This window comes from Cibotium barometz, chromosome 33 (genome assembly GCF_041138505.1).
Source record: "Cibotium barometz isolate CiBa-2024 chromosome 33, ASM4113850v1, whole genome shotgun sequence".
In the NCBI taxonomy this organism is placed as follows: domain Eukaryota; kingdom Viridiplantae; phylum Streptophyta; class Polypodiopsida; order Cyatheales; family Cibotiaceae; genus Cibotium; species Cibotium barometz.
Window position 1 is genome coordinate 37,769,344 of NC_141078.1, and position 72,089 is coordinate 37,841,432.

The 72,089-nt window shown below is 44.6% G+C and overlaps 1 protein-coding gene across 2 annotated transcripts; it reads right to left on the reverse strand.

Moving 5' to 3' along the window:
• Positions 1-9,838: 9,838 nt before the first annotated feature.
• Positions 9,839-57,465, reverse strand: LOC147619538 (pentatricopeptide repeat-containing protein At5g27110-like). Of its 2 annotated transcripts, XM_086773226.1 has the most exons (4): positions 54,299-57,465; positions 54,045-54,204; positions 53,790-53,902; positions 13,171-13,733 (listed from the first exon to the last, which is right to left on the reverse strand). In XM_086773226.1, exon 1 carries the CDS (start codon positions 57,144-57,146, stop codon positions 54,447-54,449), a length of 2,700 nt encoding a protein of 899 aa, XP_086629352.1. In that variant the 5' UTR covers positions 57,147-57,465; the 3' UTR covers positions 13,171-13,733; positions 53,790-53,902; positions 54,045-54,204; positions 54,299-54,446. The 2 variants fall into 2 exon arrangements, with proteins under 2 accessions (XP_086629353.1, XP_086629352.1); XM_086773227.1 differs by lacking the exon at positions 13,171-13,733 and adding an exon at positions 9,839-9,863 and having other exon boundaries at positions 54,045-57,465.
• Positions 57,466-72,089: the final 14,624 nt, after the last annotated feature.

The window sequence follows — 72,089 nt, forward strand, 5'->3', positions numbered from 1 at the left end:
AACACTCCCCCTCAAGCTCGACATGTCCATCTCTAGGACTCCCAATCTAGTACGGAAATACTCGAACTTATCCTTACCAAGTGCTTTGGTAAAGATATCTGCAACCTGCTCATCTGTCTGCACATATGTCAAATCAACATGCCCATCTAGCACTTTCTCTCTGATGAAGTGATAGTGGACCTCAATATGTTTGGTCCTGGCATGATAAACTGGGTTGCTAGCAAGCTGAATACTACTCATGTTGTCACAATGAATGACAACTCTCATATCACTCTGTAACCTGACATCATGTAGCAACTTCTTCAACCCCATAGTCTCACATGCAGCTATGGCTGCTCCACGATACTTTGTCTCTGTGGTAGATAAAGCAACTGTAGGTTGCTTTTTACTGCTCCAACTTACAGCTCCACTACCAAGGCTGAAAACATAGCCACTAGTAGACCGCCTGTCATATGCACTACCGGCCCAATCTGCATCTGTATATCCATAGACATGCATGTCTTTTCCTGCCTCATAGAAAAGACCATAATGCACGGTAGTTTTGACGTATCTCAGAATATGTCTCACAGCATCCAAGTGAGGTTTACGAGGACTCTGCATAAACTGACTCACCAAACCAACTGCATAACTGAGATCTGGCCTCGTAATGGTCATGCAGATAAGGCTACCAACCATTTTCCTGTACATGGTGATATCATCAAGCTCATCACCCAAATCAGCCCTAAGCTTCATGTTTTGCTCTAATGGTGTCAACATTGGTTTGCATGCTGTCATACCATACTTTGCCAGCATGTCAAGTGCATATTGCCTTTGCACCAGCCATATACCTTTGCTTGTTCTTATCACCTCAATGCCAAGAAAGAACCTTAAGTCACCAAGGTCTTTCATATCAAACTCTTTGCATAAAGAGGCCTTAACCTCATCAATGCCTTTCCCACAATCACCTGTGATAATCAAATCATCAACATAAATGACTATCATCACGATACCATCATGTGTCTTCTTCACATAAAGTGAAGAGTCTGCATTTCCAACCACAAATCCAATACTGACAAGATATCTGCTGATCTTGTCACTCCAAGCACGAGGTGCTTGCTTCAAACCATAGATTGCTTTCTTTAACCTGCAAACAAAAGTTGGATATTTTGGATGTACATATCCTTCTGGATGTTCCATGTACACCTCTTCTTGTAGTTCACCATTCAAGAAAGCATTTTTTACATCCATTTGATGTAAAGCCCAACCTTTTTGTGCTGCTAGTGCAATGATAGACCTCACTGTAGCCATCTTAGCCACTGGGCTGAAAGTTTCATCATAATCAAGACCATAAGTTTGTGCATATCCTTTAGCGACCAGCCTTGCCTTATGTCTCTCTAGGCTGCCATCTGACTTGCACTTTACCTTGTACACCCATTTGCAACCAATTGCATTCTTTCCTTGAGGTAACTTAGCCAATTCCCATGTATCATTTTTGTCAAAAGCATATCCATCTCTTCATCCATGGCTTTCTCCCATACATGCTCTCCAATAGCCTCTGTATAGCATGTAGGTTCCACATGCTTTACTATAGATGTCATGTATGCATAGTGCATAGCAAAATCTCTATATGTCAATCTTTCAACTGGATATCTGACTCTCTGGGATCTCCACAATGCATGCGGGTCACTCTGTACACCTGTAACTCTAGCATGTGGGGGCACATATCTGTCCTGCCTAGCACCAGGTGTGCGTAAAACAGGTATGCCGAGCTCCTCATCCAAACTCTCAGAACTAGATGACTCATAACCTGTGATTCCAATTCCTTCGACTTTCTTCTTGCCTTTATCCATAGCACTACTCCCAGTGCTCACACTCTCATGCCTCAAACGTCCTGACCATGGACGTACACTGCTACTCTCAGCTTCTGCTGTGCTGGCCCAGACATAGTAGTAGAACTAGAACTTGCTTGAGATGGCAAGTTCACAGGCACATTAGCCTTAAGTGAGTCAATGACTCCCTCATCTTTTGCTTTGTACCAACTAGCAAGCTCATCAAACACCACATCTCGTGAGATGACTACTTGTCTAGTTTGAGGGTTATAACATTTGTAGGCCTTTCGATCCTGTGCATATCCAACAAATACACATTTCTCTGCCTTAGGATCCAACTTCCGTCTTCGTTCATCAAGCACATGGACATAAGCTACGCATCCAAAGACTTTGAGATGTCCAATGTCTGGCCTATAACCTGTAAGCCGCATCTCTGGCGTGCTTCCATGAATGGCTGCTGTAGGTGTTTTGTTCAGGATATACACTGCAGTAGCACATGCTTCTGCCCAATAGTAATCTGGCATGCTCTTTTCATTGAGCATTGCCCTTGCCACTTCACATATGACTCGATTCTTTCTCTCAGCGACACCATTCTGCTGAGGTGTATACCTGCATGTCAACTGTCTTCTTATCCCATGCTTCCTCAAGAAATGCTCAAAGGCTTTTGAGGTGTATTCACCACCTCCATCTGTTCTCAAACATTTAATCCAACAGCCATATTGCTTTTCTACAAGAGCTTTGAAATCCATGAACTTTTCCAGCACTTCACTCTTCTCTCTCAGAAAGTATATCCATGTCATCCTGCTGAAGTCATCTATAAATGTCACATAGTATAGACTTCCTTTGATAGATGGATTTTGTGCAGGGCCCCATACATCACTGTGTACTATCTCAAGTGGCCTGTTACTCATATTTCCTTCTCTAGGAAACCTCAACCTTGCCTGCTTTCCAAACTGACAGGCTTCACAAACATGCATATGTCCATCATATTTGAATCGAGGCAATCCACTGACAATGCCTCTTGTTTGCATGTTCTTTAATCTCTGTATATTGACATGTCCAATCCTCTTGTGCTACATGTCAATGTCCTGCACAATCCCATTGCTCTTTGAAAACATGGCTGAGCTCAATTCTGGTATGCCTGCATCCAATTTGAACAACCTTCCTTCCTTCTTGCCCTTGGCAATCAATCTATAGCCATGCTTAAAGTCTTCCACAAAACAGCCATTCTCATTAAATCTTACTTGTAATCCCTGCTCAACCATTTGGCCTACTGATGCCAAATTCTTTGTGATGGATGGTACATATAACGCTTCTGACATATTCTTCACATTTCCATCATGCATCCTCAAAGGCACACTGCCAACATGTGTTATAAGATGCTGAGTATCATCTCCTGTGACCACATGACCATTTGTATCCAATGGTTGCATCTTCTCAAACCACTCACCATGACGTCATGTGGTTTGAGGCACCTGAATCCATATACCATGACTCATCTCCTGCATTCTGAGAATCCATTGTCCCCATAATGTGCTTCATTGCAAAAAGATGATTTGAACTCCCATCATTGTTACTGGTAGATGCATAATTTCCATGTTGTAATCTTCCATTCCTCACATCATTCTGCTTTTTGTAACAATCTTTTGCCATATGTCCAAGTTTGCCACAATAGTGACATTCAATCCCATTCAAATTTTGTTGAGGACCTTGCCACCATCGTCCTCTACCACGAGCACCTGTTCCAACTCTCCCCCTATGGGATTGAAATCCACGACCTCCACGTGATCCAAATGATGATTGTGAATTCTGAAAATTCTGATTTGATTGTGGTTGAGTAGACCTGTCATTCCAACCACGGCCTCCACGGCCTCGAGGGGTAAATCTCCCCCTGCCTCGAAAGCCTCTAGATGAGTAAAAAGCCTGATTCCTAGCATGCTCATCATTGCTTGACGAGGATGCACCACCTGTAACACTCATACCTCCAAGGCCAAGCTTCAATTCTTCCACAATGAGTAATGACACAAGCTCATTAAAGTCTGGCATTCCTCCCAACCTTACTGAGATGGAAGTGTCAAAAGATTTGTATTCTTTGCCTAAACCACGCAATGTGAGAGCAACCAAATCATCATCATCCATTGGGGCATGGATTGATGACAAGGAATCTGCATAACCCTTGATTTCCTGAACATACTCATGTATACTCCTATTCCTTCGTGTGACACTGTGAATCTGTTGCTTTAGTTGTATCTTCCTTGCACCAGTGTCTGTCTCATACATTCGGCACAATGTACCCCATGCTTCTTTCGGTGTATCTGCATCTTGGATGTGAATAAGCAAGGCATCTGTTACACATATTGAAAAATAATGCAACAATTTCGAAGACCGCTCTACCCATTGCTTGTGAGCCAGCAACTGAGCATTATTTGGTTGAGGAGGTAGGAATGGCTGCGATACAAGGCTCCACAATCCTTTTCCTTTCAAAAAACTCTTCATTCGAAACTTCCACACTTGGAAGTTGGTTCTGTCAAGCTTCTCTCCAACAATTTGTACTGGACCATCTCCCATTTTGAATACCTGTGATGTACCCTGATGTAACACTCTTCCCGATGCTTTCCAAAGCTCCAAATGATTATGAACCAAGCTCAATATGTGCTATACATATGCATTCACACCACAAATGACTTCATGTTGCATAAGAACTTCATTTGTATCATCAAAATTGAAAAGGGGTAAAGTTGAATTTTCTGGTTTTTTTCTCGCCAGTCGCCAGTAACCAGTCAAAGATTATGCTCTAAATCCTTCAAATCTTGTCCAAATGCAATGATTCAACTTGCATTGGCTTCCCAACACATTTCTCCAACATATCCTAGAAGGGTTTGATCAAATTCTTCAAGGTGAATGAGAACCACCAATTTTTGTAGCTCCCTGGTTTGCCTTTTTTTCATCTGTCAGGTACCACCTCTCACTAAAAATGCTCTATCTCCTTCAAATCTTATCCAAATTCAAAACTTTTTGAATCAAAAGTTTAGCAACTCATAGGACTCTACTTGTACCAAAGGAATTAGGCCAATTTGATATAGACAAGGATTAATGCCTTGATTAATACTGCTCTGTTTCTAGACAGACTTTCTGCAAACCTGCACACCTCTGATAAATTACTTCAATGAGCTCCAAATACATCAAATGAGCTGCAACCAAGTATCACAAGGCCTTAGCAATGTCTTTGCTAAACTCCCCAAGCTTTGAATGGCATCAAATGGATTAGAAATGAGTGAATGGCATGATATCTAATGAGACTATCCAGAATTCTGCACAGAGATGCGCCGCCTGCTCCTGGGGCCTGTAGAGAAGGGGTTTTTCACAATTGAGTTGATAAGCTTCTTAGCAATGACCTAATGCATCATGGGTATGAAGGGTTTGGCTCAATTTTGCTTCAATCTTCCGCATTCGATCCTCCACCGAGCATATGTTCTTTGTTTTTGTAGGGTCCAAAAAACCAAAATTTTTTTCTTCACAAATTGCCTGTAATGTATCAATTTTCCATGCAATGATTTGCCCCAAAGTTGCTAATACATGTGTTCATTCACAATACATGAGAGCCTCAGTGTTTGCTTTGCATTTGATCCAATACATTTGCCAAGACACACTCCTTCATAAGCTTTCCATTAAAGCTTCAAAACAGAAATTTTCTGCTTGCTTTTGCACCTTTAATCTTCTCTTACACTTGCTCTTGATACCTGCAATCCGCAGAGGGGGTCTTGCTACACTTACCAATGGTCCTTAGCTCTCAGATCTGATGCCGGTGTGTGCTCCACAGCTTCTCCTTTGCTCCAAGCTCCAATGGCTTCCTTCACAGCTTTTTCTTCTTCTTCCCTCTTCTCTCACTCACTCTCACAACACAGCTAATGAGATCTAGGCTCTGATACCATGATAAAAAACAGAAGCAGGAGAGAGCACACACAAGAGAAGCAAACCCTAATCCATATCCATCAATCATAAAGAAAGAGAGAAGCCATAGTCACCCTCTCTCACACACACACAAAGGAGAACACAACATAGTGTTGTGTCCACACTACAAAGTAAACCTAATGTAATCTCCACACCACACATGACCAGCTGGACGCGGTCATAAACACACCACACGATATCTATCTACCATACTGTCACTCTGTCAGCACCCATGTGCTATCCTCCAGCTGTATACGAGCTTGACATTTCAACATGTTTTGGTAGCCAACCTTGATCACATGTATGTGACTCTGTATATGCATGTGGTATCGGTTGCATCGTCTCAATTATATTTAGATTGTATGTGGATATTTGATCACATGTATGTGATTGTATATGTGTGTGGTATTGGTTGCATCATCTCAATTATATTTGGATATTTGTATTGGTATTTAATTAATTAATTACCAATTAGTTAATTAATTGATTAATGTTGATGTAAGTGTAGATCGTTTGATTACATAATGCAAGCAAGTCGATGGTAGTGGTGGTCAGGGAGATTTTGAGATACTCAACTTTAGGCATCGCGAGCGACGGGCGACAGATAATTATTTCATTGTGTTGGATGTCTTTTACTCTATTTTGGGCATCATCCACATTATTTATTGTTGCATCGAGCAATAATTTTCATAGAGCATGTGAAATCTCTGTTGTAGACATTTAATTTTGATGCAAAGGTTGTAAATATAATTGGGTTAAAAGGTTATCACCCAATTTTAAGAAAGACTTGCACATAAAGAAAAGCAAGCTATTTTCGTATTGAGAGCTATTTTGAGCCCCAAAAGCTCTTTTTGAGAATAATCAATTAAAATACACTATAGTGAATCATGGGCTTACTTATGTGTGGGGGAAAATTGGACCCAATATTGAGTATTATCTATGGTTGGTGCAATTTGATTTTATTGATATTGTGTAATTTGATATGCTTTGGTCTTTGTCTCCTAAAATTGGTATCAGAGTCTCCCGACAGTGGTATTTAAGTCACTCGCAAGGTCAATTTATGGAGGTGATGGAAGAAATTTTGAAGAAAAAGGCCTAAGGTTGAAGGGTTGTACAAGGATAAAATACCAAAGGTTCAAAGAAAGGTGGAAAACCATCTCTGCAAGACCAAAAGCCATCCTTCTTTCTCAAAAGTGGGTTTTTCCAATTCTTCATGAGAACAAGGTCAACAATTATGGATGGAATCAGCATGTTGAGGAGGTCAATAATCAACTCTTAGAAGAAGAATTGACCAACGGTTTCTCTAATTAGGCCTCACAATCTCTCTCCCACCCTCTATGAAGAAAAGCATTGGAAAAATTAATATCCACCCCCGGGCCCCCGGCCACATAAAAGGAAAAGTCAATTATTAGAATATTTTTACTCCTCTAGGTAGTAAAAAAAGAGGAGCTTATGGTAGGAGGACCACCCACATTACTGTATACAAGATGAATGTACCACCATAACGTGTTAATCTTATAATTGAGTAATTTATAGCCTTAACACTAGTCTTGTAAAGAAAAAGACACTTTTGTGGCTTTTAAAGACTTTTGTAAATAAATTGTTTCTTCTTAACTATAACTCTATGAATAAAAACATCTCAAGGAAATACGCCCAAGACTAGATACGAGTTGAAAAAAAATAATGGACCAAAAAAGGAGTGATATTGAGGTCATTTGGCTAAACCGTTCAAATTTGTGTAAATCTTCTAGAAAACACCTCAAAAGATTTTTAAGCAGGCAAAAAATGCTATGAAGAATTCATTCATATGTATCCAATACATTTATGAAACTATCATATTGTTTACACAAAAACTGTCAACATTTTTGAACCCCCAAATTGCATTACACGATGGTATTTTTGGTGATTTTACTAGTTTTTGAAACATGAATTTTTTATTTTGAACTTTTTGAAGAAAACAATACTCATTTTTTATATATATGTCTAAAAAGAGAAGCTAAGAAGTTTTGTCAAGTTATACAATCATGTAGGAAAGTTATATAAGAATTACATAAAACTGTTTTGAGCCACTTTACACTTTTGTGGCTTAATTACAAGAAGAGTGTTAACAATACATATAGTAATTTATAACCTTAACAATACATATAGTATTATTATGTTAATAGAACTAATTAAACACTATTAATGTATAATCTTAAAAAACATATAGTATTATTATGTTAATACAATTGATCAAACACAAATAATTTACAGTTTTAGCAATACATATAGTACTTGAAACCATTAACACAAGCGAGGCACATTGATATACCTAAATACAAGACATGAAAATGGTACAAACTTCACAAAAGTCATATCCATAAAACACAAGCATTGTGCTCATTCACATACCATCACACACACATGCTAATTATGCAAACTTCTTGTAAATGCACCATCACATTCATGTGCAATCTACACAAACTATCAACCTTATCTTATACGTAACATCACACTCATAGTAGGTATACTAGACATACCCATAACGTAAAGCATTAATAAACATGTATAACAAGCTTATTAAGCAAGAACCTACTTGTGTACATATAATAAAACACACATCAAATAATAAATAAGATGAGCACATAGCATGTATGTACACACACTAGAGAACCAAGCAAGAACATATTGCATTGAATGTTGCTACACGCATACCATACTAGGCATGCCCATCACACAAAGCATACATACTAGGCATTACCCATCACACTTCTAGGCATGCCCATCACTCAACACATCACATACACATGTGATTGATAGATATTCAAAAGCATCACATACACATGTGATATTAGAGATGTGGTACTAGACATGTGATACTAGATATGCGATACTAGACATGCCCACCACTAAAAACCCAATATACACATATCATCATGCTCACAAATATCATCCCTAGATATAATACATACCATAAACATGTGCATCATAAAGTATTAAACACGCATACAAAGCATGCATAGCATGACCATTATCACACACATAACATCACACACACATGATTATACACAACATTAAGACATAGTATCATCAAAATTAGACACCTATTAAGTGTAGATGTATACATCATTCTAGGCATGCCTATGTGACCAACCACATAGAGTACAACCACACATACAAAGCATGCATAGCATGAGCATTATCATTATCATACACATAGCATCACACACACACATGATTATAAACATTAAGACAATATCATCAAAAGTATACACCTATTAAGTGTAGATGCATGGATCATTTTAGGCATGCCTATGTGACCTACCATATAGAGTGCAAATACATATACAACTCATACACAAAGAATGCAAATCCTTATATAGAGCTTAAATATGGCTTGCATTATTAAAAGTAGCTACAAATAATAGCTTATATTCATGCGTATGGTAACAAAGCATATTGAATGCATACACTATTACACATTTATAGAGCATTATATGCATCAAAGATTACACATAGAATTCACATATAGAGCAATTAGACATAGCATACACATAGAGAATTCACATATAGAGAATTTAGACATAACATACATATGACCTATTCTTTGTATAATTTTCCACGTTCATCCACTTGGACATAAGCTCCAAATGCCACGTGCCATTTATTGGCAAATAAAAACCACACTCTAAAAGACCATGATCAAAAGTGGTGGAATATGAATGCAATAAGAAATGGATGCATCCTTGAGCTAAATTCATCTATCCTATGACAAGAAAATCATGTAAATACAAAAGACCTTAAAGTGCTTCTTGTGTTTTAAAAAAAACAACAATAATGTTTCCTCACTAGCAGCAATTATCTTTTGCCCAAACCAATAGATACGTTTTTTAGTGAAATGGAGACGATATTTTTGTTTAGATTAAATTGAAAATTTTTAAATTGAATATCCTGTAAGAAGCTCAAGATGTTGTTTGTGTACATATAGGGCTCTATTGCATCCAACCTCCACAGGAGTAGCCATCACATTGTTTTCTTCAAAATCATTTCGGGAGGTTGCTTCAAGGAGGTGTCATAATGTTATCCTCCTCCAATACAAATGATCAACTCTCCTCATCACCTTATCTACCGGCGGCAACAACATCACCATTTTCATCATCATCAAAATTATTTTCCTCTACAACTAAAGCCTTTCTCAAATGGTTTCAACATTTAATTTTCTCTTCTAAAGAAAATATACAAATCTAGTGACCTTTTTGATTTCAAGGAAAAAAGAACACCCAACAAAAACATTGTCATCAACAAAAAAAAAAAAACTATTAAAATTTCAACCATGATACCAGAACAACATAAATTTGAACTAGCCTATAGTTGATTTATGAACCTTCAACAAATTTACTTTTTTAACCATTAGGCCTTTGTCTTTTTATACAGAACATTAACATTTCCCATATGGCAAGTGGATCATTCAACCTACTATTTAGCTCCACTCTTTTATCCACCCCAACACAAAAATTAAATTTTGTAATGTACCTATGAATGACTTCAATGACTAACACACATTTGTTAGTATTCACTGTAAGGTCAAAATTCTAGAAATGAAATATTATTATTATTGGGTCTAAATAATAGATACCTTTTTCTACATCTATACTATAATGTTTTTTTAGCAACCTGATAGGACATGAGAATGGGTTGCGTCCAAAAACAACATTTTCTTGATGATACTGTAAGAAGACAAATTAGTAGCACATGTGCCATCTGTGGAGAGCAACTAGAGAATAATGGTGGCATCATCTCATATATTCATATCTAGGTTTCTAGATCAATCCTATAGTGGCATGCCTTTGACGCACCAACAAAAAGCTTATAAATTGGAGTCCATATGAGGTAGATAAGATTTTTCTAGAAGTATAACATAGGAATCACCTTTAGGTACTAAGGTTTAATATTTTTAAGGTTTAGACCTATGAATGTGGTGCACAAATAGAGGACTACACACGTGGAAAGCAAGGGCCAAGAGCATCAAAATTGTGGTCCCTTCTACAAATGCATGATAGGTAACTCTACACTCTTTCATCATTCTTAAAAAAAGGGGGAGGAAGGTGGGAGGGACATCCCTACTTGGACTCTTATAGGGAATTTTTTTTTGCGAGCTTTCGTGTATGAGCTTTTTAAAAAATTTACAAGCTTTTTTTGAACTCTAGATCATTGGGGAAAATTTTTAGAAATGAGCTCAGAAGGCCCAAAAATGGTAGAATCGATTGTAAACACGCCTATGTTCTGACCATCTTTCTCCGGTTGTTCAGGAGAGGGAGGTGCTGCCAATCCTTGGACCGTTAGCATGAACGCTGATGGTCCAGGGACTCATAGCACCCCCCTTTTCTAAGCATCAGCCAGTCGAATAAAGATGGTCGAAAACATAGGCATGTTTAAATTCGATTCTACCATTTTTGGGCCATCTAAGCTCATGTTAGATGTTAAAAGTACCAGATTCTACAGTCCAAAAAAGTTTTGAATATAATGTATGTATTTAAGTCCCTTAGAGTCTCGTCCCCTTTTTCTCTTAAATAGTGTAATCGCTCAAATAATGTAGGTTATGTGTAAATATCTTGAGTGATAGGTAAATATATTGTTACTATGGTGTTGATTTTGATGCTATAAACTTGGTGTGATTGTCTTGAGAGTTGGAAAAAATTTCACTAAAATTGAAAGCTCGCATGTAGAAGCTCACGAAAAAATCACACTCGACTCTTACATGCATCTTTATAAATGGATCATCCTAATTATTAGGAATTTTGGAATTGTCACTTTAATTTCAATGAATAAAAAGTAAAATTTCCAAAATCTCAAGATCCAATTTGGATACTTTACAATTTCAATTTCACTTGGTGAAATTTTCTCTAAGTTGGATATGGGAATTTTTACAATGTTACATCAACTTCACTACAATTGAGCTAAAAATGCAAAAAATTTCCAAATCTAATTTTGGGGGTTTTGCAATTTCACCAATTTGAAGTAAAATTATAAAAACCCTAACCTATATTTTTGCAATTCCACTTCAATTTGTTGAAATTCAAGAGACATTAATTTTTTTCCAAATCCAACTTGGGGATTTATGCAATTTTGATTCATTTTTCCAAAATTGAAATAGTTTTTGGTGTTCTATGTATCTAGTCTTTGGAGCTCCTTTGTGGTCATCTCCTTTGGCAATTTGAATTGAAGTTTTACATGACTGATGATGGCCATCTTAAATAGGTGTTTTTATTCAAGAGAAATCTTGTTCTTAGTGGGAGTCAAAGTCACGTTTGGGCTCGATCAGCTATGGTTTTTGGGATGCCTACATAGAATTGTGCATGATCAGTTGTGGCTTTCTTGAGAATGATGTGGCCTTGTTTTGCCTAAAAGAAATTGAAGTTGCAATGGTTTAGAAGAAGCTTATAAAGCTTGCATTTAAGTGGATTTGGTATGGGGATGCCTACAAGTATGTGTGCCATTTCTATAAAACCCTACTCTTTTCAAAACCTGTGTAGATGCCCTAATAACTTTTGAAACGGATGGAATTCAAGAAAGTTCTAAAAGAGAGTATAATCGGAATTTTTCTGTAAGGGTTTTCTAGGCCAACTTATGATTGTTTTACTACTGAGGAGTTTTCAATGTTGCAACAAGAGCCAGCATGTTACACAGAACTTGTGTATGGTGTTGATGTGGCTACTCAACCACGTATAACCCCCAGGACCCGCAATGCCCATGATGTGAACTTTCCTCGTCAACAAAAATTCCCTCACAGTGCCATCAGCAAGATATATTAGAATCAAATTCAAGAGTTAAAATACATAAATAATTCTTATGATATACTATACAATAATTTAGGAAGTTATATGAGTTTCTAGGGAAAAAAATTGTAAATCTTGTTTTGCAATGGACAGACTGAAAAGGGTGTGTGTGTGTGTGCGTGCGCGCGCGCGTATTGGCTATGTATTAATAATCTCTCTCCCATACCCACATCTCCTGTCCAGTCACACACACACACATACACAAAAAAAATAAATTTAACTAGAGGTGGACAGACATGCAATGAAGTGCCTCAAGGAGGTGGCTTTTGTGACAAAGATCTCTTATAGTCTCGAGAGCTGCCACATGAGGGAAATTAAAATTGTAGCATTGCTGATTTGAAGACTGGTATGAATATAAAATCTGGCAGATTGCCATTAATCCATGGAATGGATGATTTACCACTGACCTTATAACTCTGACGAAACAGAAGATAACCATCGATCTTAAACACAGAAATAAGAGAAAATCACCAAGCATGGAAAGAACAGAATTGTACCTTTGATCTTAGACACACATAGAAACGAAGATAACCACTGATCTTAAATAGAGACGAGACAGACAGATTACCATTGATCATAGACACAAGATTACCATCGATATCAAACAAAAGATTACCATTAATCTATGAAACAGAAGATTACCATTGATCTTAAACAGAAGATTATGATCTTGAACAGGAGATTGCCACTGATCACAAACACGGATTACCATCGACCCTAATCAAAAAATTATTGATGAATTTGAATGCAAAAGAGTTTGCTAACAGGTGAAACAGACAAGGTCCTTGCAGAACATGATGTCTGGAGGGCAAGCTTTCTGGTAGGTGGGAGGATGACTGCAAGGCCCCAGCTTTGGAGTGCAGGCCATGGCAACCACATCATAACCAGCCAAGCAAGGGGCAAGGTCTTGCAAGGTATCCTTTCCGTCTGATGGACCCAGAAGATGGAGAGGCTTAGCCTTGGCGACTTGAAACCTGCCTACTTGCCCTCATTGTTCTCGTTCTTCTTCGTCGTTGCAGCCTCCTGCTGCTGCTGCTATTTCTTCTTCTTCTATGTGGCTACGGCCAGGCCGGCAACCATAGCTCAGCTTCTCCTCCTTCGGCTTCTGCATTTTCTTCTGCTCCGGCTAGACCTTAGCAGAACAAGCCTATTTTGTTCCCTGCAGTTGTGGTTGAAAGCTAGCTTAGAGACTCTACAAAAAGATCCCCAACCCATAGGACAATTTTTTATTTTTTATTTGGGCTGCGGGGGTGGGAGGGAACTCAAGAAACAGTTAACATCCACCAAAAAGAGAGAGAGACCACGACAACAGTTAACAGCAGCGACACAATTTCCTTTCTGAATCAGAATCTTTCAACTTTTTTATTGCAGCAAAGGATTTTCTCCAAGCGATACATGGATGCCTTCATCATTCAAATTTCCTCCACAGCTCACTATGCTGCCTGTTGTAAAAACACACAAAACATGAAGGAGGGTCTATGGTGAATCCTCCACTTGTTTAACAGTCAGGTAGTAATGGTAAGCAGGCCCTAAGTACAGAAAGTGTTGCAATGGAGGGGCTCTCCGGCCTTGTGCATCAACAAGGTATCCCTCTATTACCTGTGACCGTATTCCTGCTGCTCAAAGAATGCATCAGAAGGATATGGAATTTGGCAGGCAAGTGCACGCCCTTGGGGACCACCTCATCCACATGCTTTCTTGATGTAGTGAAACCTTACCATAAGCAAACCCATATGGCACTAAAGTCAAAATCATGGTCCAGGAAAACGATGTCTGGGAGCCAATGAGGTGATAGCTCAAGTGGTAAAGGTGTTTGCCTAGGACCAAGAGGTCCTGAGTTCAAAACCCCCCTTGGTGCCTCCTCGGCAGCATCACCTACGGGCAGATAATTGGGTGCCTATGGGCGGTGTAAAATTGGTAACTACCCGAGGATCTTGGGTCAAAGGCCGGTTGAAAAAAAAAAAACAGAAAAAAATGATGTCCGGGAAGATATGCAGTTGTGTAAAGTCCCCCACACAAGATCTCTACCCTAATCACAGTTGAAGCAAAGGTTAGTACAAACCCAAATCATGAGGTAGCAAGCTAGCTCACCTCCCAACCACGACCGCGGCGTCCACCGATCATCCCCGAGCCAAGGCTAGGGCTTGGGCACAATCCCACAGGCCCATGTCTAACTCCAGCATACCATACCACTGAAGCCTACCAGAACTTAGAAGGCCTTTGACACACCAACTTATGTACTTGCCATGTGCATGGCATCAACATGTTTGCTGTCTGGGACACAACGTTCAAGAATGTCCAAAGTGGAGGTACTACTTCTGCAAAAAGGGAGGACATGAAGATAAAAGACTATTACTATCTGAAGGGATTCCATCAACTTCATTAGCAACAAACCCCTCAACCTGCCTCAACAACCCCTAATCCCGCCCATTAGGCCGTTGCCTCAACAACCCCCAACTCCGCCCATTATGCCGTTGCCTCTCTTACCATTCCGCCAACCTTCCACACTGCCACACCTCTCCGTTGCCAGCCTAGTCCTCAAGTGACCTATCTTCCACCGCTCATTCCCAATCCTCCTGCAACAGCCCCCCTCAACCATCCGACTCACCCTCCCCCACCTTGTAATCACCCCGTCCTCTACTAAGATGTGGGAAGTATGGCCACTACCAAAGCCGGTGACCCCTTCCTGAAGGTGCACCACCATGTAGGCACTGTCCAAAATCTAAGGATCATTACAACCGGGATTGCCCCAAACAACAGGCATCCACTTCAATCGACTTCACATTCCAACCAGTTCCGGCTGCCCACTTGGTTTCAGTATGAAATCCACCACCCAATTGCTTTGCTACACACAACCCTTCCTCCCCCATCCTTGGTGTGCCCGTCACACCCACACCAACTATTCCAGTGGATCCACCCTCCATCATAGTGGTCACCCATGCACAAAAGAAAGCCATGCCGAAAGAACCAACCCATGCAGGGGAGGAGCCCAATGATACCAACGTCCACTTCCTCGAAAGGTGATAGACCGATCCTTGCAAGCCTTCAAGGACCTCCACAACCATCCCTCTTTGTCGGAAAAACCACCGATCTCTTTCCTCTCACAATCCAAACCACAGCTTCCACCCTTCTCTGTAGAAGATCTACTCTAGGAGAATAAGATGGCCGTGAACCTCTTTGATCTTCTCCAAGTTAGCCACGGTGTTCGACCCCCCCTCTTGGCCCCTCCTCATACTCGCCCCCTTTTTTACACTCGCCTCCTCCCCTTCATGCTCACCTCCCAATACCTTCTCTCATACTTGCCCCCACTTAGCATCTCTTTCAGCGTCATCCCTTTCATGCTCACTCCCCATGCAAAATTTCATCCTTGCCTCCCCCCATGGAATTTCTCATACTCGCCTCCCCCCCTCCCTCCAAGGTGGTTAGTATTTTTAATCCTCCACCCCATCTTTCTTGATAGCCTCCCCTCTTCCGTTCTTTTTTGAAAAATAAAACAAAAAAAAAGAAGAAAAAAAAAAGAGAAAAAAAAACACACTTATCCATCTCTCCCCCCCTTTGGTCACTTTTTATACTCACTTCACCATGGCCATTTTTACATACTCGCCTCTACATGGCAACTTTCATACTCACTCCCCATGGCAACTTTCATACTCGCCTCCCCCATGGTCACCCTTCACACTTGCCTCCCCCCATTTTTTTCATGCTTGCCCCCCTCCAGGTGGCCTTTTTGTTATTTTTGACACAACTTTCACGGTTGCCCCCTCTCCCCCCCACCCCCCCCCCCTTCCCCCTTCTTGACAATTTCGAGATTGCTTCATTCTAACGAGAAGTGGGGTGTTGCTCGAAAGGCTCTACATCGATGGAAACATCACCGAATATATTGTTTGGTACATGTTTTCATATCACTTGTTTATGACAAATCTGGCTAAAGAGCCCATGGAACATTGTACAAAATAAAATACTCCAATAATATACTTAGTATTGAAAAGAAAGGAGAGGAGGGGGAGAGAGGGGGGGGGGGAGGGGGGTGTGTTCCGGCCCCAATGTGATGTCATTGTTCAATTGTTCATTTTCAGCTCTTTGTCTTGTGTTGTGTCCAAGTAGTAGTGCTCACGCCCGACCGAGTGAATTACACTGTCTTGAGTATCTGAAATCTTAGCCAATAGAAAATATGCAACAAGTTGATGAACAAATTGTGTAACTGTAGAATGATGACACTTACTATCATACTAACTGAACTTTGGTTGATCACGGAGGGTGGTGGATGGGGTGGTGCATTTGTCCTCAGCTGCATGCCGAATACATCATTGCCAGCCATAATAACCTGCACAAAATATCTCACCCAAACGTTGCAAGTGTCCAAACACATTGCAAATGCAATGTCCACTGAATGCAACCTATATGGCTGTGGAGTGGCTCACTGCTAGCGGGCGGTAAACCTGAAAACGTATTGAAATCTCAAGTGTAGGGATAGAAATTACTAATCAAACGCCAATTTTAGAGCCATTGGGACTCGGGAGTCAATTTTGCAAAAAGCCCCAAAAATTTGGCACCAATGGTGTTCTAGCTTGTCGATTTTGGACTCAATTTAAAAGAAAACCTGGTGCAATTTTGTTGCAAGATGCCGAATTTTTCAAAGCCCCAAAATTTCCCTCCTACATAAAAGATTTGATTGGAGCACATGTGGCAGGTGCACAGCCGCGGACATGGACGGCTGTTGTATCTGTTGACGTGGAGCTCTTGCAAAGCTGCACAGGGTGTGTTGGGCAGTGATGCACAAAGTAGCAGGCTGGGAGGTCTGCGCATGTGTACGATTGCTACAGGTGTACGGACGGCAAACGCGTGGTGCATGAACAACAAGTAACGGCTTCACACGTGTACGGTCAGGTGCGACTAAACCTTGGCTTTGATACCAAATGTTGGGATTAGGGATAGGGTTTGCAGCAATGCACAACACAGACACACACAATGATTGTGAACAAGGAGGCACAATACTCTACGATAATTGAGTGTACCACAATGCAAGCATAAATGATAAGTAAAAATGACCTAGAGTATAGAAGTAGCTTCACACACACACTCCCAAAAGTGAGATAGTGTGTTCTTGTGCACACGAAAAAAACCTTTAAGTGAGGGAAAAAGTGCCCCGGCTCGTCCTAGAGTGTTCACACACCACTGCCCATGACATAGATGTCTACATCCGTAAGTGAAGCAAATTGGGGGGGACTTGCTGAAGATGAAGTTTATGTGGGGGGAGGGGGAAACCATCTCTTGAATTGGGACATGTGACACGACAATGAATCAAAGTGAGACAAGTGTCCTCATACTTGTCACCTCAGCTCTGCGCTTTTCATTATAGCTTTTACTTGCCATTCTAGTTCATGAGAGCCCCAAATCTATAAATTGGAACCCTCTCTCTTCATTTGAGCACACTCTATTGTTGCAAACTAGCCTCTACCATGTCTTCTCTATTCTTGGTGGTTCTCCTACTCCAAGGTTATGGCTCTATACCACTCCTACAGGCTGCCCTACTGTTGGCTTCTCCCTTTCTCTCTTTGCAAGGCTGCCCATGAAGTATACGACTGTTGGGAACTGTTTTGAAGGCTCCCATCATGAAGAAACCTTGAAGCAAGCTCTCTACTTGATTTGATGAGCGTTTAGAAGACTTCCATCGCGAAGAAATCTTCAAGGCAAGGGTATTTGATCATTATATTATGATTGTCAGTTGTTGGGCATTTGTCTTTTTAATTGGTTATGCATGTACAGCATTGGACACTTGCTAAGCAATCAGGCATGTATCTGAGCCATTGGGCACTTGCTATTGCCATGGGATCTTGTACAACTTTATGGGCTCATGATTCAGCCATATCGGTTTATGGGCAACTTTATGGGCTTATGATTCAGCCATATGGAGTTATGGACAACTTTATGGGCTCATGATTCAGCCATATCGGTTTATGGACAACTTTATGGGCTTATGATTCAGCCATATGGAGTTATGGACAACTTTATGGGCTTATGATTCATTCATATGGGTTTATGGACAGCTTTATGGGATTGTCTCCGAGCCACTGGGCATGTATCTGAGCCATTGGCCACTTGTTATTGCCATGGGATATTGTACAACTTTATGGGCTTCAGCCATATCGGTTTATGGGCAACTTTATGGGCTTATGATTCAGCCATATGGAGTTATGGACAGCTTATGGGCTTATGATTCAGTCATATGGGTTTATGGACAACTATGTGGGCTATTTGATAAGCTATGTTGGCTGGTATCGACACAAAATATACATATTCATATTCTTGGCATTTTCATGGTGTAGCAAACCAGAAGCATAAACCAAGAGTATTTGCACTTGAACATTGTAATTAACCTTTAAATTCAGCATAAGCATCGAAACATCATTTCAGAAATATACAAAAGAAGTTTTGCTTCTTTCTGTCAAGACACATCGCACAACATTAGGGACCAGAAGATGGGCTGCCCCCCCTCCCCACCCTTCCCACACCACCCCCCCACCCTGAACTAGCATTTTCATTACCATTAAGAAGTGAAATACATAAAGCATCATTAGTGGGCAGCCCAAGGCCCAACCTTGTCAAACTACCACTTCTTTCCACAATGCAAGTGAAGACAATAGCAAACAATATCTTCCAAATGACTAGCACCCCTTAGCCCTTCACCGCGAGAGCACCATGGCATCCCATCTCCATGTGATCATGTGTGAATCCGTCAAACTGAGACGCTCAACCAGTTTTAAATTCCTTCACTGCCTTGCCCCTTGCCTCCGGCAAAGGCTTAAGTGAAGCTTCACACCTATGAACATTCTTGTCAATGGGCTCTTGCACTTACGCATATCAACATACATTTCATTTTCCCAAAGAACTCTCACAACTGAGAGTAGAATAAAACCGGTCTATGGACACATAAAGCGGTAATTCATTCACAAATAACCTGGACTTACTGAGACACACATTCACAGAATCCTCGCTCCCTCGCTCAACAACACATTGGCCCCGAAGTCCGGCGCCCCTTGCGGTATTTCTTTATTGTTAAAAGGTTGGAAATTACAAAGCACAAGTGCAACAAAGCACTCTACTTGCATCAGCTGAATTTTACAAATTCTAGAAGAAATTTGCCAGCATAACTACACTAAAACTGTTCCATAACATCTCAGAATGAATCCCAACTGACAGGCTCACTTCCATAGGCATCAAGCTACCCAATGGAGTCCAAAACATCACAATTCAGCTTGCTGTAATTTTCTGCACAGGCCTGTTTTCAGCTCTGTTTTCAGCCCAAAATAATCCTTGTACTGTCCTGGAGGACTTTAGCAAAGTCCTACTGCATTTTGGCATCAACCGGGCAACATAACAGCCCAAAAACAGCACCTAAACAGTGCTGAAACAGCATTGTATTGAAGAGGTTATTACCCTCTTCCGTCCCTGCTTTGGTGTAGGAACCAACTACACCGGTTCCTGTTCAAGGAGGCAACTAGCCTTTGCATATAAGCATGAAATTCACACAAATGTTGTTGGGGTAAAGGCGTTATGCCCACCCTTATAGTGTGTACAAGCCCATAAGTTATAGTACATAGTACACTTAGTACTTTTAATGTACTAAGTGCACTATGTGTACTAGTGCAATATACATGTGTGATAGGGGAGTCACACACTCATGCTTTTCATGAGTTGACTTATCCCCACAACTCTCTCTCTCTCTCTCCCTTGCTTCTCTGTGTATGTCTCCCATGAATGAACTCTAAACCCTAATTGACAGGTTTCTCCCCATCAACTGGTATCAGAGCAAGGAGTCAGGTGCAACAGGCAGCAATCAGGCACGTAGTTCTTCTCTTCTCAGCTTTGTGGATGTGAACGAAGCGCACCAACAACAGGCGTGTGCTGTCTGGCTGAGCGTTTGGTGGAAGCGAAGGCTGCTGGGTCTATACTCAGACTATAGCACCTGGCGTGAAGTGCAGGCAGGTGAGCCGAAACAGAAGTGGCGGGCGTTGGAGCGAACATAAGCGCTGGACAGTCTAGGCGCAGGTGGAGAAGAAGGCGACGTAGCAATACCAAGCGCTGGGCGTCGACGTAGCAATACCAAGCGCTGGGCGCCGGGTGGCGCTAGGCGAAATATTGGCGAATGCCGTCCGTCGGATGCTGTTGGTGCATCCGTCCGATGACGCAGCGCACGAACGGTTCTCAGGTCGCCATTGTCGGAGTCCCATTGCTTGAAGAAATTCCGTGCCTTTATTCTGATGCGAAGGCACCGGTCTGGCAGAGGAAGTAGAAGAAGAAGAAGATCCGGCAGACCATTACGGCCGGCTGTGCATTCGGTGATCTGCCCTCAGTGTTGGCATTCGATCGCCACCTTGCGGCCCTCTGCAGAAGTCGATCAGACAAACATTGTTGTTCTTGCAACCTTGACGCTAAGGGAAAACAAGTAGGTTCCAACAAGAGGGGTAAGCAGGAATATCGCATTGATTGGCCCCCTCTCCTGCAACAGCATCTGCAATCAAAAAAAAAATCAGCACTCAAATCAGAATTGCCCCTCAAATTCAGTCTAAATCAAAGGTATTTTGCTTCAATTTTGGATTTTCCTTGTCAAATCAAACAATTGAGCAGGTACAGGTGCCCAATTGCTCAATTTTGAGCAAAATTGGCAAAATTGGGTGACATTGGTCACAATCAGGATCAATTTGCAGGAAATTGGTCAAATCAGGATCAATTTGCAGGAAATTGGATGTCGAAATTTGGGGCTTTTGATGTAATTGTGCAATTAAGCACTCATACATGCTGTATGATGTGAAAAATCGCACATTTGGGCAAAATCGCAGCAAATTGCAGCAAATTGCAGTGCAAATCAAGGGGCTTTTGTGCCGATTGAGTTGATTTGCATGCAGGCAATCGCATTTGATGCTGTGGATAATGTGCTGATGCCTTACAAGCACTCAATGTGCCTGTAAATCAAGGGGCTTTCATGTATTTGATGTATATGTGGCCAGGGGGAAGCATCGTGAACACTCTGGATGCCTTCATGTGCGCAAATGTACCATGCATGATCAGAAATTGATCTCAAATCAAGGGGCTTTTTCAAGTTTTAATGCTTGTTGAGCTTGGCAAAGCAGCAGGCAAGACATTTATGCCTTGAATCCTCAGAAATCAGCTTGCAGTCAAGGGGCTTTTGCCCAATTTCTGTTCGGGACTGTTTTATGCAGTGTTCGTGACTGTAAAAATCTGATTTTCACTCATTTGGACAGCCAGGAGAGCATTTATTGCTATTGTACCTGCTGGTACAGATTTGGCACAGCTTTGTGCAAGTTTTGGCATGGCTGTACATTGTTTTGAGTGATCAAAAGGTTCAAATTCAGCTGCTGAAATTGCCGGTACAGGTTTGGTACATCATTTGTAAGCACTTAGTACTGCTGTACAGTACTTTGGAAGGGCAAAAGAGCACATTCAAGGTGCTGTCCAAAATCTGCAGCAACCAGATTTTGGTGTTTTCATCACAAAAAGTGGGAGAAAAGTTGCATTCTTGCTTCCGCAGTGGGAGATAAAGCTTGGGAGAACATTTGTTAGCACTTTGTGTGCTTTGGGTGCAGTGTTTGCACATCTTTTGGGTGCAGTGTTTGCACATTTGCAGGGAGTCAGGCATTACAGGTTGCATTTTGCTATGGCAACCACAGGTGAGAGCTCTTCATTGCTTCACATCAAGAAGCTTGAAGGCTCGCATAACTATGATATTTGGCAAACCCAGTGCTACAATGTGTTGCTTCAGAAAAAGCAGCACAAACCTATCAAAGAAAGGGGTGTGATGCCCGCTTCTCTTACAGCTGAAGAGTGGGAAGATATGGATGAGCTGGCAAGATCTACTATCATGTTGTCTGTGTCAGACTCATTACTTTTCAGCATTCGTGAAGAGAAGACAGCTTGGGGAATGTGGCAGAGATTGCAGGACTTGTATGCCCAACAAAGTGCCTCAAGCAAAGTGTATTGGTTGAAGAAACTCATAGGTCTTCAGATGAAGGAAGGGGCTTCTATGACAGCCCATCTCAATGAGTTTAATGGTATTGTCAGCCAGGTTATCAATCAAAAGTTGGCGATGGACGATGAGTTCAAAGCCACCTTTTTGTTATGCACTTTGCCAGAGAGTTGGGACACATTCAGGACAGCCACTAGCAATTCGAATGCTATGCTGTCATATGCAGATGTTGAGGGTGCTCTTCTTCAAGAAGAGATGAACAGGAAAAACAACTCTGTTGGCAAGTCTAATGCAATGAATGCACGTGGGAGATCCCAGCAAAGGGGGAAAAGCCAAGAAAGGGGAAGGAGCAAGTCTCGCTCCAAAAAGGATTTGGAATGCCATTATTGTGGCAAGAAGGGACACATCAAAAAGCAATGCTACAAATGGAAAAATGATCAAAAGGAAAAGGGAAAAGGCAAAGACAAAGAGAAGGATGAAGCCAAAGATGTAAAGCCAAAGGGCAAAAGTGGAGTCAAGATCGAAGAAATCAATGTGTCACATGCAGGTGGCAGTGAGGATGAGGTCCTCTTTACTTCTTCACTTGATGCCCATTCACTTCTTACAGGTGGTCATGGTATGCACTCATGGATCATTGATTCAGGTGCCTCCTTTCATGTCACAGGTTGCAGAGACTTGTTTGTCAGGTACACTGCTGGCAATGAAGGAGTGGTTTATTTGGGTGATAACCATGCATGCAAGATTCTTGGCAGAGGTGATGTGAGGCTTGTATTTTCAGATGGCTCACAGCTTATGCTCCATGATGTCAGGCATGTGCCTGAGATCAAGAAGAATCTGCTTTCTACTGGACAGCTTGATGATGCTGATTATGTTACCACATTTGGTAGTGGAAAGTGGAAAATTAGTAAGGGCTCACTGGTTGTTGCCAGGGGCTCTAAGGTGGACACTCTTTACTTTATGCATGCAGGTGTTTGTCACCATGCTAATGTAAATGCAACCGAGCTGCCGGAAATTTCTATGTGGCATAGCCGGTTGGGACACATGAGTGTCAAGGGAATGGAGCAATTGTCTCGTTTGGGTTACTTGCCTTCTCTAAAGTTTTCAAGTTTTCAGTTTTGTGAGCATTGTATATATGGTAGGCAACTACAGTGCCCCCATAAGAAAGCTCTTGGACAGAAAGATGCTCAGTTAGAGCTTGTGCATACAGATGTATGTGAGATGCCTCAGCTTTCTTTGGGAGGTGCAAAATATTTTGTGTCTTTTATTGATGATGCCACACGCAAGGTGTGGGTCTATCCTCTTCGCTTGAAGAGTGATACATTCTCAGTGTTTCAGAAGTTTGTTGCTCTTGTTGAGAATCAAACTGGCAAAACACTGAAGGCTTTGCGTTCCGACAATGGTGGAGAGTATACGTCCAAACAGTTTCAGGACTTTTGTGATGCTAAAGGCATCAAGAGGGAGCTCTCTACTCCTTATGATCCTCCACAAAACGGGACAGCAGAGAGGATGAACAGGACCATACAGGAGAAGGTCCGTTCTATGTTGTCACATGCTGCATTACCTCATGGTTTTTGGGCTGAAGCTGTTATGACAGCCGTTCACCTTATAAACAGGTCACCTAACACGAGGCTTGGTGGGAAAGTGCCAGAAGAAGTATGGACAGGGAAGCCTCCGTCATACAAGCACTTGAGAGTGTTTGGTTGCGTTGCGTACGTGCACATACGCAGGGAAATGCGCACCAAACTTGATCCTAAGTCTCATAAATGCATATTCCTAGGATATGGTGACAGAGGTGAAATGGGGTATAGACTTTGGGATCCCATGAATAGAAAGATCATACGCAGCAATGATGTCATTTTTGATGAAACATGCATGTATAAGGAGCCTGCAAGGCAACAGGAGCCTGGCAGAGTCATCTTTGATGATGATGGACATCATGGACAACAACAAAGGGCTGTAAATCAGCCATTACAGCAGGAAAACCAGCCCTTAAATGGTGCTGAAAATGGTCCAAATGGACAGCCAGAGATGGCAGAAGATATCCCTATGGATATACCACAGTTGGAGGAGATACCGGGCATGATATTTCAGCCTTATGGCATGGAACAGGAGCCACCAATGGGTGATATGCAGGCTGGACAGCAACCTGCAAATGATGGTCATTGGGTACGGAGGTCCACTAGACCCTCCAGAGCCCCTGACAGGTTTGTTCCAGGGGTTGACTATTTGATGCTTACTGACTGTGGGGAGCCCTCATGTTACAAAGAGGCTTTACAGAGGGCAGACAAGGCTCTATGGGAGCGTGCCATGAAGTCAGAGATGGATTCTCTGCATAAAAATGGAACATGGAAGTTGGTGCCTTTGCCTGCAGGCAAGAAGGTTTTGCCATGCAAGTGGGTATACAGGCTCAAAGTTGCATCAGATGCTAAGCCAAGATACAAAGCCAGGTTAGTGGCTAAGGGCTTCAAGCAGGAATATGGTGTGGACTTTGAGGAGATCTTCTCTCCAGTGGTCAAAATGACCACACTTAGAGCTGTGTTGGCTTTGGTTGCGCATGATGATCTGGACTTGATTCAGATGGATGTGAAGACTGCTTTTCTTCACGGTGATCTCCATGAGGAGATATATATGCAGCAGCCAGAGGGTTATGCAGAGAGTGGAAAGGAGAAGCTTGTATGCAAGCTGAAAAAGAGTCTTTATGGGCTCAAACAGGCACCAAGAGAATGGTATCATAAATTTGATACATTCATGAAATCTCAGAAATTCAGGAGAAGTGACATAGATCACTGCTTGTACACCAAGAAAGCTTTGGATGGCAGTCTCTTGATTCTCATTTTGTATGTTGATGATATGTTGATTGCCGGGAAATCTCGTAAAGAGATGGATGCTTTGAAGAAGAGGCTGCATGAAACCTTTGATATGAAGGATTTGGGTGATGCAAATCACATTTTGGGTATGCGGATACTTCGGGACAGAAATCAGCATGTGTTGTATTTGTCTCAGAAGGAATACATTGGCAAAGTCTTGCAGAGGTTCAATATGGACGGGGGGAAGAAAGCTAGTACTCCTTTGCCTCCATATGTGAAACTCAGTGCTATGGACAGCCCACAGTCAGATAGAGACAGGGCTGATATGGCCAAGATTCCGTATGCTTCAGCTTGTGGCAGTCTCATGTATGCCATGGTTGCTACTAGGCCGGACATTGCATTTGCAGTGGGAGTGGTTTCTAGATACATGGCCAACCCTGGCAAGAAGCATTGGGAAGCAGTGAAAGGTGTCATGAGATACCTGAAGGGCACACAGGATTTGTGCATTTGCTTTGGCAAACAGGATGCATTAGTGCATGGTTACACGGATTCGGATTATGCCGGTCATCCAGATAACCGGAAGTCTACTACCGGTTATGTATTTACATTCACAGGAGGTGCTGTGTCATGGATATCCAGGATGCAGAAGTGCACTGCCTTATCTACTACAGAGGCCGAGTATATTGCAGCCACAGAGGCTTGCAAGGAGGCATTATGGCTATCTCGGTTAGTGGTTGATTTGGGTTATACAGGGGATATTCCATTGTTGCATTGTGACAGTCAGAGTGCCATTCAGTTGGCAAAGAACCCTGTTTTTCATGCAAAGACGAAGCATGTGGATGTGAAGTATCACTTCATCAGAGAGGTGATAGAGAACAAGCAAATACAGCTTGTTAAGATTCACACGGATGACAACCCGGCTGATCTGTTGACGAAGAGTTTGCCTCCGGAGCGGTTTGCTCATTGCAGACACTTGATGGGCATTGGATGAGGCCATTTTCAGCCTTGATATGGCCTTGTATATTATCATGTACATGCTGATTTTTTCTTTTCCTTTACTTAAGGGCACTTTGCCTTTAAGTGGGAGGTTGTTGGGGTAAAGGCGTTATGCCCACCCTTATAGTGTGTACAAGCCCATAAGTTATAGTACATAGTACACTTAGTACTTTTAATGTACTAAGTGCACTATGTGTACTAGTGCAATATACATGTGTGATAGGGGAGTCACACACTCATGCTTTTCATGAGTTGACTTATCCCCACAACTCTCTCTCTCTCTCTCCCTTGCTTCTCTGTGTATGTCTCCCATGAATGAACTCTAAACCCTAATTGACAGGTTTCTCCCCATCATGTACCTGATTTTATCTGATGAGAGCATTTCCATAGTCTGCAAGAGAAAGAAAGAGAGAGAGAGGCTGTGGGGAGCAAGCTCAACCCTCAATTGATGAGTTGTAGGGCAAGGGAGTGCACCACCATAGCTATTTTTCCTGCAACAAAACCACACGATGGCTGCAAATGAGCCTCCTTTTCCCAAATTCCCACGCTTCCCTCTTCTCTATGAGGAAAATGCACCAAAATTTGACACTTGGCACATTTTTAAGCCTTTTCCACATGCAATCTTCCAGGCTAAAAATCTCCTGACTGGTTCACATTCTCACAACAGTCCTTTGTCAGCTTTTGGTCCCCTTGACATTCCGCACAAACTGACACGAACACTTTTCAATTCCGACACTGCCAAAAATAGCAGTTCCCTAAATTTTAGGGATGATGTCATCTGCATTCCTTCTGGTCTCCTGACCATCTTTGACCACTATGGTCACTTCAGAATTTGCTTAGAATTCAAGATACATTCACATTTCGGTGGCGGCCACTTACTAGTGTAAACTGGCCTATACCCTCATTCAGTGCCCATGTCCTGGACACTGTCATTCATCTTTCAGTGCCCATGTCCTGAAACTCCCTTGATCCATCTCTCAGAGAAGCCCATATGGCTAAGAGTATCCTCAAGGAAGTCCCAATCCACTCTATCATAGGCCTTCTCAAAATCCAAGAGCAGAATGGCTAAGGGCTGATTGCTAAGAGCACGACTGAACTCCTGCATAGAAAAAGGGGCATCCAGAGCCGCACACATCTCCTCGGTGATCAAATGTGGCAATGCATTCCAAACCTTCCTCTGTGCCCTATGTCTCAAATCAGAGTGCAGCTCAGCACTAAGAAGCTGGCGATAGAAATCAGTGGCAGCCTGTCTAACCGTAAGAGGATCTGAGTGAAGAGTGCCATGTGAATCCTGCAACTGCCTCACACTATCTCTGACATGAGATGGGCCTTGAGTAGCAAAGAAATGTTTGTTACATCTGCCACCCATCTGTGTCCAAAAGGATCCCTGGGCATGGAAACGATACTCCGCGCGTTGCTCAAGAGAGTGATGAAGTTTTGCCCTAACAATACATAAAGAATCTACAACCCATTGTGCGTGAGGATGTTTCTCGTGCTCTTTCTGTAAGGCAGCCAATCTACGTATAATAGCCCTTTCAACTTACGCTTTAGCTTGAAAACCCATTTTGTGCCAATAGCACGCTTGCCAAGAGGCAAGTCACGTAACTCCCAAGTACCATTTTTGTCAATGGAGTCCAACTCCAAACGCATGGCTGCCACCCAATTGTCATCCTGCAATGCATCAACATGAGAAATAGGTTCCTCATTACATGCGGTGGCAACAAGAGCTGTATCCACATAATGTGAAGATGCATGGCGAGAAGCAGGACGTGTACGACCTGGCATAAATGTAGACTGTTTGCTATCACACAAAGTCTCAACCAGCCATCTAGGAACAGCTTTTGACTTCCTAGTATTTGTATCTTCCTCTGCCAATGCATCACCCAAGGGATCCTTATCAATCTGAGGCATTTCAGGATCAATTTGGGGCAAGTTCAGCTACTGATTTTGCTGATTTTCAGCAGGCATAGGTGGCTGTAACTGAGCCGAAACTGGCTCTACATTATCCACATTTGAATTGAATAAAGGCAACAAAGTATCAAACACATCTTCCGGCCCAATAGATGGCTGTCTTGTACATGAGAGGAGTGGTTGAGATGCTATGCTACTGCTGTCCTAACTGATACCTAACCAGGGATTAAGAATATTCATGCATACGATTAGCCATGGCACGGGCGTGCATGACAAGAGGCGATTGGGGAAAAAAAAAGATCCATAAAGCAACAGCAACCAAAGAGAAAGAAAAGAAAAATATATATATTTATAAAGAAATGTAAATAAGGAAAACAACTGCAAAAAGTTTCACCTCCTGGTGACATACCCCCCTCTTGAAAGAAGCAAGCGACCTCGATTGCAAGTCCACATGCAAACGGATGACACAGGACGATCACAAGATTCCCCAGGTGATTAGTGCCATCGCATGTATCTCCTGCCAACGGATGACACGGGGCGATGATAGGAATTCCCCACTACCATTTGTGCCATTGCAGGTTCAAGCCTTTCAAATACATGTTTCCGGATGCAACACAGGGCGATAGCATATATGTTATACTATTAGTGTCACAACATGTAAATCATTCATTTGAAGCGTAACAGATACAACTTCAAAGCACTGAAAGTTCATTCATTGATTAAGTCATTGACAACAAATGTCAAAACTGTACATTGCCAAACATATAATACAAATGTACAGGTCATTTAGAATTCAGCTTCAAAAAGCATATTAAGCCACTGCAGGTTCTAACAGGAAGGCTTCCTTGTAGTAAAGTTGCATCAACTGAGGTGAATCAGCCAGTTCAACCTCATCCATCCATTTAGCATCCATTGGTGAATAATTTCTGAATTTCACCAAGTATCTTCTTGCAACTTGTCCTTTCACTTTTCTGTCTTTATGGGCCAGAATCTGATCAGGAACCAGAATTTCATCCAATTCCTCCACTTCAGGCTGTTCCTCTGGCACTATATCTTTTGGCACATTGCCAATAAAAGGCCTCAAAAGGCTCACATGAAATGCATTATGTATCTTCCAGGTTTCTGGCAATTTCAGCCTGTATGCTACATCACTTATCTTCTCTGAGACTTGGAAAGGACCATAATATTGCATACTCAGCTTAGGAAACAGACGTTCCTTGCCCTTTCTTTTTCTCAGTCGTGCCTTTTCAAAACGCAATAAGACCCAGTCATTCTCTTTAAACAAGAGCTCTCGATGATGCATGTCAGCAGCTCTTTTCTGCTTAGCTTGTGACTTTTCCAAGGCATATTTGACCTTCTTATACGCTTCTTGCCATCCCTCAACATACCGATCTGCTTCAAATATCTTATCCTTTGTCTGCAGAATGGGAGGTACTTTCTTGCCACCTTCAACAATTTCAAAAGGTGCCTTGCCAGTAGAGGAATGCACTGCATTGTTGTAAGCATACTCTACTAATGGCAAATAATGCTCCCAAGCTGCCTTATGTTCTGACACATAACATTTCAGCAGATCCAAAACAGTAGAGTTAGTCTCTTCAGACTGCCCATCAGTTTGAGGATGAAAAGAAGATGAGAATTTCAAGGTCGTGCCCATATTCTCAAACAATGCTTTCCAAAACAAGCTAGTCATCCTTGGGTCTCTGTCACTGACAATAGACTGTGGCATACCATGGTATTTAAAGATATTCTGCATGAAAATCTTAACCATATGCTCTGGTTTAATTTTCTTTCTAACAGGAATGAAGTGTGCCTGCTTACTGAATCTACATATTATAGTCCAGATTCCATCATTCCCTGTCGTTGTCCTTGGAAAATAAAAAATGAAGTCCATGGCAATACTTTCCCATGGTCTCTCTGGAATAGGCAGTGGTTGCAATAACCCAGATGGCTTCTGTCTATCAAACTTGACCTTCTGGCATACTAGGCAAGATCTGACATAAGCATCAAGATCACGTCTCAAAGCTGGCCAATAAAAGAAAGTCTCAACCGCTTTGATTGTAGCATCAATGCCTCGATGTCCAGCATACGGTGGAGCATGACTTTCTAGCATTACTTTGGGCCTTAACTGCTTAGTCACACATAGCTTTCCATGCATCATGAGAAAGCCGTCTTTAAGAAGATAGTGATCATGATGTTGATTATTCATTAGCTGCTCATAGATTCTGGAAAAATCTTCATCATTGGCATACTGCTCTTTCATATCATCCAATTCCTGGTGATAAGAAATAGAAACAGCTGACACTTGTGGTTTGCGAGACAATGCATCTGCAACCACATTCTTCTTGCCTTCTACATGCACTATCTGAAAATGGAGAAAATTTGCCCAGCGCATGTGTTTTTCTGACAACTTTGCCTGTGTGAGAAAGTATCTGAGCGTCTGATGATCCGTTTGCACAACAAAATCAGCGCCAAGCAAATAGTGTTTCCAACTGGTAAGTGCATGGATCACAGCTAGCAGCTCTTTCTCATAAATCTGATAGTTCTTCTCAGTGTCAGAGAGTATTCTACTCTCATATGTAACGACTCGGCCATTCTGCATTAAGACAGCACCAATGCTGTTCCCACATGCATCACACTGCACAACAAATGATTTAGACAAATCTGGCAATGTCAACACAGGATCTGTAGTCATTTTCTGTTTCAGGCATCTAAATGCTGATTTCTCTTTATCTGTCCATTGCCATTTAATGGCCTTCTTTTCAAGCGCATGTAACGGTGAAGCAATCTCTGCAAAATGCCTTACAAATCTGCGGTAGTAAGAGCATAGGCCAAGAAAACTGCGAACATCATGCACAGTCTGTAAATCTGGCCATGAAACGATTGCTTCAATCTCAGCAGGATCCATTGTGACACCATCCTTTGATACAATGTGCCCAAGGAAGTGAATTTCTTTCAGAAAGAATTCACTCTTCTTGCCATTAATGAGCAATCTGTGGTGTTTCAGCTCGTTAAAGACTGCTGTCAGATGGTCTCTGTGCTCCTCTTCACTCTTTGAATAGACTATCATGTCATCAAAGAATGTGCCCACAAAGCTTCTGTAAGGACGGAAAATTCTATCCATCATTCTGTTAAATGTGGCAGGAGCATTTGTCAATCCAAAGGGCATGACTAAGAACTCATAGAGACCAAATGTAGTGCGAAATGCGGTCTTGTGCACATCCTCGGGTCTGATTCTAATCTGATGGTACCCACTCTTCAAATCTATCCTGCTAAACATTTTTGCTCCTTGCAAACGATCAAGAATATCATCTATGCGCGGAATCGGAAATCTATTCTTGATCGTGTTCTTGTTCAAGGCTCTGTAGTCAATACACATTCGCCATGAACCGTCTTTCTTCTGTACTAGTAACACAGGTGAACAAAACGGGGAACTACTGGGCTGAATTAGTCCCTTCTCTAACAGCTCATTAACCTGTGTCATAATCTCTTTCTGCTGGGCTGCACTAACCCTGTACGGTGGCCTATTGGGCGGACTAGACCCTGGAATAAGATCTATGGCATGATCCTCTCGCCTCTCAGGGGGTAACTCTCCTGGTAAAGACTCTGAAAAGCAGTCTCTGAACGTATCCAAGAAAGCTTTTCTACCTTCGTCTAGTGTAGACAAATCAGTTTCAACTTCATTCACTTGCTTTGCAAAAACCAAGTACGCAGAAAGATGATTTTTCATTACTGAAGTTATAGCAGAAGCAGAAATGACTGGGACAGACTCTCCTTTCAGCTTCACATCCAAAACATGAGTCTTGTCCCTATGTACAATTGTGATTTTCTTGTTGAAAGCATCCAACACTGCATGTTTCCTATGACACCATGGAATTCCCAACAAGACATCACATCCTTCCAAGGGCATGATAAGAAACTCCTCTGTGTCCACATAACTCTGTATATGCATGCGAAGTTTGCCAAGTATAGGAGTGACAGGAACTGAATGCCCACGGCGTGCCAAATCAGCCAGTCCAACTGGTCCCATCTCTTCAGCACGAATTCCCAACTTGGCTGCCAATGCCGGTGAAATAAAGTTGGCTCGAGCACCAGGGTCAAAGAAAATCAGCACTCTAGCATCTCTGATTTTACCCATGCTCTGCACAATTCTGTAGCATTATCACATGGCTGGTCACCAACCATGTCAGGTACCAATCCTGCACTCGGCATTGTCTTCTTCTTGAGTGGCCCTTCTTTATCCTCGGCATCTTTTGCTGGCTGTTGTGGACATTTTGCAGCCATATGCCCTTTCTGTTCACAGATGAAACATTTTCCAGCTTGCATCAATGCCTTGGTCTCTTCAAATGACTTGCCATATAATGGCCTCTTCTGTCCTTTGCCTTGACCAGCACTTTTCTGAGGCTGTGATGACTGCCAAGTCTTCTTCTCAAATGGCTTCTTTCTATAGAATGGTCTAGGTGGGAAATCCCTCTTCACAAGTGGTTCCTGTTTGCCCTGAGGTTCCTTGTTCACTGTGTTCTTAAAGCCACGTGAAGCTCCCTGTAGCAATGCATTAGCCATGTTTGCATTCTCAATGAGCTGAGTCATATTAGAAACATTGGTCTTAATGCAATAATCCCTGATTTCTTTGGGCAAACCACAGCAATACTTCTCTATTTGCTCTGACAATGGCACTGTTCTGTAGGAGGTTACTGGCAAGAGTGCATCCCAAAACTTCTTATTATACTCTTCCAAATTTACACAGTTGGCTGCATCAAGTTTGTGCCATGCTGTCATAACATCCACTTCAAAAGTATTTGTAAGCCAGGCAAAAGAGAACTGCTGCTTAAACTGAACCCATGTAGCAGGTGCTTGTCCTTGCATCAATAGTGAGGTCCACCACTGTAATGCATTACCTTTCAAGAAAGTAGCAGCCTTCCGCACCTTAGAAGACTCTGTAAAGTTACCCCCAGTGTATGCTGCATCAAACTGCTGAATGAAAGTCAGCGCTTTCAATTTGTCCTGCATCCCACTGAAAGTCTCAAACTTTACTGCTTGACCTCCTTCTTTGTAATCCTTTTGCACCTTTTCTGCATCAGTCCTTACTGCTCTTTGTCCACTAGGTTGAGAAAATTCAGCCACACTGACAGGCGCTGTAGGCCCCAAAACTGGACTAAAATAAGTTTGAAATCCGGGCTGCATACCTATATTGGCATAAAGAGGGTTCACAGCTTCCATAGGCATCATTCCTGGTGACCCTCTTGACATCAATCATGGCAAAACTGTGGGCGGCCTAGCCATGGCCTGGAAAACAGACCCACCACCAAAATAGCCGGGCTGGAAAGCAACGAATGGAGGAATGGTCGGCATGACCCTTTGCACATTACTTTCCTGGCCATTAAATGCATGTACCTGTGCCTGTGTAACATGCTGCACTGGATCAGCTGCCACTGCTGGTGTCTGCTCTACATGCTGTGGCATCCTTGGCATTTGTTCCTGTGCCCTCTCAACTGCATGCTGAGATGATTCAGCCTGGGAATCCCTTGTCCTTGACTGCAAATACCTCTTCATCCTGGGATTTTTCACCAACTGTTCAAAGGTACCAACCATGCTCAGGAGCTGCGCATGAAATAAATCCTCTTGTTCCTGTTCTTCCTCTAACAAGGCTGGCTGTACTACTGGCTCCATCCGAGCAGAGGCTGACACCTGGGCACCTGTCACCTCTATATGCTGTATGCGAGTAGAAGAGGAACTCTCTTCGGCAGGGAGCTTGCCTTTCCCTTTGTCTGTCATACTGTCAACTGAAAGTTTAAGGGAACCTGTATCCAAAGAAAGAGACCGTACTCTTTCTCACTTGTAATCAGTTGTACCTCACTATGTGTGTCTCTTGTTCACCCAATCCAATCCGTGTCCGGGCTCTTGCAAGAAAGAGGACCCTATCCCGGCAACGGAACCATAAAACCGGTCTATGGACACATAAAGCGGTAATTCATTCACAAATAACCTGGACTTACTGAGACACACATTCACAGAATCCTCGCTCCCTCGCTCAACAACACATTGGCCCCGAAGTCCGGCGCCCCTTGCAGTATTTCTTTATTGTTAAAAGGTTGGAAATTACAAAGCACAAGTGCAACAAAGCACTCTACTTGCATCAGCTGAATTTTACAAATTCTAGAAGAAATTTGCCAGCATAACTGCACTAAAGCTGTTCCATAACATCTCAGAATGAATCCCAACTGACAGGCTCACTTCCATAGGCATCAAGCTACCCAATGGAGTCCAAAACATCACAATTCAGCTTGCTGTAATTTTCTGCACAGGCCTGTTTTCAGCTCTGTTTTCAGCCCAAAATAACCCTTGTACTGTCCTGGAGGACTTTAGCAAAGTCCTACTGCATTTTGGCATCAACCGGGCAACATAACAGCCCAAAAACAGCACCTAAACAGTGCTGAAACAGCATTGTATTGAAGAGGTTATTACCCTCTTCCGTCCCTGCTTTGGTGTAGGAACCAACTACACCGGTTCCTGTTCAAGGAGGCAACTAGCCTTTGCATATAAGCATGAAATTCACACAACTGTACCTGATTTTATCTGATGAGAGCATTTCCATAGTCTGCAAGAGAGAGAAAGAGAGAGAGAGGCTGTGGGGAGCAAGCTCAACCCTCAATTGATGAGTTGTAGGGCAAGGGAGTGCACCACCATAGCTGTTTTTCCTGCAACAAAACCACACGATGGCTGCAAATGAGCCTCCTTTTCCCAAATTCCCACGCTTCCCTCTTCTCTATGAGGAAAATGCACCAAAATTTGACACTTGGCACATTTTTAAGCCTTTTCCACATGCAATCTTCCAGGCTAAAAATCTCCTGACTCGTTCACATTCTCACAACAGTCCTTTGTCAGCTTTTGGTCCCCTTGACATTCCGCACAAACTGACGCGAACACTTTTCAATTCCGACACTGCCAAAAATAGCAGTTCCCTAAATTTTAGGGATGATGTCATCTGCATTCCTTCTGGTCTCCTGACCATCTTTGACCACTATGGTCACTTCAGAATTTGCTTAGAATTCAAGATACATTCACATTTCGGTGGCGGCCACTTACTAGTGTAAATTGGCCTATACCCTCATTCAGTGCCCATGTCCTGGACACTGTCATTCATCTTTCAGTGCCCATGTCCTGAAACTCCCTTGATCCATCTCTCAGAGAAGCCCATATGGCTAAGAGTATCCTCAAGGAAGTCCCAATCCACTCTATCATAGGCCTTCTCAAAATCCAAGAGCAGAATGGCTAAGGGCTGATTGCTAAGAGCACGACTGAACTCCTGCATAGAAAAAGGGGCATCCAGAGCCGCACACATCTCCTCGGTGATCAAATGTGGCAATGCATTCCAAACCTTCCTCTGTGCCCTATGTCTCAAATCAGAGTGCAGCTCAGCACTAAGAAGCTGGCGATAGAAATCAGTGGCAGCCTGTCTAACCGTAAGAGGATCTGAGTGAAGAGTGCCATGTGAATCCTGCAACTGCCTCACACTATCTCTGACATGAGATGGGCCTTGAGTAGCAAAGAAATGTTTGTTACATCTGCCACCCATCTGTGTCCAAAAGGATTCCTGGGCATGGAAACGATACTCCGCGCGTTGCTCAAGAGAGTGATGAAGTTTTGCCCTAACAATACATAAAGAATCTACAACCCATTGTGCATGAGGATGTTTCTCGTGCTCTTTCTGTAAGGCAGCCAATCTACGTATAATAGCCCTTTCAACTTACGCTTTAGCTTGAAAACCCATTTTGTGCCAATAGCACGCTTGCCAAGAGGCAAGTCACGTAACTCCCAAGTACCATTTTTGTCAATGGAGTCCAACTCCAAACGCATGGCTGCCACCCAATTGTCATCCTGCAATGCATCAACATGAGAAATAGGTTCCTCATTACATGCGGTGGCAACAAGAGCTGTATCCACATAATGTGAAGATGCATGGCGAGAAGCAGGACGTGTACGACCTGGCATAAATGTAGACTGTTTGCTATCACACAAAGTCTCAACCAGCCATCTAGGAACAGCTTTTGACTTCCTAGTATTTGTATCTTCCTCTGCCAATGCATCACCCAAGGGATCCTTATCAATCTGAGGCATTTCAGGATCAATTTGGGGCAAGTTCAGCTACTGATTTTGCTGATTTTCAGCAGGCATAGGTGGCTGTAACTGAGCCGAAACTGGCTCTACATTATCCACATTTGAATTGAATAAAGGCAACAAAGTATCAAACACATCTTCCGGCCCAATAGATGGCTGTCTTGTACATGAGAGGAGTGGTTGAGATGCTATGCTACTGCTGTCCTAACTGATACCTAACCAGGGATTAAGAATATTCATGCATACGATTAGCCATGGCACGGGCGTGCATGACAAGAGGCGATTGGGGGAAAAAAAAGATCCATCGTTTTTCTTTTGGCTGCTGGCTCTCTATACACAGGTCGCCCTGCTACAGGTCGCTGCTGGCAGGCTGATTCCCCTTGCTACAGGTTGCTGCTAGCCGGCTGGTCTCCCTTGCTTCAGGTCGCTGCTGGACTGCTGAATCCTCTTTGCTACAGAAGCTGCTGGCTGCTAGTTGCCTATACTACCAGGTGCTGCTGAATCCTCTTTGTTACGAGGAGTGCCAGCTGCTGGTCGCCTATACTACTCGATGCTGCTGAATCGCCTTGGTTACAGGCAGCTGCTGGCTGTTGGTTGCCTCCACGACTAGGTACTGCTGGTCGCCTTTGCTACAAAGAGCTACTGGCCTCCTTTTCTCATAGTCACCATATGCAAGCTGCTGGTGGATCAACAGGCTGCTGGTCAGCCGATTTGGCTTGGTCGTAGAGGGCAGACAGCATCGTCACCTTTCAACAAATCTTCTCCCACCGAGAGTGTCTAGTCTAGGCGCCAGTACGGGCACACCAACATCGTGTTAGACTTGGAAAACCAGTATCGTGACTGTTTACTCCATTGAAGGGCAAGAAGATTTCTCGAGAGACATCAACCATGAAGGGAACTCTTCTCCGACCATTTGTTCGGTATTTGTATTCATTCCTTGTGCATTTATGGCAAATTTGCTTAAAAGCCCGTGGAACATTGTACCAATAAGATATTCCAATAATATACTTGGTATTGAGGGGGGGGGGGGGGGGGGGGGGGTCAGCCTAGGGTTCTAGCCCCAATGTGGTGTTACTGAGCCTTTTTCTCTCTTTTCCAGTTTCGTTTATGTCTTGAGCTGTCATAAAATCTCAAGTGCTTAAGTGTTGCTAATCCACGATATAGTGCCCAAAACGTGCTTACACCTTGATGGGTGCATTACAATGAGTGTCATGGGTTCTCTGCCCGGGTTGTCCCCAAAAACAGGATGTAATAATCTCTATGTACGTTTTTCTGCCTTAATAATATAAAAGGCTTCGTGTTTCAATTATCCCTATTTGATGTCAAAGGGTAGTCTAGAAGGGCTGAGGAAATCTTATGTGTGGTCAAGCTCCATTTGCAGGCTTGACTGTAATATGTCGTATCATGTCAGGCATGGCCACTGTGATCTTTTGCATGATGTGGTGCCAATCAGCCCAAATCACCATAAGTACGAAGACCACTTCATAAGATACCACCTTCTCTCCAAAGGGGGGTTTGTTGGGTATTTCGGAGCTTCATGCGTGTGTTCATCGTGTGTTGTGCCGTTGCTTGCCCTCGATTGCCAAACCCAACATGGTTGGTGGTGTTCCACAAGACCCAAGGGGAAAGGCGGCCCTGTGAGTCGGATGATGCCACTTGGGGCAAACCAAGAAAGGCTTTCAAGAAAACGGTTCCAAGGGCTGATGATCATCCAAGGGGTGGAGTGAGGAGGCCAGACTCAATACTCAAGAAAAGAAGACCAAAGAAAGTGTTTAGGGACAAGGCACGAAGGGCCAATGGACAAGTGGAACAGATGCACAGATCTTCAGCAGACTCTGGAGTGGAATCAGAGACCTAAAGCAAGGTTTTCAATAAAAAGGTTGCCAAGAAGGGAAGGATGACTGGTATGGGGGACCACATGTGGAGACCAGGGATGATGACAGTCATCCAGGGTCAGAAGTTGGAATCCCGTCATCAAGTTTAGCAGAAGGGGATGTCATGTGCATGCACATGGACATGCTGATCCCAAGGCTAAATCCCTGATTTGTAGCTGAAAAAAGACTAGATTTTGGAGCATCAGCAACTATCATAGGCATGGAAGGCATAGTGGTGGACCATGACTCATGTCAGCTAGCAGAAGAGCATCTAACAGCTTATGTCGGCAGCAAAAGAATATTTCAGGTCCATGGAATTGGCCGATAGTAGGTCGGTCAGCTCACTTGTCCTTCAAAGGCCTATAAAAGGCGATGCTTGGCTTCTAGTTGGGTATCTGACACCTTAATGTTGTTGGGTCACAGTAGCATAGAATAGGGTTTTGTTGCTAATTTTTGGGGCATGCCTATAGCTGCCAGACTATGTACCTTTTTGTACTACATGAATATACTGAAAATACAGCTCTCTCTCTCTCTCCTCTCCATCTCTTCTTTGCGTTTTGCATCAAGATGTTCCTATGAAAAGTGTTTAGGACTGTAAGAAGACACATAGCTTCACCAAACTTTGGAGTGGAATCAGAGACCTAAGGCAGGGTTTTCAGTGAAAAGGTTGCCAGGTGACAGGTCTGGGAGACCATGTGTGGAGACAGGGGATGATGTCAGTCCTCCAGGGTCAAAAGTTGGAATCCCGTCATCAACATGTGCATGCACATGAACATGCTAATCCCAAGGCTAATCTCTCAAAGGCAGCAAATAAACAATAGACTTAGGGCATGAGTAAGGCACAGGAGGATCTTAGAAGGCATCCTATGGATGCAAGAACAGGTCGGCAGGGTACTCGAGGGGCTACAGGGCTGGTCAGCAGCATGTCCCCTGCAGTGGCTTGGCGGTTTTATCAGGCATGATATACTCTTGGCAGTTCATGGTGCGGATGAGAGCTGTGGTTTCCTAAGCTTTTCGATTGGACCCCTGGCAAACTAGAGGGATCAGATCCCCCTTTGGATGACTTAAGTGGCTGTACCTTACAGAGGGTGAGGGTGATTGGCTTTCAGAGATTGGAGACTATGCTAAGTATGAGTTCCTCTAATCATCCTTAGTTTGATGGGCAAACAGAGAGGGTGAATCAGGTTTTGGATCATGCATGTCTCCAAGAGACCATCAGTGTCACATGCACCGATGGCATGCAATGCACTGAGGTGCTATGTGACACAGTGGCTCATCCTGAATGCTACACTTGTAGCATTTGTACATGAGTAGAACCTTTTTAGGATTTATTTGTCGTATGCTATGACCTATTGTGAGCCCTAGTCCAAGGACATGTCAAGCACGAGCTATGTAGGTCACATTTGAAGCCTTGGGTGTCGGTATGTGTCACTTACCCACTTGGAGAAATGTGCATATAAGTCATCTTAGGATAGATGCATTGTAGAAGCATGTAGGTATCGTAGGCTATTGGCTAGCTTTATGGCCAGCCATAGGTGGGCTCCCATATGGGACGCCCAAGAGCCACAAGAGGGGCTAACCTTGAAGGCCTGGCATAGTGGCCAAGCATAACAACATCCAGTCGGCTAGCATAAGCAGCCCACATGCCATGTGTATGAAAAGCAATGGCATAAATATCATTTTCAGCCAATCATGGGCATTTTTCCACAGGCCAACAGCTTATGAGCAAACCGATGGAATGTGGGAGTGTAACATGCGGAAGCTTCGGAGAAGATCGGTAACTTCAATGCTCAGAAATCAGCACACTTTTCGCGACGGAATTAACGCACAACACTGAATGAAGATGTGCAGAAAATAGAGAGAGAGAGAGAGAGAGAGAGAGAGAGAGAGAGAGAGAGGGAAAGATGGAGAGGACACAGTATTGGGTCCCAAATACCCTCTGTAGGGCTCCCACCACGGATGGTGTATTTGCTTTATTAGAATGATGTAAATCTGAAAAGAACATACAGAAATCTTGACCTTTCTTGGCTGAGAAATCTCTGCCCTTGACCTGCAGTCCTTCACCCCTTTGCTTTAGCAACTCCTTGGCTTGTCTGGCCCTTGTTTGCCTTGGCTCTTGGTGAAATATGAGATAACACAATGGGATTGTGGCTCATCTATTTATACTACTCCAAATAAGCAGTCGGCCAGCATTATATCCAGTCGGGCAGCACTGAATTCTGTCCACGACTGAAAATCAGCATTGAATGCTGAATAAATCATAGAAAATGCTGCGCATCACTTCATGGCTGGCTGGGCATCATACGCCTGATTCTCTGGGGGCTGGGCACTGATTTTGCAAGTACATTGGGGCTGGGCAGCCTGTATGGGCTGCCCCATACTTGCCCTACACCCCTCCTAGGGCTGGATAACTAGTCGACTACCCCTGGCCTGCCCCTAGGGCTGTCCTACAGCCCTCCGTGGCCTACCCATGGCTGGTGGATACAGCCAGGACCGTCCTACCTCATGGGGGTGGTTTCACATCATCCCCATGCCCACCCTAAGACTTGGGGTAGCCCTATGGGCTGGCCCTTTTTCCTATAATCAAACCCTAACTATCTTCACAATGATCTGGCATCCGGTACCATACCAGATACATAGAATCACTGACATCATTCCAAAAGGAGACTCACAGCGCGGACTAGCACTGTTTCATGTGCAGGACAGTGCACACCTGACCTTGGACTCCTGTGCAGGACAATGCACACCTGACCTTGGACTCCTGTGCAGGACAATGCACACCTGACCTCGGACGACTAAGATGGATCCCTGGCTGACTCGTCCCGGACTGGGCTCACATGGGACCAATTTACCATCCCAGGTCCTGCACCTTCTGTACAGATATGTCTACGTGGCATCCAAGTGCAGGATGCACATGACATCCCCTTCTGCTTAACTTGACGGAAGCTGCATAGCCTCCAAATAATCTGTCAATAACGCCGGATAGTCTTCGAAAAACTCTTTGTCAAGCCATACCACTTCATGGGTCCCTCGGTCCTGAAACTTCGTGAGGAACTGTCTTAGTCTTCAACTTGAGCCATGCTTGAAACGGTGCAGAAGGATCTGTTCTGGAACCATAACTTCTGCTTCATCAACAATATCTGGTTCCGCTTCGTCTTTCACTTCTGAAGGGATAGGACCTGCATATGGCTTTAACCAACTGATGTGAAACACATCGCGCATAGTCCAACTCGCAGGTAGCTTTAACTGCATGGAAACCTCATTAATCTTCTTCTTGATAGGAAAAGGTCCGAAACTCCTGAAAGACAACTTTGGGCATCGCTTGCCCACGTGCTTTAACCTTTGTTTCATAATCCGAAGATACACCCAATCCCCTTCCGAAAACTTCATATCCCTTCGGTCTTTATTGGCTTTTCGAGTGTAGGCCTCCTGCGCTTTAGCCAACCTGTCTTTAACTGACTCTAAAATCTCCTGGTAAGACTCCGTCACTCTGTTCGCTTTAGGTACTGAAGACGAGGTCCTGGTCAACGACGACTGGAAAGGTCTTCCAAACGCTGCCTTATATGGAGTCCTGCCAATAGCTGAAGAAAAAGAATCATTCAAAATAGCATATGATTCCCACTTACCTTACTGATCGTGGACATAACACTTCAGCACATCAAAGGCCAACTGGTTGTATATCTCTGTCTGGCCGTCCGTCTATGGGTGGAATGCACTGGAAAAATTCAACTTAGTACCAAAGTTATCAAACAATGCCCTCCAAAAATGACTGGTAAACTTGGCATCGCGGTCTGACACTATGGTCCTAGGAATCCCGCCAATCGGGTACCAATGCCGAATGAACAACTGGGCAACATTCTCGGCGGTTACATTAGCCCTGCAAGGAATAAGCATAACAAATTTGCTAAATCTATCAACAATAGTTAAGCACTGCGTATTACGCTTACTCGGACTGGGAGGCAGATTCGTGAGACAAAGTCCATTGAAATATCTTGGAAAGGACCCTCAAGAATTGGCAAGGGCTGTAACAACCCTATCTTCTTTCCACAAGGAGCTTTCACCTTTTGACAAATATCACAGCGTTGTACATATGTAAACACATCTCGCCTCATCTTTGGCCAATAATATTACCGTTCCAATTTCTCCAGAGTCGAATTCATACCCCTATGACCACCTGTAATGGCATCATGAGGAAGAGCTGCCCTGAACGACTTCATGACACACAGTCGGCCTTTGTAGAAAAGCCAACCATCGCGTATCAGAAAGTGGCATGGTACTGTGGCATCCAATGCCTGTTTCCACCGTGTACCGAATTCCTCGTAATCCGTGTACGTGTGCTTCATGTCATCTAGTCCTGTACTAACAAGATCGAGTCTAGTGGTCTGAATTGAAGTCACTTGTCTCTTCCTGCTCAAGGCTGTCAGAATATGCAGCGGAAATGATAACCAAACTTGGGTAGACAAGAGCAAGTAGACTGCAGAAAATAAACAGCACAAGAAACACAGAGAGATAGGTGTGTAAACTCTTCTCTATACACAAGATCCCGAGAAAACTGAATGAGAAAGTGGTGGGAGCAAGGGACCTATTTATATGCCCCTCGGAGAGCAATCGGCCAGCAATGTATAAGTCCACGACTGCATAAATGCAGTCGGCCAGCAGAAAAATGCCCACGACTGTGTGAATGCAGTCGGCCAACAGTCTAGAGGCCTACGCATCTCCTGTGTGCAGTCGGCCAGCCACAGGACTGCTGTTGGGACAGTCGGCCAGCCTTGGAGTGCTCCTGCCACCCTCTGGCAACCCTCCCCACCACTAGAAAAAATGGAAAAAAATAGGAAAAAATACTGGGAGTGTGGAAAAATGATAAAACACCTTATACAGGGCGGGCACACCCACAACAGAGGCCCTGGTGTATAAATATAGACAGGAGATGACTTCTAACAAAGGCTTCTCAGCTCCTGGCTGTGAAACCAACCCAAGGGAGCTGGAGTGCCGCCTGAGCGTAGCCTGAGGTAGAGACTTCGTGAAGAGGTCCGCCGCATTGTCCTCCGTCGAACAATAAAGTAGCAAGATGTCACCAGCCAAGATGTTCTCACGTACACTGTATCTCTATATGCTTGGTCCGGGCATGGAAAACCGGGTTCCGAGCAATAGCTATACAACTCTGGTTATCGCACTGGATGACTGTGGGCTCCCTCTGTGGAAACCCAATCTCGCCTAGCAGCCTCCGCAGCCATACAACCTCACAAGCAGCACCACAAGCAGCCCGATACTTTGCCTCTGTCGAAGAAAGGGTAATAGTTGGCTGCCTCTTGCTGCTCCAAGAAATTGCTCCTGAGCCGAGGGTAAAACTGTATCCTGAAGTAGATCTCCTCGTGTCTGGATCTCCTCCCCAATCTGAGTCACTCCAACCTTGGAGCTTGACTCCATTCCCTCCTGTGTAAAAGAGTCCTAGATCCTTCGTACTCTGCTGATACCGCAAGATCCGCAATCCTGCGTCCCAATGAGACTTCAATGGCGTCTACATAAAAGAGCTCAACAGCCCCACGGAAAAGCTCAAGTCCAATCTGGTGTTCAGCAACCAGATCAATGAACCAACCAACTTCCTGTACTGCGAGGCATCAACTGGCTCACAAGGATCTGTAACGGTTAACTTTGTGTTCGGGTCCATCGGCGAAGTAATAGGCTTGCAGTTCTCCATCCCAAAGGCCTCAAGCAACTCATGAACATACCGCTGCTGAGAGACGAAAAACCCCCTCTGGGTCTGCCATATCTCCAATCCCAAGAAGAAGTGGCGTAAGCCTAAATCGGTCATCTCAAACTCCTTTGACAAGGCAGCCTTCGTCACTCCAATGTGCTCCACATGACCGCCGGTGAGAATGAGATCATCCACATAAAGGATGATGAGCGTGACCATGCCGCGTTCCCGAAAGAGATACAGGTTCGGATCTGCAACCGATCTCTGAAATCCAGTCCGAATAAAGAAGGAATCAATCTTCTGATTCCAAGCCCTGGGAGCCTGCTTAAGACCATACAAGGCCTTACGTAACCTGTAAACCATCCCTTCCGATCCTGGAACAATAAAGCCGGGAGGCTGCTCAACGTACACCTCCTCCTGCAGGTCACCATTAAGGAACGCAGATTTTACATCCATTTGATACACGGGCCACCTCTGAGAAGAAGCAAGGGCAAGAACGGTCCGAATTGCGGACATCCGCGCTGTCGGTGCAAAGGTATCCTCGTAGTCGATGCCTGGCCGCTGAGCATAACCTTTAGCCACAAGTCTGGCTTTGTGTTTGTCCACCGACCCATCAGACGCGTATTTGGTCTTAAAAACCCATTTGACACCAATGACTGACCGCTTCGACGGCCTCGGTACCAACTCCCAAGTGTTGTTCTTCTCGATGGCATCAAGTTCCACCTACATGGCTTTCCTCCAAGTATCCTGTGAAAGGGCTTCCTTTACGGAAGTGGGCTCTTTATCCCGCATGATACGAGACATCAAAGCATAGTTCACCTGAAGAAGCTCCACTGTGTTGCTTTTATCTTGGACTCGATGTGATCTTCGAGGGCCGTCCTCTGTGGTCCACTCGGAGGGTAGCTCCGTGGCACCTGACTCCCGAAGGGTGTCTAACAACCACCTAGGTACTCGACAGATTGTGGAGCCTCCTGTGGTCACGGGGGCTCTACTCCAGCTGCGGGCTCAACCTCCTGTGATGACTAAGGTGGATCAACTGGAATGATAGACTGGGAATCATCATCAGACTCCTCTGGATCTCCAAGAAGTGGCGGCTCCTCGACAGTGGATGCTGGAACATGCTCGTCAAAGACCACATCCCGGCTGACAACAATCTTGTTCCTATTTGGATCATACAACCTGTATCCCTTGGAAAGAGAGTTATACCCCACAAATACCAGCTTGCGAGACTTGGAGTCAAGCTTCCCCCTCTGCTTCTTCGGAATATGTACATACGCGTCACTCCCAAAGACATGGAAGTGCGAGACATCGGGTTTCCTGCCAAAATATGCCTCAAATGGAGTCATATGGGGTACTGAAGTCGTCGGAGATCGGTTAATGATATGGACAGCCGTTGCCACAACCTCACCCCAAAGTGGACGAGGAAGATCACGATGCTCCAGCATGGTCCTCGCCATCTCCACCACAGTCCTGTTCTTGCGTTCAACAACTCCATTCTCCGAAGGCGATCCGGTATTGGCCAGTTCCCTTTTGATGCCATGATCTGCACAAAATCTCAGGAATACAGTCGAGGAGAATTCACATCCTTTGTCAGCCCTGAGAGTCTTGACTTGAAATCCAAACTCTTTCTCCACCATCACGTGCCAATCCTTGAACCGAGCAAAAGCCTGGTCCTTCTGGGAAAGAAAGTAGACCCACGTGAATCTGGTACAATCATCAACAAGCAGCATAAAGTAGAGAGATCCTCCCAAAGATGGTATCTGCTGAGGTCCACACAAGTCAGTGTGAATCAACTCCAATGGTTTCGAAGCCCGCCTGGAAGCCTGCTTCGAAAAGGATTCCCTGTGCTGCTTACCACGTATGCAAGAGCTACAACGCCCTTGCCTACTACCAACATCTGGCAAGCCAACCACCATCTGGTCCCGGAAGGCGCGCCTCAAAGCATCCACATTTAAGTGGCCAAAACGAAAGTGCCACAAATCTCCGACCTGAGAACCTGTCAATGTGGAGAGTGCAGAGAGCTTGTAGATACCATTCTCCACACCGCCTTCCCAAACAACCTGGCCAGTCTCACGGTCCCTTAGAGCAACTGAATGCTCCTCAAATTCCACCCGAAAGCCAGTCTTGCATACCTCATGCACTGACAGAAGATGAAAACCCAGAGCAGGGACATAAATAAGATCGGTGCTGCAAATGGCGACATGCTTGGGCGGATGAAGCCAGATTGCAAGAATTCTTGGAGTTGGCGGTCCAACTCCGATTCCATTGTCTTGGAAAGGCGATATGGAAACTTGCTCGGGGGTTCCGAGCCTGGGAGGAGGTCAATCTTGTGGTCCTCCGGTCTGGACGGGGGGAGCTGGGGAGGGAGGCTATCCCGAAGAAAAATCTTCTGGAACTTTGCATGGAGAACTGAGTAGTTCTCGGAAGCATTGGCCACCGTCTAGGCTGTCTCGATGTATATCATCGCACACTGTGCGCCTTTCCTGACTGCTCGCTTAGCCTGCAAGTGGCTTATGAGCGGAAAGTTCGGAATTCCTAGCTCACACTTAATGGTCACTGGGACGTTTGACACATTCCGATTGATCTGGAGCGTGTGCTTGTCCCACTTGACATCTGGAAGAAACTTGTGAAACCACTGAATACCCAAAATTATGTCTGCTCCTACAAGAGGGGCAACCATAAAATCACGCACAAATTCTATGCCCTGAATAACCAACTTAGCACCTAGAGCTTCATACTTGACACTCGTTGTCATGCCTGTGCTAAAACCCTCAACCTGTTTGTCCACCGAAGTCAGGTCGAAAACGGGCACGCCTAGCAGCCTGTTCCGTGACCACATCCTCCGTGCTGCCGCTGTCAAACAAGACGACGACTCTCTGGCCACCTATGTAGCCAAAGGACTTGAGCAATTCGTTGCGCTCATACTCCTAGTCATGGGCGCCCTTCTGCTTATCTTCGAGTTCCTGGCTAATAATTGCTCCAACTGAAGCACCGGGATTTGAAGAACTAGGGGCAGCCACTGGAGTCTGTGTGGGAGCTGAGCTCACCACGGAAGCTGTGGAGGCAGCGGCGGCGGGCTTTGGAGGCTTCTTAGGACACTCCCGAGAAGTATGACCCTCTGTAGGGCCCCCACCACGGATGGTGTATTTGCTTTATTAGAATGATGTAAATATGAAAGAAAATACAGAAATCCTTGACCTTTCTTGGCTGGGAATACCCTGCCCTTGACCTGCAGTCCTTCACCCCTTTGCTTAGCACCTTCTTGGCTTGTCTAGCCCCTTTATGCTTGAGCTCTTGGTGAAATCTGAGACGCACAAATGGGATTATGGGGGCTCTCCTATTTATACTACTCCATCTAGAGCAGTCGACCAGCTGAAGTCCAGGCGGCCAGCATTAAATGTCCCACGACTAAATAATTCAGCATTTAATGCTGAAAAAATTCACATAAATTCCATAAAATGCTGCGCATTGTTCCATATATGGCTGGCCATCATGCGCCTGATTCTGGATGGGCTGGACAAAGCTTTTGCAAACAATTTGAGGGCTGGGCAGCCTGTATGGGCTGCCCCATACCTGCCCTGCAGCCATACAAAGGCTGCATCTCCTGAATGTCTGCCTTTAGCCTGCCCCTAGGGCTGTCCTACAGCCCCTCCATGGCTGGTGGGTTCAGCCAGGGCCTTCCTGGCCCTCATGGGGGTGGTTCCACACTATCCCCATGCCCACACAAAGACCTGGGGTAGCCCTATGGGCTGGCCCCTTGTTCTAAACGCAAACCCTAACTAACTACTCAGTGATCTGGCATCCGGTACCATACCAGATACACAGAAACACTAACATCATTCCAGAGGGAGACTCACAGCGCAGACTGGCACTGTTTCATGTGCAGGACAGTGCACACCTGACCTTAGACTCCTGTGCAGGACAATGCACACCTGACCTCGGACAACTGAGATGGATCCCTGGCTGACTCGTCCCGGACTGGGCTCACATGGAACCAGTTCACCATCCCAGGTCCTGCACCTTTTGTGCAGATATGTCTACGTGGCATCCACGTGACAGTTTGGTTCTGGCCTTTGCCCCCCGAGGCGGTAGCCTTGGGAGAAGCCGACTGGGAAGTCTTGGGCTTGCCACCATTATGCTTCATTTCTGCACTCTGCGCAAGCGAGAGTGCGTGTTCAAAGGTGGCTAGCCGAAACATACGTACCTCCCATCGGATTTGCGTGTCAAGGCCATACAAAAACTACCCTTTCTTGTCTGAATCAGATAAGCCTAATTGCAAACATAAAGTCGAAATTCTATTGGCAAACTGAAGGACTGGTTGCACGTTTTGATGCGCTCCCCTGAACTCGTCTTTGAGTCGCTCAAGGTAGTGGGGTGGTAGAAACCACTGCTTAAGGTCGCGGACAAACTCGTCCCCCACATAAGCTGCCATACCTAATCTGGTGTGGGCATGAGCCCACTAAGTCCACCAAGGAATGGCCTCACCTTCCAAGTACCAACTGGCTAAGATCACTTTGTTAGTATCTGTCTTTCGAACTGCGGCAAAGTAAGCTTCAAACTGATGTAACCATGAATAAAGAGTTGTGGAATCAAGTTTACCATTATACTTACTGAAATTCATTTTCTCGGGAAAATGATTCGAGGGCGCCGCCGGTGTCAATCTGGTGTCCAAAGCTGCTAGGTAACGCTCATGTTCCACGCGTCGCATGGCTTCATCTTCTCGTTGTCGGATCTCCAATGCATGCATCTGCAACTCAAGCAAAGAGCTCGGCTGCGGTCGTGACCCCTCGAGAGGGTCCCTGTGTCGAGGATCTGGAATCTGGGATACGGAAGGAGAGGGAGGAGGAGATAGAAAACGTGACGCTGGAGAACGGGTACGCTCTTCCGGAGCCAAGATCTACGCCTTATCCTCGTCCAACTTGGTTGTCTGGTCTACGATTGCTTGCATCATCTCTTGAAGCATATCTGTAACACTCAAGCCTGGTGCCCTAGCTGGGCTGCCTAGTGCACTCTGGTCCCATGGTTCTTGGTCTCTCTCGTCATCGAAGCTCGCCATAATAGGAAAATGCACTTCCTTTCCAGAGCGCAATCTGACCATCCACTGTGTGTGGGAGACGTCCGAAGGCTGAAAACCAACCGTCCTTCGAGGGATAGGAGTCACTCCGAAAGGGGGAGTCCACCGGCGTCTGAAAACCAACCACACGAGTGAGAAAAAAATTCTGGTTTCTTTGCTGAATCTTTGCACTTGAAGTAGGCTCTGATACCGCTGTAACATGCGGAAGCTTCGGAGAAGATCGGTAACTTCAATGCTCAGAAATCAGCACACTTTTCGCGACGGAATTAACGCACAACACTGAATGAAGATGTGCAAAAAATAGAGAGAGAGAGAGGGAGAGATGGAGAGGACACAGTATTGGGTCCCAAATACCCTCTATAGGGCTCCCACCACGGATGGTGTATTTGCTTTATTAGAATGATGTAAATCTGAAAAGAAAATACAGAAATCTTGACCTTTCTTGGCTGAGAAATCTCTGCCCTTGACTTGCAGTCCTTCACCCCTTTGCTTTAGCAACTCCTTGGCTTGTCTGGCCCTTGTTTGCCTTGGCTCTTGGTGAAATATGAGATAACACAATGGGATTGTGGCTCATCTATTTATACTACTCCAAATAAGCAGTCGGCCAGCATTATATCCAGACGGCCAGCACTGAATTCTGTCCACGACTGAAAATCAGCATTAAATGCTAAATAAATCATAGAAAATGCTGCGCATCACTTCATGGCTGGCTGGGCATCATGCGCCTGATTCTCTGGGGGCTGGGCACTGATTTTGCAAGTACACTGGGGCTGGGCTGCCTGTATGGGCTGCCCCATACTTGCCCTACACCCCTCCTAGGGCTGGATAACCAGTCGGCTACCCCTGGCCTGCCCCTAGGGCTGTCCTACAGCCCTCCATGGCCTACCCATGGCTGGTGGGTACAGCCAGGACCTTCCTGGCCCTCGTGGGGGTGGTTTCACACCATCCCCATGCCCACCCTAAGACTTGGGGTAGCCCTATGGGCTGGCCCTTTTTCCTATAATCAAACCCTAACTATCTACACAGTGATCTGGCATTCGGTACCATACCAGATACACAGAATCACTGACATCATTCCAGAGGGAGACTCACAGCACGGACTGGCACTATTTCATCTGCAGGACAGTGCACACCTGACCTTGGACTCCTGTGCAGGACAATGCACACCTGACCACGGACGACTAAGATGGATCCCTGGCTGACTCGTCCCGGACTGGGCTCACATGGGACCAGTTTACCATCCCAGGTCCTGCACCTTCTGTATAGATAAGTCTACGTGGCATCCAAGTGCGGGATGCACGTGACAAGGAGATATTATATAAGGTGCCTCTCAGTCCCATTCCAAAATCATCTCATTCTTTCATCATTCAGCAGTGAAGCAAAGCAGTTTCCATGTGTGCTTGAGTCCTAGGACTTGTGTATACATATTTTCAACAAAGCAACTTCGTGTGCTTTCAGTCCAAGGCAGCAGAAGAAGTCATCTTCAGCATTCAGCCATCAGCCCCGCATCCCCTCAGCAGATCTGGGTGTGCACATTGGCTCCCGAAGTGGCTTCTAAGTTATCAAAAGACCGCTTGATGAATCAACCGATGTTTGGTCTACTTTCTCCTTGTGGTTGGCATTCAACAGTCCACTGTCATCAAATAATTTTCTTGGTATAGTCTACATTCATAGTAATAAAGCAAATACTCTTGCTTGCCCTTAAGTGGGTAGTTGGGACCCAATCTGGTGTCAACTCTCCATCTCTGTAGCTCTACCTCCTGTGTACAAAGATTAAAGTGGATTGCTTAAACTCACCAAAAGAAAAAGCTTGCTACGTTTACACAATCATACCGGTTGCATGCTACATTGGTATCAGAGCTTCTGGTTGTGACTCAGCTTGGCTACCTAAAGGGAGAGCATCCTGTGGATGGTAAAACTGAGGTCAGGAAAAACCACCCAAGTTGTACCATGTCAGGAGAAGAAGAAGAGAGCTTTGAAGAAGACACCACTGAAGAAGAAAGCTCAAAGAAGACACCACCCAAGAAGAAACAATGCTTCCGCAAAGCACTAAAGATATCCTTTAAGAGCTGATGGAGTAAAACAGACTACTAAAGGTACAACTTCAACAAGCAAAAGAGGCAGAAAAGCCTATAGAACAGCTTAAAGAGCAGGGTCCTAGAGAATTTGAACACGTTCTTCTCCTAATGAAGCAACAAAGATGACGAGAACTTGTTGAGGAACAGAAGGCCAAGGAAGCCAAACGCAAGGTTGAAGAAGACCGGCGCCGTGCAAAACTTGTGCCTCTAGAAGCCATGCAACTCCAGCATCAAAATAGGCAGCTTTACAAGCGAGTGTGATAGTGGCACTTCCAAAAGTGGCATCTAGTTCCAATTCCTCCACCACCCCATCATCCATGCCAACCCACTTCAGTTAATATGGTGGTAGTAGGATCATTCTGCAATTACACAGTTTGGTCATCAATTCGTTGCATATTTTCTATTGGCTAAGATTCCAGATACTCAAGACAAAGTGTAATTCACTCAGTCGGGTGTGAGCACTACTTAAGCACAGCACAAGACCAAGACAATGCTGAAAATGAACAATTGCACAGAAGGGTCAAGAACACAAAGTGTGCAGGTTATGGAAGGCTTTGTATGGCCTTAAGCACGCTCCCATAGCATGGTATGAGAAGATACATGCATTCTCGGTCTCTCATGGGTTTTCTATCAGTCCAACAAAGAGCACCCTCGACATCAAGAAGACAAAAGAGGATTTGTTCGTCATTGTTTTATATGTTCATGATATGCTACTCAATGTTCCCAATAGAGAAGTTTTCAACCTCTAAGGCTGAATTACAAGCTTCTTAGATATCGGATTTGGGCCATTGCATTTTTATTCAGGCATTCAATCCTTACAATGTGATAATGGGATAGTCATGATGCAATCAAAGTACATACAGAGACTGCTTAAAAGGTTTAATCTTGAGGATTGTAAGCTTGTGTCTACACCAGTTGAGACAGGTGCCAGGCTTAGCATTCAGGATTTTGGAGAGTCTTTTGATCAGACACTACATCAGCAAGTTGTTAGATACTTGATGTACCTATGCAACATGCAGCCAGACATTCAATATGGGGTGTCACAATTGAGTAGCTATATGCATTGCACGGGTACCTGGCGGGTTTTCTGCTACTTACAAGACACCCAGTTCCTTGGATTGTTCTATCCCACGAGAGGGCGTGAGTCACAGGTGCATGCCTTCAGTGATTCGGACAAGGCAAGATATTATGACACCAGAGTGTCCATAGTGAAATTTGTTTCTTTCTTGGTGGTTCATGCATATTATGGCTCAGCAAAACAATCGAGACTCGATAGTGGCCACATCTAGCTGTAAAGTTGAGTACAGGGCAACATCTACAGCTACCATTGAGTGTGTATGGCTCAGACGACTTTTGGTAGATCTTAGTGTTGAACAAGAGTCCTCCACTCCCATCTATATTGACTCTCAAAGCGCAGTGGCAGTTGTGAGAAACCTAGTGTTTCATCCTCACATGAAGCACACTGAAGTGCATTACCATTATGTTAAGAGGCTCCATGCGGAGCGATCAACTTGGTGTATGTCTCTAGAGAGACACTTGACAATGTGGCAGATTTATTCACAAAGGGACTTCCTTGTGAAAAGCTCAAAGCTTTCCGCAAAGTTTTAAGCTTATTGCCTTTCGGGGATTGATCCGCCATATTCTTATACATGTTCACATCATCACTCCAAGAAGGTTTGTAGACATCTATGCCATGGGCAGTGGTGTGTGAACACTCTAGGACCAACTGGAATACTTTTTCCCTCACTAGGAGGTTTTTTCCCCATGCACAGGAACACGCTCTATCTCACTTTTAAGACAGTGTGTGTGAAGTGACTTTTGTAGTTTAGGTCACACACTTATCATTTGTACTTGCATTGTGGTACACTCAATTATCATGGAGTGTTGTGCCTCCTTGCTCACGATTGCTTCACTGTGTGTGTTTGTGTGGTGCATTGCTGCAAAGCCTAACCCTAACCCCAACAACAAATGTAATGATGACGCGAACGGAATTTCCATTGGAAGTTGTCCAAAAATAGTAACCCTCCTAGATTTTAGGAGTGTGATCCTTTGTATTCCACCTTATTAGAAATGTATGTAAGCACCATGTAGAATCATGTTTCAAAGCTAGATCTCTCCCAAATCCTCAGAAGCTCGCGATATATGCTTTCCACTTGACACTTGAGCTCCAATGCCGATTTCTGTGCCCAAGAAACCATCTCAAGTGCCTAGAACAAGCTTCAAGCACTTGATCTTTTGTATTGGATAATCCCCCATTCCCAAAGCTTGTACTTTCCAAATATTTGAACGTCCTGGAATCCACCAGACCCCTTTCATAACCGGAAATGTCCGGGCTGGTGACTCTCCAGCGCATGGTTCTCTAACAGCTATGCAAGGCGTTCGATCCAATTGACCGAGCAAAATACCTCTGGGGGGTGTCCCAATGCCTTGCCCAGTGCATTATCAAACAATACTATTAAAGGGTGGTAACCCCCTTGTGGTACTCTAGCACGTCAGTCTCGTATCACAACGCAACCCACAAAATCCAAAAATCAAGACATCAAATGCCCACAAATAGACCAGAACTCATAAAAGGTGAACCAGATTTATTCAAAGGGAAAGAACTAGCATGCCTGAAACAACATAACCCTTCTAGCAACTACAAAAGCAGTACGAGAAGGTTCAAGGAGAGAAGGTAAACCTGCAATGCCTAAGTTGAGCTACAAAATGGGATCAGATCAAGTGTGCTGTTGCTGCATCTTTTCTCGCTCCTAATGCACAAGGGCAGCAACCAGGGTAGACATTCTGCTAACCCTGCAAATATGTCTAAAAAAGTTCAATCCATTTGTTCCTGATCTTGAGCAAAGAATGATGTATCCTAACCCACACAAAGACGGTCCTTAAAAACCCAACCAAAGACTGCATAATTCCTGTGAGTTTTTGAAGAAACATCTACCTATTTTCGTGAAAATGCATCTTCAGTGAGAGGTCCAGATTATCATTAAAAACTTCCATCACTAACTTCTTCATTTCAATCCGTCCTCAAGCATTGAAATTCGACCCTCTTAATCCAAAACTTGGTAGTTGATTGATTGCTCTCTTAGACGCTTGCCAGGCTGCAGGGTTAGCAACATAGCAGTCGTTATATATGAGCACATTATCCCAATCTGCATAACCAAATCCTCTTGTTTACATGCATGCTTATGGTACCTTGACCAGCTGAAAAGATGCGTCCTCTTGCAACCTTCTCAACAGATGTACTGGCACTCCAACCATAAACAGATGATATGTCGGATGGTACTAAAAGTTTAGGTCCATCCTCCATGCAGGATACCTTCTAGCCGACTATGTCGACGACTTAAGCAAAGTCAATGGCATCTAGCCTTCCTTTTTCATATGACTGTAACTTGGTGTAAATAAATTCACTTTGTTCATGAATAGCATCTCCCACGCTAAACGCATGCAAGCTACGTTTGACCTCCATACAAGACCCATGCGCACCAATGCATTCTTTCATCTTATGCAGCTTATGTGTTTCATCCCACATGTGAGCATCAGAAAAGATGTCCTCCATGATAACATAGGCAGCTGCAAAGCTAGGATCAATCAAGACAACTTGCTGGAAACATTTGCAGCCAAGCTCAACATTACCATAGGTTTTGCAAGCAATGAGCAAAGATGTCCATCCAGTGATGTCGAGAGGACTTGATGCGCTACACAGTAACTCTTCAGCCTCAAGCAAGTACCCTGCCCGACATAACAGATCAACCACACCATTGAAATGCTCGGTACTTGGTGTTATTCCATAAATTTCTTTCATCACTTCAAAGTGCAGCTGGCCATCCTTTGTTTTGCCTACTTGACTGCATGCACCAAAGATACTGGTATAAGTCCTTTCCTCTGGCTTCAAGCCTTGCTTTGGTAATTGGTCAAAACATTGTAAAGCCTGTCCATGCTTGCCGTGCCGAGCATATCCTGCAATCAATGCATTCCACAACACCACGCTATGTTTCGGCAAATTATCAAAAACTTTGCACGCTGCATCCAGGCTTCCACACTTGCCATACATATCAACAAGTGATGCTCCCACAGCTGAATCAGATACATGTCCACTAATGATTATCTCATCGTGTATCTCCTTGCCCAGTCCTAAAGCTCCTAGGCTGCCACATGCTCTCAGGAGACTCAAATATGTGACTTTATCTGCATGCAATCCTTCTTGTTGCATTTTAGCAAGATATTCAAGAGCAGCAAGACCATGCTCATGCTGAGTGTGCCCTGCAATTATGCTGTTCCATGCAACTATGTTTCGATTTGGCATTCCATCCAAAACTTTGTGGGCTTCCTTTAAGCTTCCATACTTGGCATACATGTCGATGAGTGCACTTGCAACAACCACATCCAATTCAAGCCCATTTGTGATAATCTGCTCATGTATGAGCCTGCCCTGCCCGATAGCACCACATGATTTCACTATGCACGACAATGCAACTCTATTTGTCCCTAAACCCTCCTGTTGCATGTTTTCAAATAGTTTTAAGGCAGAGGTACCATGTCCATGTTGCACATAGCCAGTTATCATAGCAGCACATGACACGCTATCATTGTTTTGAACTCCATCAAACACTTTACGTGACTCTCGTAAGCTCCCACACTTTGCATACATGTCCACCAGGGTGCTGCTAACCACCTCATCTGATTCAAATCCTCTTTCAACGATCTCCCTGTGTATAAGTCTGCCCTGCTTTGCCACCCCTACACATCCACATGCTTTTAAGATGAGTAAGAATGTGACTTTATCTGGCTTTACACCCTCCTCCTGCATTTTCCCCAGAAGCTCCAAAGCCAAAAGACCCTTCCCGCTCTCAGCACACCCTGCTATTATTGCATTCCATGCCACCATATTTCTGTTCTCCACACTTTCAAAAATCTGAAACGCCTCCTCTAGACACCCCCATTTGGCATAGAGGTCCACAAGTGTGGTCTCAATGTTCACATCCAGTTCAAGACCACTTCTGATCATCCGATCATGTATTTGTCTCCCCTCATGTATGGCTCCGATGCTGCTACATGCTTTCAGAATGGATGAATAGATGAAATTATCTGGCTTTATGCCATCCTTCTGCAGTTCATCAAAAAGCGTCAGGGAGATGTGACCTTGCCCATGCTGTGCATACCCTGCAATCAGTGCTCCCCATGAAACAATGTTTCGGATCGGTAGCCAATGGAATACTCCTTGCGCCTCCCCTAGATGGCCGCACTTTGCATACATGTCAACGAGGCTGCTCCCAACGACAACATTTGAATCAAGACCCAAAAAAACAATCTGGCCATGTATCAGCTTGCCTTGTTCTATGACACCTGTGCTGCTACAAGCTTTCAAAATGGACAAAAACAAAGCTTTGTCCGGCACTAATCCTTGAGCTTGCATTTCCTCCAGCAGTTCAAGGGCAAGAAGACCATGGCCATGTTGGGCATATCCTGATATCAATGCTCCCCATAAGACAACATTCCGATCCAACGTTTTGTCAAAAATGCAGTGAGATTCTTCGAGGCTACCGCACTTGGCATACATGGTGACGAGGCCGCCCCTTAGAACCACATCAGATTCCACTCCATCTCTAATAATCAAGTCATGTATGATCCTACCATGCCCTATAGTCCCCATGGCAGCACAGGCTTTCAAAGCAGAAGAACATATATATTTGCTTGGCTTTACACTCTGTACCTGCATTTTCTCGAAGAGATGAAGGGCACTCTGACTTTCCCCAATGTCAGAATGTGCTGAGATGATAGCATGCCATGTGAGGGAACATGGCCGTGCAACGTTGCAGAATGCTAGGTTTGCTTCTAGTAAGGTTCCACCACACGAAGAAAGCATGTAGATGAGATGGTCTCCTAGGTGGGCCATAAAAGCAAGCCCACTGGCGATGGCAAGGGCATGCACTTGCCTACCAAGGGCCATATCTTTACTTCTGATGCATTCTTTGAGTAGAGATAACGCAGTGGCAGGTGATAGAGGCATACCCTGTTGATGCACAAGGCCCCATTGCGACATTTTTTGCACTTGTGGCCATATACTGGGCACGCATGCATAGCGCACAGCTTTGGGCGCACAATTCAGCTCTGTTTGTAGTGTTAGGTTGTATATATATTTAGGTTGTATTGATTAATCGGGTTGTATATTAAAGGTACCTTTCCTCAGTGCTCAGCGCACAGAAAAACAGGCAGTTGACGTGCTCTGATATCCCTTTTCCTTGCATGACTTCCTGTGTGTGTGTGTGTGTGTGTGTGTGTGTGTGTGTGTGTGTGAGAGAGAGAGAGAGAGAGAGAGAGAGAAAGTCGAGTTCCATTAAAAAAAACTCGTTTGAGATACCATCATCATTGTCTACATGAGCATGGTGTATCTTATAGAAGAAAATTCTTGTGTGTGTATGTTTGCTTTTGTATGTTTGTATGTTTGCTTTTGTAAGGAGCTCAAGCTCATCCTCTCAGAGCACAAGTTTGTGTGAAAAGCTCAAGAGGCACAAGTTTGTGTGAAAAGCTCAAGAGGCAAGTAAGGGGTAAGCAAAGGAAACGATACATAGGTAAAAGGTAACTTTATCTTTTTCACTTTGATTTAGAAGCAAATCTCTACACATAGTTGTTAGGCAAGAGCGGCAAGCACCACAATAATAAGGTGTATTGTCACATCTTGAGGCACCCTCATGGTGAAAAGGAGAATTATATTGTGTGGGTGAGATCCATAATACCTCAATGATTTTAGAATTTAGATTCGAGGCCCATTTTGGCTCTACAAGCTTTCCATAGGCACTTTGTGTGAAAGTGTCCATCTTAATTATGTATACCTAATTTCTGGTTTAGTGAAAGTGTCGATTTTAAATACATATACCATTACAAACACCGAAGGAGGCTTAGGACACCTTGGTCAAGATGTACAATATAAACACTCAAGCTTGAAAGATACAGCTAAAGTAGGAGTTGCATAATGTGACCAAAGAGAAGCTGAGTATAAATGATTCCTCGATGAAGGTTAAAGAGCTTGTAGATATCCTTGTTTATATTGGATCGCCAACAGATGATGATGATATGGTATCATGACGTTGGAATGGCCTTGACACAGGAATACTGTCAGTTTCAGACCTGCATTAGAGTTTGAGAGAACTTTTTTGATTGGTAGTTTCATACATCCATTGGAGTTTGAAAGAACTTTCTTGATTGCTAGTTTCAGACCTCCATTGGAGTTTTCTTTATTGCTAGTTTCAAACCTCCATTAGAGTTTGAGAGAACTTTCTTAATTTTTAGGAACTGATTGCTTTCCTTGTTTGTGAGGAGATGAATATTTTAAAAATTCACATGAGCAAGCTTTCTACTTAGATATAGGTAGAGGTAGAGGTAGAGGTAGAGGTAGATCGCCACAGGATGTATGGTGGAAAGAGGCCACTCTAGAGGCAAGGGGAGCCAAAGAGGTTGAGTAGGTGAAAGAGGCCACTCTAAAAGGCAAGGGGAGCCAAAGAGGTTGAGTAGGTGAAAGAGGCCACTCTAAAGGTAAGGGGAGCTAGAGAAACCGAGGTGGTTGGCAAAGAAAGCAAAATACATATAGCATGGAGTGCTATTACTATGGCACATTGCAAAGGACTGTTATACAAAGTAGAATGATATTAAAAGTGAAAAGTTGTAGCAAGGCAACTATGCATCATCAAGTAAATAGGATAATGGTAGAAGTGAGTGATGCAGCATAGCTTGGTTCCACGACGACAAGTGATGTGTCAAGATCAAGAACTATTTGGTATGTGGATTTTGGCATATCTAATCACATGACCAGACATGGTAAGTGGTTTAAAAATATGTAAAAAATGGAAAACCCAAGGTATGTGGAATATAGGTGATGATATTGTACACCCCATTGCGCATATTGGTAAAGTGTCATTGTCTATGTAGGATGGCAAATAGAAATACTTAGCAAATATACTTTGTGTTTCTAATAGCATGAAAATTTTAGTATTTGTTGGATAGATGCCTTTGGCTAGATTCTACAAACAAGTGAGGTTCAATCCTCAAGGGTGCTTTGTGGAAGACTTCAAAAATTAGTGTTGTTTGGTTGCAAAGGATAATAGAGATGGCATGATGTTTACTTTGTATGTTAACATGCTTGAGGTAAAGGCAACCATGTTTGTGCATGGGACAAGTGTCATTACAAATATTAACATAGGGCACAAGCACATTAGTAATGTGAATATATATTGGTTGAAGTCTCTGTAGGTCTAAAATATTATTGTGGGTTTGCTAAAGTTTAAGGTTAATGATATGCAAGCCAAACATACTTTCCAATATAAAAATCACGTCAATGTAAAGGCCATTGAATGTTATACATTATGATGTATAGGGACTGACTAGGCTACAATAATTGTAGGTTGCAAGGTACTATGTTACATTTATTAATGATCACACTAGGACAGTGTGGGTTTATGTCATAAAGGAGAAAAGTGAGGAATTTGCTCACTTTCAAAGATTTAAAGTCTTGGTTGAGAAGGAAAATGGTATGTAGTTCAAATAAGATCAAATGGTGGGGGAGAATATCGTGCCGTGATGTCTAAAAAGAATATGCTATATTATTTTTGGGATGAAGCAATAGAAATTATCTTTTACATTATTATTGAGCTAAAGCAGGAGAAATTGTGCAATGCCTAACTGTGTGTACAAAGATCTGTACACTTGCGGGCCGGGCCTATGGGGTTCTGTCGGGGCTTGTGGCCTCATTGGTTCTTTTTTATCAAGCGAGTAATCACTTCATTGGTTCTTTTTTTATCAAGCGAGTAATCACTTCATTGGTTCTTTTTTTATCAGGCAGGCAAGGCTTGTGGCCTTATTGGTTCCTTTTTTAATTAGGCGGGTAATTATCTTGAGACGAGGTATGATCTACATTTTTCATTAGCCTCCTTTTATTTCTTCTCCTTTTTCTTATGAATTTGATAGAGCATTTCCCAGGATCAAAGATCCATAGTAGCATTTCAACTTGCTACCATTGAAGTATACTACCATCTAGGGTCTCTATCTTTACTGTACCTTGAGAAGTGGTTTTTGTGAATGACTTAGTTAGGGACCTTAGTCTTTATATTTGATCTTTTGTTTGTTGTTTTTGACATTATGTACATGTGAACATAAGTACCATGTTCCCTTCCTTCATATGTACATGTGTACATAAGTACCATGTCTCCTTCTTTCATGTGTATGTGTACATAAATATCATGTCTCCTTCCTTCATGTGCACATAAGTACCATGTCCCCTTCCTTCATGTGTACATGCGTACATAAGTACCATGTCCCCTTCCATCATGTGTACATGTGTACATTTATACATAAGTACCATGTGTACATTTATACATAAGTACCACGTGTACATTTGTACATATGTACAATGTGTTCATGTGTACATAAGTACTTCCTTCATATGTACATAAGTATGATGTCACGTTCCTTCATGCATTTGTCCTTGAGTTGGTTGTTAAACCACTACTTGCACTATAGTATTTCAACCATGAATCTTGTAAAAGCATATGGTAATCTTTCCTCACTTAGTTACTTTAAGATAATCAATCAAGGGGTTTCTGTGAAGATTATGTCTTGCTACAATTTTGAAGGCTTGGAAACCAAGTGTTTCATTATCATGACTGCCTCAAGCCTGAATGCAAGCTGAAAAGGTGTTGATAGCCCCACCTTATAGGTGGTGTGCTAGGTCCATAGAGCAGAGTGTAACTACCACTCCCTATCAGTTCTCGATGCATCCTAGCTTACATTGTCTTGGTGAGGATGGCACACAATGTTTTATTTGTGCTCTTAGCTTGGCCAATTTGTTTATGGTAAATAATAATGTGTTGAATTTATATGCACCATAATGAATTCTTGGCTTGGCCATTCATTTACAATAGGTAATAAGGTGTTGACTTTCTATGAACCACAATGAATTATTGGCTTGACCATTCCTTTACGCTAGGTAGTAAGGTGTTGACTTTCTTTTTTTATCTAGGGAACTCTCCTACTGAAGAGAAGCCAGACCCCTCCTTAGACTCCTCTCCTACTCACCAAATCCCTCCAATCTGCTTTGGGTTGCCTCTTGCAAAAAGGTGATGATCTCACCTAGGCTCGCATCCAAGGTGCACACGGAAGAGCCTAAAATAAAATCCAGTCCCGCCCATATTTGCTCTATCTTTCTCTAGATCTCGGGGTGTTGTATGAGGATTTTTGGGTGTTGTATGAGGATTTTCGGAATCCTAGAGCTCGCATGCATGTCTTGCCTCTAAGGATCCTCTAAGGACAGAATAACCGGATCGTGATATGAAAAAGTAGTGCCACCAAGATACCGATCATGCCCCCACAATCGCAAGCCCACTCATCCACATAAAAACTATCAAGTCAAGAGAGGTTGGGGACAATTCTTCTCCTATCATACCGTGAGAAGCATAGGCTCCCAAGGCCGTGCCCAAACTCTGGAAGATGCCAAGGATCCAGTCCCTTGAGTGCCAGTATCAACTCCTCCCATGCAGAGTACTCTGCGCCTGAGAGTGTGGCCGCACCTCCTCCAAGTATGTCCTCTGCTACCTTAATCATGTTAAAGTCTCCACCCATGCACCAAAAGTCAGCCTGAGGAAGGGCCTGTCGGACTGTGCTCCATAAGATGGCTCTATCTGATGTGGCGTTTGGGGCATAAACATTGAGGAAGCCCATGCAATCCTCTCCAATCATAATGGTAACCCATTATGCTCACCTAGAGACTATGACTCGTGAGCCTGTCACAATGTTGGTGAAAGCTACTAGCAGAAATACAAACTCCTCCCTGCGTTCCCAAGGGGACAAAGGAGGGAGACCAAAAAGTGTGACTCCTACCTAGTAAAATCTTCCCACAATGGGCTACACCCCTCAGAAAGGTGGTACTCCTAGAGGAAAAGAATGTCGATGGGTCCCCCAACTATAGCTCTATGAAGCTCTCCTTTGAGGATGCCTCATCTTTGAAATCATTGAGCCCCCCCCGAAACCCTTAATGTTCCATGAGGCTATCCATACATCAATCTTTGTTGGAGGCGGAACTATCGAAAACACCCTCCACTTAAAGAGTCTTGAGCATGGGTTTAGATGGGGAATAATCACAATTCGTCCTAGGACGAAGGGGCACCAAGTGGGCACGGATCCTCTCCTTCATGTGATGCCACTCTGTCCGAGCACGAGAGTATGCATACTCCGAACTCCATTAATCACAATGGAGGTATCTATAAGAAGGGGGCGGTTATTATGACTGAGATATGTAGGAACACAAAGAGCAGCACATCCAGCCACCACCTCCCGATTCTGGTCTCTATGGCCTGAGCCTCTAAGCTCCATCCTAGACAAGGGCTAGAGGTGGGTGAGCACGTCGGTGATGCAAATATCGTGAAGATGGTGTGAAAGCTCACAACTACCTATCCTTGGATGGCAGCAACCACCAACTCCGAGTCCCACTCTGTCCCCGGGGCTGCACTCACAAAGGAAAAGAGAAGATCATCGCGCCACTCTCTAGCGTACAAGGTCTGGAGTGATGAAAAACCACACATATCCAAATGGGGGCTAGTGTCTCCTCAAAAATATGTCCCTTCCAAGCGGAAGATATAAGAAGAAACTATAATCCACAGGCAGCCCCAAGATCTTGGGGGGCCCACCTGGGGACTCTGGTGGGAGAGCCCTCACTGGGGAATTTGCAATGGTCATCTCTATTGGCTTAGAGAAACGATGAATCAAGTGACGAACGTTACTCGCGCTGGCTGTCTCTGCTCTGAGTTGGGGGCTGTTGGAGGCCGACGGGAGTGCTCTAGAGAGGCGAAGGGAGGGGGGAGGGCGGGCTCATTAGAGGAAGAGGATGGGGCAGAGGGGACTACTGCGGGAGGAGTCAGAGGTGAGGATGGAGGAGGAGGGGGTGGGAGGAGGAGGCGAAGGGGGCGGAGAGGCAGGAGAAGGGCATGACTATGAGTGATCCATTGGAGAGGGAGGCTGGGAGGGGCTCATGGGGGCTTAGTGGGGCCAGCTGACCTCACTGGACATTGAGAGCCAGAGGAGGAATCTAGGCGAGGAAGCGGTTGCCAAACCAGAGGGGTTGAAGGGAACCTTGTTGGTGACTAGAGGGGGCCCATCGCCCGTGATGTGTGGGTGCTATGATAAATGCTCGAAACGGTTCTCTGACAGAACTAAATCCTCCTGCACTCTGCTAGCTTGGCACGCGTGATGGCACTCAGCTCTGGCCCAGTGGCCCGAGCATGGGAAAATGGTCTGCCACTCTCCGGCAGGCGCAGTAGGGTCGTCTTCCAGTTGGGTCTTGGTGCTCCGCTGCCTTAGAGCGTACCTCTCTCTCTACCCTTGGGAGGATTTGAACAGGGACCCGGGGGGGGGACACGAGGCGGTCTCCTGGACTCACGCCAAGGGCAATCTCTGGTGAGGTGACCCATGTGCTTGTAAATGAATCATTGTCTAGAAGGCTTGAGTACTCCACTCGCTAAATGATGGGGTCGCCCCGAAGGCATGGAATAGATATGACATGAGCCACTGACTTCGACAAGGCAATAAAAATGCGAAGAGATGGAATCCTGGTTGCTCGTGATGATAGGGATGAGGCAACAGTGGGGGGGGATTCCATCACTCTCTTAATGGCTCCACCAATCATTGAGAGAAGAGGAAGGAATTCTTTCATGAGGCCTGGGAAGAAAACTATTGACAACCTCGCAAGAAGGTCTCTCAAGAGGAGTCATCAGAGGCACCTATGACCCCTCCTAGACGCACCCGTAGTAGACGCACCCGCAAGGAGAGGCGGGCAAAGCACCTCAAGGCTCGGGAAGAAGCCTTGCCCCGTAGAAGAGATACCCATTGGCTGGACGGAGGACGCATTGGTGATTTCCCTCTAGACAACACCCCAGCCTATGACCCCGTAGCTCTCCATCAAGCAGCACTCAGCACCGCTCCTCTTCCACCAACCACTTACCACGAGGAGGTGAGAGAGCTGGACCTAGGCACAATAGAGGAGCCACACCCCATCTTGGTGTGGTAGCTTGGGTCTGGGAGGACCCTTCCACTCTGCAGAGAATCACCAAATTTTTTAAAGAGCACCAAGATGTGTTTGCATGGACTTACAAGGATCTCCCAGGGATAGACCCAACCATTTGCACTCACAGAATTCCACTCAAAGAAGGTTGTCGGCCAGTTAGGAAGGGCATTTGTTGAAATTTGAGCAATGTGATGAGCTATGGTGGATCAAATACTAGAATCAACATCATTAACAAAGTGATTAGTAAATAATTAAGATATGATTAGTGAGTAATTAACAAATAGCTTAATGTAGGCCTGGATAATCAAAAACCAACAAATTCTCATTAGGCCAATGCCTCAATTTATAGAGTTTACATCCAAGCATCAAATCCCACTGATTTCTCCTTGATTCACTCCACCTCTCCCAGAATATCTCCACCTCTTTTGCTTGATTCTCTCCACCTCTTCACTTTTCCCAGAATATCTCCCAGAATATCTCCACGCTTCCTAAATCTTCTCATTCTACCCTTTATTCTCTCCCAGTAGATTCTTCTCACCTTTTCACAGGTTCTTTCACATTTACACATTCTCTTTTACAGCCTCTTGCCAAGGGCTTGTCCCGCACACACCCTATTCCTTGTATATTTCAACACCTCCCCTCAAGTGAATACTCCTAGAACACCTAGACCCTATACCAAGTTTCTCTCTTACTTGATAGTCCGCGACCAGTGTCTAGCACACCTCCCCTCAAGTTAACTTAGCACACCTGGACCCTGTACCAAGTTTCTCTCTTACTTGATAGCCCGCGACCAGTGCCTCAAGTCCCTAAACTCATAGTCCTTGACACTCTCTCTCTCTATGTGTCCAAGGCTTACTACAAGTGCCTGCCGCGCGACCTTGACTAAAGTGCTCACACATACATCTACCACGTGGCCTACATCATCGGTGGCTCAGAGGTGGTTTTACTTTGTTGGGGCAGGTTAAATTGGGTTGTGGGGTCTCTCTCTCTCTCTCTCTCAGAGATTTTCACATGGCTCCTCACTCTTTGGAGCCTCACATCTTCTCTTGTCTTCAGTCTTCTTGTCGTGACAGCTTCTCTCCACGCGTTCGTCTCTTCTTTCAGTCTTCTTGGGGCAGCTTCTCTTCTCGTGTCCATGTCTTCCTTTAGATCTTCTTGGTGTGGATCTTCTTCTTGGAAGGAGATGTTCTTCTTCTTTCATGGCTGGGGCCATGAGCTTGTCCGCCGTCAGGTCTTCTTGCTCCATGTGAGCAACATGTTTAAACATTTTGTTGACAATTCTTTTGGGCTTTTTCTGTTTATCTTGTGTCATTATGCAATGCAAACCCAAATCTATGCGGGAGGTCTTACCTCTTGCCTTATTCTGGACAAGGGTAGATCCCATTTTTACACTGATATAATGTGCCCAATATATAATGCATATAGTATTCATTCTTATGCACATTCCCAAATGCAACTCTGGCTGTGAATAATCTTGAATTTGAGTGAGATTTACACGCATTAACCAAGGGTTAAATGCAAAATGATGATTATCACAAATTTATCACAGCACAATTTTACCAGAAATTACATTAAATCAAGGGTAACCAATTTGTACGAAATGGTTGGAGTATCAAACCAACTACGAATTGTAATCTGAAGTTATAGGGATCTGTATCAGATACCTAATGGTTAATTTGAACCCTCAATTGCACCAAAATATAGTGATTAGCATTGATTAATCATTGATTAGCAAATTAATCCACTGTTTTGTGTGCAAAAAACAGAGTATGTGGGGAGTCCAGATATGATGCCTTAGACTTCAAATGAGCTCAAATGCTTTCAAGGCCATCAATAGCAATGAGTCTAGTAGAGGATTAAGCCAAGAAACACAAGATTTGACCAAATATTGAAAGCTTAATCTCTGTTTTACCAAAGTCACCTGCAGATTTGATGAAGAGCTTGGATCTCACTGTAGACTTGATGAAATTGAATTCTAACTTCACCAGCTTGTAGAGCATGCTTGAAAACACTTGGGGCTAAGAGGAATTAGACCCATTTGAACTCATAAAGAAGAGATCTGCAAATTTCTCCCAGAAATAGGTGCCTGCTAAATTCACGCCCTCGTCCGGCGGCGGTTTGCTACATTGTTTCAACTGGCTGGAGTAGCAATGAGTTGGCTAGCTAGGGTTAGAAATAATAGGCCTAATTTTGAGTGTGCAAGGAGCTAGAGCTCCTCGACTGGCTGGGGGTAAAGAGGTGAGTTGAAAAATAACCAAAAATTTGATTAATTTTTAATTATCTACTAATCCTAATTAATTAGATAATGGGCTCATAAACCTGATGGATTCTAGGCATGGCTCTGATACCATGTTGAAATTTGAGCAATGTGATGAGCTATGGTGGATCAAATACTAGAATCAATATCATTAACAAAGTGATTAGTAAATAATTTTAAGATGTGATTAGTGAGTAATTAACAAATAGCTTAATGTAGGCATGGATAATTAAAAACCAGCAAATTCTCATTAGGCCAATGCCTCAATTTATAGAGTTTACATCCAAGCATCAAATTCCACTGATTTCTCCTTGATTCACTCCACCTCTCCCAGAATATCTCCACCTCTTTTGCTTGATTCTCTCCACCTCTTCACTTTTCCCAGAATATCTCCACACTTCCTAAATCTTCTCATGCTACCCTTTATTCTCTCCCAGTAGACTCTTCTCACCTTTTCATAGGTTCTTTCACATTTACACATTCTCTTTTACAGCCTCTTGACAAGGGCTTGTTCCCGCACACACCCTATTCACTTGTATATTTCAATAGCATTTACCGTATGGACCCAAAATATCGTGAGGCAGTGAAGAAAGAGCTAGACAAGATGGAAGAGGCATGTATCATCGTTTCCCATTGAGCACTTTGAGTGGTTGTCACCTATAGTGGTGATTCCAAAAAAGAAGACCAACAAAATCAGAATATGTGTCGACTTCAGACCCCTCAATCAGTGCACAATCAAAGATGGGTTTCCTTTGCCTTTCATACAGCGGGTTCTAGAAGATGTGGCGGGCCATGTGCTTTATTCTTTCATGGATGGGTTCAGCGGCTACAAGATGATGCCCTTTGGTCTTTGTAATGCCCCAACCTCATTCCAGAGGACCGCCACCAAGATTTTCCAAGATTATTTGAATGATTTTTTACGCATCTTTTTGGATGACTTCTCTAGCTTCAGTGGGAAAAAGGCATATTTAGGGTGGTGGTTCTAGAGGATTACCTATATCAACTCACTTTGGTGTTCTTGAAGTGCAAGGTATTCGGTCTCCGCCTTAACCCCTTCAAGTGCCACTTCCTTGTGGGTCATGGTGCCCTTCTGGGTCACATCATCTCGGCCGATGGTCTTTCCCCTGATCCAAACAAGATCATCATTATTCTCAGGTTAGGCCCCTTGTCCAATCCTAAAGGTGTGCAGGAGTTGCTCGAGCATACAGGCTACCAGCGTCGGTTTGTCCACATGTATGCAAATAGTTGTTTTCCACTCAACCGTTTGCTCCACTTGGATGTTCCCTTCCATTGGGGCCTAGATCAAGAGAGAGCCTTCACTTTTCTCAAGTACATGTTGGTGCATGCTCCCGTCCTCACATCACTCCGAATCGGGAGTTGATCTTCCATGTGCACACGGATTCCAGTGCAATAACAGTAGGAGCAGTACTAGCACAGCCAGATGTGGATTTAAAGATGGATAGGCCTATTCACTATGCAAGCAGGCAGCTCAATCGGGCCGAGAGAAACTCCACCACAGAGCGGGAGGGTTTGGCCATAGTCTACTCATTTCAGAAATTCGGGCATTACTTATTAGGGCATCACTTTGTGGTGATCACTGACCATCAAGCACTGAAGTATTTGTTGAATAAAGCCCAGGTCGCCGGCAGGATCTGGAGATGGCTCCTTCTCTTTCAAGAATTTGACTTTGAGATTATGGTCCAGGGAAGGACCATGTCATGGCTAATCATCTGTCCAGAATCCCCAGTGGGGAGCCAGCCTTGGATGAGGGGATTTGTGATGATCTCCCGGATAGCATGTTGTTTGTTGTGGATGCCACCCCTACTTGGTAGTATGAGGACATAATGATGCTGCTGAGCACAGCGAGGTTTCCCCAAAATGCTGATGCCAAGGCAAAAAGGAGGCTTTTACTTAAGAGTAGGCCTTTTCTGCTCATTGCCAGCGGACAGTTGTACAAGAGGGGCAAGGATGAAGTGTTGAGGAGATGTGTCAACCCTCATGAGGCTCCCCTCATCATGGAAGATGCACATTCCGGACCAGGTGGTGGTGGTCACTCGTCTGGCCTTGTCATCGCTCAAAAGATCATGCAGTCTGGTCTATGGTGGCCCTCCTTGTTCTCTGACTGCTGCAGAAAGTGGGTGCAACAATGCGACATATGTCAAAGGTCTGGACCCAAACCAGATAGTAGGCACTACTTGCCTCTCCATGCTACACCACCCTGGGAGCCTTTCGAGAAGTGGGGCATTGATTTTGTGGGCCCTATCACCCCAAAGTCTCACCCCACTGGCTGTGAGTACATTTTGGTGGCCACTAACCATGCGACCAAATGGGCCGAGGCCAGAGCCACTTGAGACAACACCGCTCTTACAGTGGCCAAGTTCCTGTATGAGAGCATCTTCACCAGGTTTGGGTGTCCCATAGAAATTATCAGTGATAGGGGGAAACATTTTGTGAATGAAGTCATAGGATACCCTGCTGGCACGTTACCAAATCTTCCATCGGAGCTCCTGTGCATACTACCCCAAAGCTAACGGGCAAGTAGAGAGCACCAACAAGGTCTTATGCAAGTCCTTGTTATTATGGGTAGCCAAGGAGCACTCTCACCAATGGGACCAAGCCGTTTTGGGGGTATTGTGGGCCTATCGCACATCCTACAAGGCAACCACCTTACACACTCCTTTCCAACTTGCTTTTGGGCTTGAGGCAGTGTTACCCTTTGAATTTAATGCAGGCTCATCTAGAGTGGGGCAACATAGGGTGGCCACCTATCACCTCGCATACTCCGCTCGGCAGGAGCAGCTCAAAATCTTGGAAGAGACCCGTCAACTCGCTCGGATGGACACAAAGGTGAAGCAACTTTGACGTAAAGCGTGGCATGATCGAGACTTGAGACTTTCTCAATTCTCCAAAGGTGACTTGGCTTTGGTTTACAACTCTAAATATCTAAAAAAGGCACTCTCCAGGGTGCCACCCTTCCATTGGTGAATGGATCTAGGGTCAAGAAGTATTGGCTTCCTCGAGGGTGACAAGCGAGCTAGTGGGCATAAGAAGGCGAGGGATTGTACATATTTTTTATACATTTTTTGTATCATTTTTTTTTCTCCTTCTTTTTTAGAGGGTTAGAGGGTGGCTTCACCATCCCTTCCTCATCGACCCCCTCTCCTCTCACTTCTCCCCTCGGCCTTCTTCACCGCCCAAAAAAAAACCCACCTCTGTCAACCCCCTCTCTCATTTTCTCACCCCCCACCCCTCACTCTCTCTCCCTCTCTCAAAAAAAAACCCCATAAAAAAACCCAAAAAAGCCCCACCCCGTCACCCCCTCTCTCTCGTTCTCTCACCCCCCCTGATCACCCTCTCTCTCGCTTTCTTTCTAACCCCACCACCCCCCTCTCCCTTGCGCACCCCATGTGCCCCCACGCCCTCCATCTCTCTTTCTCTCTCCCTCACCCACGCCACCCCCTCTCTCTTTCTCTCTAGCGTTCTCTCTCTCTTCTCCTTCGCTCCCTCTGCACCATCCAGAAAAAAAAAAAACTACTCGTCGTCACCCCATCAACCCCCTCTCTCCCCACCGACACCCTCTCCCACTCTATCTCTCCCCACCGACCACCTGTCCCCCTCACCGACCAAGCCCTCACCAGTCTCACCCCCTCTCTCCCTCACCTCACCAACTACCTAGCCCCTCTCTCACTCTCTCTCTCTTGGCTCCATCTCACCCGACCCACCTCCCCCGTGCCCAGCCCAACCCCCCCTTTCCTCACCCCACCGACCTTCACCACCTTCCCTCCCCCTTTTTGGTTGCTCACTTGTGCTCCCCCTCTCGTCGACCCTTTCAAAAAACAAATAAAAAAAAATAACAATCTCCCCATTGCACCCACTGACCATCCCCCTCTATCTTTCTCTCCCTCTCACTCACCCCACCGACCAACCTCATCTCCCTCTCCCTTTCACACCCACCGACCATCCCCCTCTCTCTTTCTCTCCCTCTTGCTCACCCCATCGACACTCCTTCACCCACCAACCATCCCCTCTCTCTCACCCCACCGACACTCCCTCAACCCACCGACCATCCCCTCTCTCGGTCTCCCCTCTCGCTCACCCACCGACACTCCCTCACTCCACCGACCATCCCCTCTCGCTCACCCCACCGACACCCCCTCAACCCGCCGACCAACCTCCTCTCCCTCTCCCTTTGCACCTCACCGACCACCATCCCTCTCCTCACCCCCCCCTTGCATCACCCTCACCCTCACCCGCCCCGCAGCTCCCCAGCCCCACTCCTCCTTTCACTCGTTCTCCCCCTCTTGCCGACCAACCCCCAGCCTCTCTCTTGACCCAACCCCCAGCCCGTCAACCCAACCCCCAGCTCGCCTCTCTCTCGACCCAACCCCCGCTCCTCACCCCCCCTCGCATCACCCTTAGCCGCTCCCCAGCCTGTGCCCAACGGTCACCCATCACCCCACCTTCCTCGCCGCCCCCCAACTTGTGCGCAGCGGTCACTCGCCATTCCACCCCACTTCCTTCACCGCCAACCCCCCCTCCCCCCATTACCTCACCTGACCCCACCCTCTCACCCTACGTAGCCGACCATCCCCCTTTCTCACTCACTGCCCCCCTCGGACCCTCCCTCCCTCACCTTCCCCTCCCTCTCCCTCTGTTGGTGTGCTGGCCCCCTCACCCGTCCTCTCTCTCGAGTGTAACCCCTAGCCCTTCGCGGGAACTCACTGTTCCCCACTCCCCCGTCTCCTTCTCTGCCTCACCCTCCCCCTCTCTCGTACACCAACCCCCCAGCGCCCCCTCCCCTGCGCAGCAATCACGCCCTCCGTCCTCCTCTCTTTTGTCTGGCTGTGCACTATTGATGGAGCTCGTTGGCGCTGCAGACCTTCCTGCCACGCCCCACCACCCCATTCCCCACCTTTAAAAAAAAACCAAATATACTAATAATATTTATATATAGAAAACAAACGAACCAAAAGGTTGCTCCTTTTCCCAAACCCACCGACCAAAACCCTCGCCAACGGTGCCCACCCCTTGCCCCTCACCGACCCACCCCCCTCTCTCACCTCACCCGTCTCATCAAATCACCTGACCCCCTCCCCCTCTCTCACTACCGTCACTTCCCTCCATGCATCACCGCCCCCCTCCCGTCACTCCCCATCGGCACCCTCTCTCGCAATCGCCACCTCACCTTTGCATTATGCTGCGTCACATGGCCAATCTGAGTGAGTGGTTTATGGCTTGGGGAGCTATATCCTTATGTTTTGATCCTCCCAATGGGAGGACATGCCTCCATTATGCAGTAAAAAGCGGCCACTTTGATTATGTCCAACAAGTTTTGGATGTTGTCTAGATGCCCATAGTGGCACAAACATGTGGAGCTACACCTCTACACTTGGTAGCCCAGTAGTCCAACCATTCTACAGCATTTTGCAGCACATAGAGGGCTACACCTCTACACTTGGTAGCCCAGTCCAGCCATTCGACAGCATTTTGCAGCACATAGAGGATCATCTAAATGTGTTAAAGAGCTCTTGGCATGGGGTGCAGCTAGGTTGCAGAGAAACTCTGAAGGGCACACCCCTTCTTCATCGCTCTACAATACCATAACACAGGATGTGCATGTGCAGCTCTTCTCAACCACCCTTGGACTGCAAAGCCCTTGGTATGGCCATCTCCGCGCATTT

Excerpts from the sequence above, each read along its gene's own strand:
- LOC147619538 (XM_086773227.1), bottom strand. The coding sequence starts at position 57,146 with ATGTCGCAATGGGGCCTTGTGCATCAACAGGGTATGCCTCTATCACCT.